Source organism: Orcinus orca, chromosome 3 (assembly GCF_937001465.1).
Source record: "Orcinus orca chromosome 3, mOrcOrc1.1, whole genome shotgun sequence".
Classification (NCBI taxonomy): Eukaryota; Metazoa; Chordata; class Mammalia; order Artiodactyla; family Delphinidae; genus Orcinus; species Orcinus orca.
The window spans coordinates 24,190,400-24,262,488 of record NC_064561.1 but is presented as its reverse complement, the minus strand read 5'-3'; the positions used below and the strand labels follow the sequence as shown (position 1 = coordinate 24,262,488).

The window sequence follows — 72,089 nt, the reverse complement described above, 5'->3', positions numbered from 1 at the left end:
ACGTATGGACACCAAGGGGGGAAAGTGGCGGGGGGTGGGGGTTGTGGTGTGATGAATTGTGCGATTGGGATTGACATGTATATACTAATGTGTGTAAAATCGATGATTAATAAAAAAGAAAAATAAATAAAAATAAAAAAGCAGAGGAGTGGTTGTCTGGGTGAGGGCTTGACTGCCAATGAGCACAAAGGAAATTTTGGGGGTCAATGGAAACATTCTATATCTTGATTGTTGTGGTAACTACACTAGTGTCTATACATCTATGGAAACTCAACAAGCTATACAACTTTCAGTGAGCTGTGCATTTTATTCTGTCTCAATTATACCTAAATAAAATCCATCAAAAATTCCTAGCAGGATGGGTGTCATCTATGTGAAATCTGTGTGAACCTATGTGAAAACCCCCTTGCTACTTGTTCCTCTCAAATACATGCCCATCAAAAATTCCTAGCAGGATGGGTGTCATCTATGTGAAATCTGTGTGAATCTATGTGAAAACCCCCTTGCTACTTGTTCCTCTCAAATACATGCCCCTTCACCTTTCTGAGAGCAGAGACAGTTTTGCTGTCAGCTAAATCTGAATGAGAGTTATCCTTGCCACAAAATGCTATGTTAACATTTTTCTGAAAAAAAAAAAAAAGTAGGGTCTGCCATTGACTTTCTGTGTGACATCAAGCATGATCCTTCACTTCCCTGAGACTCAGGGTCCACATGTGTAACGTAGAAACAGTATTACAGGGAAAGTTATACAACACAGCTTATTCGAAAGTAACCAGCTTAGAGCTGGGCAAATGGCGTGTGCTCAATATGTTGGTTTGTTTTCTCCATTCCATCAATGAGGATTCTTTTGACTGCAAGGAGAAGACAATACAACCTAACTTATTTAAGCAAAGGGGAGTTTATTGGCCGAACAGCTGAAGAGCACTGGCTTTAGGGAAGGCTGGGTCCAGAGGGTTTGCATCCATACTACACCCTGGGTTTCTCTCCCTCTCTCTGTTCTGTATTCAACCACATCCAGCCTCATCATCTGTCTCCACACGGTCCACTCCCTCCCAGCAGCTCCAGCCACTCTCTTTGGGCCTCATTCTCACAACACAGCATCCTGGATGCACTCTCTTGTGTTTCAAATTGGGACCCATGCTTATCCCTGAGCCAAGAATTCTCGCTAAGGGGATGTGGTATGCTGATAAAACAATCACCCTGGAGCTGAACTCTGACTCAATCCCACCTAAAACAAATGGCTGCTATGAAACAGTGTAGAGGTAACTGTTCCAAATCAGGGTACTCTCCGCAGAAGGAGGACAATGGATATTGAAAGGCAATTATCAAATGTCCACTGAATGCATTCTATCAGTCAGGGTCTCATTCAGGAAAACAGAAGCTACACACGTTAGTTTAACAGAGAGGATTGAATCTAAAGAATTTTTAACTGGGTGGGTATTAGAACAGTGGAATGGAAAAAGGAACACTAAGCCATCAGAATGTAGCCACTGCAGGAATCAGCCTCAGCCCTATGCAGCGGGGGAATGAAGGGAGGAGTCTGGATTCATTAAATCTTAGAGAACTGGGGGAGAGAGCACAGCTTGGATACTGCTGGTATCTCAGAGCTTGGAGGAGATGGCTCCTGGAGCTTGACCCAGAACTCTGAGGAGGGGCACCCCATCTGCAGTGCTAGTATCTCTGAAGAGGTGCAATGAGTCTGAGTCTGGGAGTGTCTAAAACACTTGGCCTCTGAGATGAGGAAGCAAGGCTGTGGTGATGCCAAAAAGAATAGGAAGCAAACAGGAAGGGACATGTCCCTCCTTCCTTGTTCAGCCTCTCATTTTCCCCAGGCCCTGGCAAAGCAGAAATGTGGCTTGCAGAGTCCCAGAATCACAAAGCAGAGTACAGAAAAATTGGGTTCTGTACAGAGAGATAATTACTAGCACACAAACAATTCACATGATCAGGGTATCAGTGAGAACAGTCTGGCTGCAAGCAATGGAAAAAAACTCTAACTTAATTAGCTTAAACAATGACAAAATTTTCTTACTCACCAAAATACAAGTTCCCAACAGCTCCAGGATTGCTTAATTCAACTATTCAATATTGCCATAAGGGATTAAGGTCTTTCTGTCTTTCCACTCTGCCATTTTTTTTTTTTTTTTTTTTTTGGCCTGTGTTGTGTCATTGCTGTGTGCAGGCTTTCTCTAGTTGTGGTGAGCACGGGCTACTCTTCATTGTGGTGCGTGGGCTTCTCTTGTTGTGGAACACGGGCTCCAGGTGCACAGGCTTCAGTAGTTGTGGCACGTGGGCTTAGTAGTTGTGGCTTGCGGGCTCTAGAGCTCAGGCTCAGTAGTTGTGGTGCATGGGCTTAGTTGCTCTGTGGCATGTGGGATCTTCCCGGGCCAGGGCTCGAACACGTGTCCCTTGCATTGACAGGCAGATTCTTACTGTGCCACCAGGGAATCCCCCACTCTGCCCTCTTTAGAATGTGGCTTTATCTTCAGTTCGTTTTCCTTATGGCAACAAGATGACTGCCACAATTCCAGACATCACACAGGCATTACAGATCCAGACACAGAAAAAAGTACTTGGTGAAAAGAATCTCTTTTTAGTGCAAGGAAACTTTTCCCAGAAGCCTCCCGGCCGATTTCCTCTTATATCTCATTGGCCAGAACAGAGTTACATGGCCATATGGAATCAATCCTCAGCAAAAAGAGAAACTGAAACAGCAAATAATGGCTTAGAGTAATTAAAACTTACTCCTGGGTGACATGTGGGGAGAGTAGATAGTTAAATAAAATTGAGACTTGAGCCAGAGGTGTAGGTTATATGTTTAACAACCAGTACTCTGAGAAATATATATATACATATATAAAATAATTTTATTATAAATACACTGATACAAAGGATGTGTAGAAGAAAATTTTAAAATTACAATAAATTATACAATACTCTTTATTATATCACATAGGCAACTGATTCTCATAAGATGTTTCATTGATTTTTACCAAATTCCTGTATTCTTAGCCCAACTATGGTTGTAACTGATCAGCAAGTTTAGTTCTAAAAAGTTATTGATTGATATATTAAGACAAAAGTGAAACAACAAAGATGTATATTTGAGCTTCACTCAGCCAATAATGTGAGCAATTTCTGTAAATGAACTAAATCTCTATCTCAAGCTCCCATTCCACTGAGGTGGTTGAAATTTTATCTTAGTTAATTAAAAGTTCACCTACCCTCACATTTTCTTGGGGTTGAATCTAAGTTCCAAGTCAGGTTAGAAGGGCCCATCAATCTTTCGTTAATTCAAAGAGGTTGCTATTTTCACATTCACATACCCCTATGTAATTGTCAATATTTATATATCCCTCATTTCTGTCTGCCAGCACTCTTTGGATCTATTAGCTGTGTTTCCATAACCCATACCTGAGAGCCTGAGAATCTCTATGAAGCTAAGACTCCATCTCCCTAGACTCATTAAAGTCTGCCAGGGAAGCAAGAGGCAGGTTCCCTCTCCCTGGAACATATTAATATCTGTATTTTCAGCATTCTTCTTCTTCTCTCCTCTTCCTTAAGCATGATGAAATCATTCCCAGTCTGGGGAAGGAGTAAATCCTACACTCCTTAAATCCCCTGATCCACCGTTTAGTAGACAGTGTAGTGAAAACAGGCTCATTCTTTAGAGAAAAATGAAGTTGAATCCCTACATCACACTATATACAAAAGTAGATTCTAGATTGATTAAAGACCTAAGTGTGAAACATAAAATTACACAACTAAAGAATTAAATATTGGAGAGTAATTTTACAACCTAGCATTGGGGGAGACCTTCTAAAACCAGACCTCAAAAGCTAAAAACATAAGGTAACAAGTAAGTGGTTTTCATTACATCAACATTAAAGATTTCTGTTCAACTACTGTATAGCACAGGGAACTCTGCTCAAAGCTCTGTGGTGACCTAAATGGGAAGGAAATCTAAAAAAGAGGGGATATATGTATACATAAAACTGATTCACTTTGCTGTACAGCAGAAACACAACATTGTAAAGCAACTATACTACAAGAAAAATTAATAAAAATAAAATAAAACCTTCAGACAAAGAAAAAAAATTCTGTTCAACAAAACACACTGTAGACAAAGCTAACAGAAGGATGACAAGTTGGGAGAAGATATTCACAGTGTTTACAACAGACTCGGAACACGTGCAAAGGAACAAAGACAGAAAAACTGCTTTCAGAAAAAAAAGGCGGGCTTCCCTGGTGGCGCAGTGGTTGAGAGTCCGCCTGCTGATGCACGGGACACGGGTTCGTGCCCCGGTCCGGGAAGATCCCACATGCCGCGGAGCGTGAGCCATGGTCGCTGGGCCTGCGCGTCCGGAGCCTGTGCTCCACAACGGGAGAGGCCACAACAGTGAGAGGCCCACGTACCGCAAAAAAAAAAAGGCAATGAATATGATCAAGCAAGTGCTAAGTAGATGAGAAGATTCTCAAAATCACTGATAACCAAAGAACTACAAATCAAAACAATAATATAGAACTTTATTCCCATCAGACTGGCAAAGATCAGAGAGAAGGATAATGGTAATTCTTGGTGAGATGTAAGGAACAGGGGCCTTTTTGCACACTGCTGGTGAGTGTTTAGATATTGCTGCCATTCTGGGGAGTTCTCTGGCAGTACATATCTAAATTAAGTGTGCTTGTATGTGCAGAAATCTCACCCCTCCATACATTCCCAGAGTCTTTATTAAATAGGACCATTACTGGACATACGAGAAGGCGTTTATCACAGAGTTGTTTGCGGCACTGAGAAGTAGAAGGCACCCTGGTGCCCATCATGGATAGCGGATGAGTAAAATATCGTGGCTTTACTCCAACGAATTGTATCCACAGTTAGAAGGAACAAAAAAGATATGCACACATGGATGGACCTAGAGATTACCATACTAAGTGAAGTGACTCGGAAAGAGAGAGACAAATACCATATGATATCACTTGTATGTGGAATCTAAAATACAACACAAATGAACTTATCTATGAAACAGAAACAGACTCCCAGACATAGAGAACAGACTTGTGGTTGCCAAGGGGGAGGGGAGGTGGGGGAGGGATGGATTGGGAGTTTGGGGTTGGCAGATGTAAACTATTATATATAGAATGGATAAACAACAAGGTCCTACCGTATAGCACAGGGAATTATATTCAATATCCTGTGATAAACCATAATGGAAAAGAATAAGGAAAGAAGAATAAAGGAAGAAATAAAAGAAAAGAATAAAGGAAGTTGGCCCAGAACAGCTTAGTCATTTGAAGGGGACCAGAAGGGAGGTTGGTGGAGGAGACCGGTTAATCAGCTAACCAGCTGACCTCTCAAAATATTATCCCACTGCAACTGTTTCAGTCTTCTTGGTAAGCATTTTCAAACCCATAAAAACTATTATGTAGAGAATGGATAAACAAAAAGGTCCTGCTGTGTAGCACAGGGAACTATATTCAATATCCTGTGATAAACCATAATGGAAAAGAATATTAAAAAGAATGCATATGTGTGTGTGCATATATATATGTATATGTATAACTGAATCACTTTGCTATACAGCAGAAATTAACACAACATCTTAAATCAACTATGATTCAGTAAAATAAATTTTAAAAATATCCAGAAAAAGAAAGTCTATTCCATCTTATCATTTTCCTATGGCTTGGGTGAGTCTGTTTTAAATGAACCTCAGTGAGGGCTGCTACATGTAGTTGTACAGTCTGTGCACTGCACAAAGATGCCCCTGGGCAAGGGAGTGAGGGGGAGCTAGAATCCATCAGGGGCTCTGCTTATAAGCTGGGCCAACCTGGAGCTGCTTTAATCACAGGTAGGAGAGCCTTTTAGTAATTTGTCTGCCAGAGAGAGTGACCTTTTGTAACTTCTACCAAGGTATTATACGTGCCAGCTGGGGCCCTGAGTCTCAGACTGATCAACATAATCAGAAATTCACGTATCAACTCAAAGGTTTCTTTGTAGCCTCTGCTTTTAGGACAGTCCTGAGGCTATTTCACCGGCCTTTCCCTCTGCCTGGAACACTCTTCCCTGATCTGGACTGGCTCCTTCCCTCCTTCATCAGGGTCTCTGTTCCAATGTCACCTCCACAAAGACGCCTTCCCTGAACATCCCCTCTAAAATCAGCCCCCTCTCCATCCTTACCTTGCTCTATCCTCTTATCCAGCTTTCTTCATTCCACTTTTCACTCCCTGAAATCCTGTATGTATTGGATTATTGTCTGTCTCCCATGGGAGTGTAAGCTCCCCCAAGCGAGGGACTCATCCTCATTCACTGGTGCTTGTCCAGTGCCAGCACAGAATAGATGCTCAGTAGATGTACGTTGGATGGATGAAAGGATTGGACCTAAAGGACGAGCAGGATGTCATATTCTTTTCAGAAAAATTACGGAAAAGGAACGGCAAGTCCTTAACCTGAGCAAAAAGAAATGTGAAGTATTATTTCTCCCTTATTTCTCTCCTATTATGTTAAGATTAATTTGACTAATGAACCAGTTTCTTAAAACGCATAATGGAGTGACTCAGCTTTCTCAGAATAATCAACATTGTGTTTAGCCTCCAGAACCTGTTTAAGATATAATTGGCTTCCAAGTGATATTCAGCGTTGCTTTATTTTAAAACAGAGCCAATTCATGATGTGTTTTTCAGATGCTTTGTGTGTGACACACTGAGTTTTCACTCCCAAACAAGAATGCTTCAGGATTATTGTCTGCATATTTGAGGTACAGAAGCCTAAGGCCTGTCTGCCTGCTGCCCACAGGCCAGCCCCCATCTTGGGCAGATGGCAGGTCAACTCTGCAATTACCCACAAAGATCCCTGTAGCCAACTACCCTCACCTCAAGAACAGGAGGGGCCACTTTGAATCAACTGAAGGATGATTCTGTGGGTTTGCTGCTTGGTCCATCCCTTTACTGCTGTGACCCTCCATCCCTGGCTTCACACTGAAGCATTAAAAATCCAGATTCCAGGACTTCCCTGGTGGCTCAGTGGTTGAGAGTCCACCTGCCGATGCAGGGGACGCGGGTTCGTGCCCCGGTCCGGGAGGATCCCACATGCCGCGGAGCGGCTGGGCCCGTGAGCCATGGCCGCTGAGCCTGCGGTTCCGGAGCCTGTGCTCCGCAACGGGAGAGGCCACAACAGTGAGAGGCCCGCGTACCGCAAAGAAAAAAAAAAAAAAAAAAAAACTCCAGATTCCAGGTCCTGCCTGTTAAGATCCTGATGTAATTCATCTGGGTTGTGGCCCAGGAAATTGGATAAAATTGGGAAGATTTTAAAGATCCCCAGGTGATTCCAAGCTGCAGCCTTTTAAAAGGACCCTGGTAGGACTTAGGCAAACAGCATGAAATCCCGCTCTGCCGGCACTCTGCCTCCTTAAATGCCCTAAGCTGCTCATTTGTCCATTTTGCTTTGCTGGTCCCTTAGTTTTCCCTTCTTGGGCCCTGGCCCTGGCCCCATTCTCTCCCTAATCTCTCCAACGAAGGAACCCATGAGGATACTCTTTCCAGCTTTGACCTCCCCCCTCCCCGGGAGGATTCCTACATGCCCTCTAGCTATGCACCCCTCTCCTGTCTGGGTGCCTCATCTCCACCTATCCCCACCCCTTGAGATCTACAGGCAAGCCCACCCCACGCCCATCGTTCCCCACATGGGCCACAGCTCTCCCACCCATGCCCAACCAGTTGGCCTCTATGTTATTGCACATACTGCTTCCCCTGCAAAGAATGTCCTTTCCTGCCCCTTTACCTTGCTTTCTCCTACTTGTCCCTTAAGCCCTGGTTCACCTATTACCCCCGTCAGGAACCCTTCCCCAACATGTACACAGAAAAGGCCAGTTGGGCCTTCCTCCAGGCTCCATGTCTGCTGCTGAGACCACCTGGCTCTGCCTGTGTTGGGCCCTGAGTGTCTTACCAGCAGGTAGACTCTGTCTAACTCACCTCGGTGGCTGCTGTACCCTCATGGGCCTTAACCTGATGCAGCATCAGAGAACGTGGTGAGTAAACCAACAAACAAATGGGACATCAGAGAAAACTAGGACATTTGCCTTGGTTTTCAGGTGCATCTCTGTTTGGGCTACAAGCAGTCACTTAACATTCCTATTTTTAACTTTCCAAAGTAAGAATGATCAGAATGCAGATGTGGCATGACGATGTTTGAAGTACAAGAAGCAAATGAGTGAAAAATGGCCTGAATCCAGCCCACAGATGTTTTTTGATTGTCTTACCTTGTACTTAAAATAACTTAGCAACATTCAAAAACTAGGAAACTCTACATATTTTGTGGATTTCTGGTTTTTCTTGAAACAAATCAGTAGATGTGGCCCCTCGGAGCTCATACTACCATGGCAACAATGTGCTGGGCTGGGAGGACTCTGCACTCTCCAGCAGATGTGCCCCGATCACTCGGCCCAGCTCCATGCTCTCTTCTGTTCTCATCACCAAGACCAAGACCAAGACCCTCAGGCCCTTTGAGCTCTAACCCCTGGTCTCCTTTAACCTTGCACATGGCGATTAGCATGTACTCCACCATGCACTGTGGTGTTAAGAGCATTTAACCTGGAATCAGGCAAACCTTCAGTCATAGAAGCTGCGTGGCGTTTAGGTACATTACTTCACAGCTCTGAGCGTCCTTCTTTGCCTTCCAGAGCTCACAGACAAGAAGTGGAGACAGACCATGATCATAGAAATTTATGTGATGAAATAAGTCCTCCTACAACATTAATACCAAACATTTATACCAAAGTGTGTACCCAGTGGAGAGTACAATAAAGTGCCTGACAAACTGAAGGACAGCTGCCTAGAGGAGGTGCCTTTCATCTGGGTTTTGAGGGATGTTTAACAGTTTGTCCAGGAATCAAGACTCTCTGGGGAAAGGCATTCCAGACGAAAGCTGTACAAAGGCCAAGAGGAAGAAAACAACCTGGTACATTCTAGAAACTGTGAGTTGGTCGATGTGCCTGTATCAGGGTGTAAGGCAAAAGATGTAACGGATTGGAAGTTAAGGTCAGTATCAAAAAGCCGTGAATACCATACCAGGGAGGTTGGACTTTATCAGGAGGCAAGAACCAACTTTCACATGGGGAGTGACGTGAGCTTCAGATCTTGGTAACATCACTCTGGAGGCAGAAATTAGGTGAAAACACATGCCCCAAACATGTGAACCAAATGCAAAAAAAGAACTGCTCTTTTATCCATAAAAAGATTGTACATGACTGTTTATATCACAGCTGCTTTATTCATAATAACCAAAAACTGGAAACACTGTAAATGTCCATCAATTGGGAAATGGACACAAAAATTGTGGTCTATTCATATGAAGTGGAATTCTACACATTAGGAAAAAACAAACTACAGCTACATCCAACAACATGGATACATCTCAGAAACATGCTGAGTGAAAGAAACCAGACACACATGCAAAAAAGCACATACTATATGATGCCATTTAGCTAAAGTTCCAGAACAGACAAAGCTAATTAGAAATTAGTGCTAGACAGCTACAGAAAAGTTTTGATGTGGCGCTGGCACGTGACCGCGGCTCAGCCAATCAGACGCGCCTGCCCAGGCGGTGGAGTATCCGTTCCAGCAGTGGCTGTAGTAAGCAGTTCCAGGAGCATGAGTAACTCTTGTGTAAGCTGCAGGGTCCGACATCCGGGGTGGAGGCCGTAGGATCCTCACCACAGTGGCGCTGTGGCGTGATTTGAGCGGGGAGGGTAACTGCGGCAAGCATTGTTCAAGGAGCTGAGAATACAGTGGCAGATAAGGCAGACAGGACCCCCGCCCTTATGGTGGGACATTCTAGTGCAAGAGACGGAGAAGAAACAAGTCAACAAATAAGTCAACAAGGTGATTTTGGATAGTAATAGTGCAGTAAAAGAAATAAAAGAGTGATGAGCTCCAGGGGGAGTGGGAGGGGCTACTCCTACTCAGGTGGTCAAGGAAGGCTTCTCTGAGGAGGTGATATTTGACCTGAAAGCATTCCAGGCAGCTGGACCAGCATATACAAAGCACCTGAGGTAGGAATAAGTTGGCCTGTTCAGAAGTCAGGAAGTTTAGTGATATTAACATGAAACCACAGAAATAGTACAGGACGGATCATGAGGGTCCATAGGCCATGATGGAAAGTTCAAATTTAACTGTAAATAAAACTGGTAGCCATTGAGGATTTTAAAGCGGGGCAAGAATTGATCTGATTCACATTTTCAAAAGATCAGGGGATGAATTGTTAGAGGCAAGAGTGAATGGAGATATAAAATCAGGGGAAGGGTAATATGATGGTTAGTTTTATGTGTTAGCTAGGCTAGTCTAGAAACCCAGTTATTCAATTAAGCACTAATCTAGGTGCTGCTGTGAAGGCATTTTGTAGATATGGTTAACATCTGTAATCAGTTGACTTTGTATAAAGAACATTGTCCTCCATAATGTGGGTGGGCCTCACCTAAGCAGTTGAAGGCCTTAAGAGCAAAAATTGATTTGCCCAGAGAAGTTCAGCCTTTCAACACATCAACAGGAGTTTTCAGCCTGCTGGTCTGTCCTATAAATCTCAGGCTTGCCAGCTCCCACAATCATGTGAAAAAATTCCTCAGCAAAAATAGACAGATAGATAGATAGATAGCTATGGAGATGGAAATGTATCCTATTGGTTCTGTTCTCTCAGTGAACCCTGACTACTACAAGTAGTTAACCTCTCAGTGTTTCTCTGAGGACTAGAAAAGATGTTTGTGAAAGTGTCTACTATGTGCCCAACTCACAGTGGGCACTCAATGACTGTTATTCCCCTATGTTCCTTCTCCTATAAGGCTCAGGAAGAACAGAAGTTTGATTAGGTCAGAAAAGAAAAGAAAATCCTAGAAGGAAACATACTAAAAATCTCCCAGGGAGAGAGCTGAGGAACAGCATGGAGTGTGTACATGAAGTTTTCCACACCTCTCAAATTCATGATTATGCATTTCTTTTATCATCACAAATAAATTTGCTAATTGAATCTGTAACTTAAGGTTTTCATTTAAATATTAATTTAAAAGAAACATATTAAGTCTCACTGAATTCCCTGTTCTACCATGAGGAAACTCTCACCTTGTGATATATTCTGCAAGATCTTTGCTCAGCTCACGGAACTTTTGCTATGCTCAGAAATGTCCCCCTATCTTTGCTGACTTAAGCGTTGTTTCGTTTTTGCCATGCCCTGAACAGTTCAAAGTCCATATTAAAATGCCAGGGTTTTGCAACCTTTGTCAATGCTAGACTAGCAAGAATTCCCAAGCCCTCAGTTTCCTTATCAACAAAGGTGAAAAATACTACTTTAGCTTCCTTGGAAGCTCTTTCTGAAAGACGTTTATTTAAAACAATGGTAGGAACACATGTGGACACCTGCTTTTTATTCCTTAAACCTTAGCTCGTTTCTTCTTCCTTCATCTTCCTTCTTTTCCTTGATTTTTCAAATTTGATTTCATTGAGCTCAAATGTCACCACTCCTGTGAAGCCCCCAGTCACTTAGAGACAGAACTCCAACTCAAAAGAACTTATGATTTAAAAAAACAAAAACTGTATGTGGGTGGATTTATTGGCTCTTATAACTGGAAGCCTAGGAGGTAGACCTAGCTTCAGGATTGGCTGAGCCCAGGGCCTGCAGTGATGTCATCTGAACTCTCTCTCTTGCCTTCTTTCAGCTTACTTTCAATTCTGCAAACAGGCAAAAAGAGCAGCCCTGGCAGCCCCTGATCCACATTCTCCCAACTTAGCAACCCCTATAGGGTCAGAGGAGGGGGATGACTTCTCCTTTTCCCGGTGTCTACATATAAATTCAGAGCGGGATTCTGTTTGGCCGAGCTTGGGTCACATACCCATGACAGTGGCAGGCGTGAGAAGATAAAAGTCCCATGACTGACAATCTGACCAGGATCAAATGAAGTGAGAGAGAGGAGATCCCCAAAAGAAACTGGGAAGCTGGGAAGGCAAAATACACACAAGAAAGAAGTTTTGAAAAAGAAAGCCCCCGAGTCTCCACTTGTCTATATATCACATCTATTTATAATGTCACTTTGCAGCTCATCCCATCAAGAGATAAAGAATCTGGGCTGGTCTTGTGACTTGGTTTGACCAATAGGCTAAAGCAGAAGTGAAGGCAGCCTTGAGGATTCTCTCTCCGTAACTTTGCTGGAAAAATGAGACCTGGAACAGAGCCAAGTCAGTCCACATGTCCTAGCTGGAGACTCAGACAGTGAGAAAACCCTGCCAAGACCCACAAAGCCACCAACTAAGGAAGCCTTGCAGAGCCCAGCTCTGATCAGCAGAACCACCAGCCAACCCATAGATGCAGAAACAAAAATAACCTTTTTTTTTTTGTATACTCCTGAGGTTTTTTGTGGTTCTGCTATAGCATCACCATGGCAACAGATAACGGATACACTTTGTATCTACCAGACCTCTCTCACATCACCATTCTGCGGGCAGAGTGGGGCATCCCTCCTGTGCTTACGCACTTACATCACCCAAAGTATGTTGTTGCAATGTTTATACTGAGTTGTAATCATCTATTGTAACTACTTGTTTACATATATATATATCTCCTTGACACTAAGCTCTTTGAGGGAGGAATTTTTTTAAATCTTTTTGAGCCCAACACTTGGCACAGAGTGTAGTAAAGAACAGAAACCGGTTAAACGTTCCTAGGAATTCTGAGAATGAGGAGTCCCACCAAAAAACTATCTGTAGGGCTTCCCTTGTGGCGCAGTGATTGAGAGTCCGCCTGCCGATGCAGGGGACACGGGTTTGTGCCCCGGTCCGGGAAGATCCCACATGCCGCGGAGCGGCTGGGCCCGTGAGCCGTGGCCGCTGAGCCTGCGGTTCCGGAGCCTGTGCTCCGCAACGGGAGAGGCCACAACAGTGAGAGGCCCACTTACCGCAAAAAAAAAAAAAAAAAAAAAAAAAAAAAAAACTATCTGTGAAACCTACGCTGAGTGCCCAAATCCCTAACCAGGTTGATTTTTTTTTTAGGTATCAGGGTCATTTGTTTTTCTGTCTCCGTGAATTGCATGCTTCTTGTTTTTTATTTGTTTATCTATTGGATTGTTTCTCTTTTTTCTTATTAATTTGAAAACTTTTTAATATTTTCTCCATATGTATTCTTTGCCAGATCATGTATTGAAAATATTTCCTGCCAGTCTGTGAACTCTTTCCCTTTTATTATGCTATCATTGGTGAGCATGACTTTTTTAGTTTTAATGAGGTTTAACTTTTCAATCTTTCCTTTATATTCCATCCATTTTGTGTTTATTTAAGAATGCATCCTTATCCCCAGTCATAAAGATACCCTCCTATATTGTCTGCTAAAAAGTTGGGAGTTTTGTTTTTCATATTTGGGTCTTTAATGTGCCTGAAGTTCAGTTTTATATATGGTTTAAGGTAGGGGTTCAATTGCCCCAGCGTCATTTAATGAATATCTAACCTTCCCGTTCACTTAGGATGCAGCTAATAGAAGGTTTCTGTATGTGCAGGGTGTGTGTCTGGTACCTCTTATTTGCCTGCACTATTTGTTGATCCCTGCACAAACACACAACCTCTCTGTGTTCATAGGATGAGTCACTCCACCCTGCTCTTTTTCTTCAAAATAGTTTTGGCTATTTCTGGCTCTTTATTTTTCATATACATTTTACAGTCACCCTGTCAAGTTATACACCAAACTCTTATACCCACTAGAGTTGACAGAATTTTGTTTGGTATTGCATTATATTTTTAGGTTAATTTGGGGAGAATTTACGACTTTAAAAATCGAATCTTCCTATCCATGAACATGATTTAATTTCACTACTTATTAAATTTCACCTGTCTCCAAGATATACCCGGAATCCAATAATTCTCACCGCCTCTCCTGTTACCAACCTGGTGCAAGCCACCGTCATTTCTCCCCTGGTTAGCCCCGGGTAGCCTCCCTACTGGCTCCTCTGCCTCCACGTCATCTCCTCTACAGCCTATTCACACAGCAGCCAGGATGATGGTTCTTGTTTAGACATAAATCAGGTCATGGCCCTTGTACCACCTAAAATCGCCTTGTAGCCCCAGTGGTGCCAAATTCCACACTTTGGGAAACAATGGTTTGAATGAATGAATGAGAGGATGCTGACTATGTAAGACCCTGGGAACTGAGAAATGATCAAGTAAGGGGTCGGTCTCGGGGAAACCAAAATGGGAAACATGGCACGGAGCCCGCACCGCGGTGAGGGTGAACTTCGGAGTTCATGATGGAGCCAGAAGCAAAAGCGCGGGCACAGAGGATTGCGCCTGGACCAGGCGGAGGCTGCTTCCAGAGCGCAGCGACTGCGATGGCGCGTCCGGGGCCTCCCGCGCGCGGCCGCCGCCCAGCCCAGCCGGGCCTCTGGGCTCCGCACGGGGACGCGCTCTGAGGGCGCGCTCCGGACGGCGGCGGCGCGCAGGGCCGCCGTGGCGGGAGAAGCGCTTCCGGTGGCGGCGGTGGCGGCGGAGGCGGCGCTGAGCGGGTCCCCAGAGCGGCGCGGGCTGTGGCCGGGGGGGAGCGGTGAGTCGTGGGCCGCGGACCCGGGTGCTGTGGGTTGGAAACGCGCAGGGAGCCTGGCGGAGGGGCGCGGGCTGGAGCGGGGGCGCGCTCCCGCGGGCCGGCTGCCAGGAGACACCGGGGCTGGGAGGTCAGAAGCCCCCTCGCCATGCCCGAGACTCCCCGTGCCAGGGGGTCCCTACACCTTGGAGACCCCTGCCATCCCAATGCCTGAGCTCCCCATCTCTAGCAGCCTGACCTCCTCCGATCTCCCCCTGAGCCCCCGCGGTGGAGTGGGTCTCCCGTCATGGGAGGGGGCTCACCCATCCACGCCCGCACGCGCCCTGCCACGCTGTCCCCGCGGCCGCGTGACGAAACTCGCCGCGGGGAGGACACCCAAGATGGCTGCCGCGGGGACAGGCCACGGCGGGGACTGGCGCGAGCGATTGCTCGGTGGTTCGGTGGCACCGACCCCCACGCCCCTCAAGCTCCTAGCTCCTGGCTTCTCCTCCTGGCGCAGAGGGGGGGCTCGGAGATCAGAGACCACCTGGCCCCTGCCCTAGAACTCGCAATCTAGTAGGGAAGAGAAAAGCAGGTAATGGGAACAGGAGTGATCCTGCCCGGACCTTGCATTTCCGTGCTGACCGCCTGAGCTTTCCCACTTGTCACGAGCCTCTAACCTTCTCAGAATGACAATAGACACAATGCCTACTAAGAGTTTGCAGGTGATTCAGGTCCATCTACTTTTACATTCCTCCAGCCCCATGAGGTACTTGGCCTTGCCTTCCTAATCCAGATGGGGAAGGAAACTGGGGCTCAGAGAGGTTGTGTAACCTGCCTAAAGTCACACAGTTGGTCATCTGTAGTCTCAGCTTACATGTTACTTCCTCAGAGATGCTCTCCCTTGGCTGTGTTGTTTGAAATTGCCCCTTCATGCACACATCCTCTGTTAGATTACCCCTGTGATTTTTTCCTTAAGAGAATTTGTCACCAGTTGAAATTAACTGTTTACTTGCTTGTTTGATTCTCTGCTTGTGATCAGGGCCTCTGTTTGTCTTGCTCATCTGTCTGTTCCCTGCACCAGGGAGACCCTCACTGAATATTTGTTGAGTGCCTGAATGAGAAAGCTCAGTATGAATGACTTTAGAGCTCGGGCACTTAACCACTCCATGGGCAACTGCCTTCTGAAGCCCCATGGCATTTTGTTTTTACTTTTCTCAGTCATAATCTCTCTTCTGCCTCATCTTCTAGATTTTTACTTGCGTGTCTCCAGCTTTTCTCTTCCTTTGCCCATCCGCAGTTTGCTGAGCTGCTTCCATGTTCCAGGCACTGTAATAGGTGCAAGGCAGGTATACAGGTAAATAAGGAGACTTTGCAGCTCTTGTGGTGCTGAACTTGCCATGTAAGAGCTGTAAGCTGAGAGGGAAATCTGGGAGGATGAGTGGAGGCTCCACCAGGAGGTTCTGGGACCTCAAGCAGCTCCTTTCTCGCCTCAGGACTGCAGTTGTCTAGTTTGCAAAAAATGATGGTGTTTGGAGAGGAGGATATATCGGTTTCTATCCAGCTCTAACATATGATAGCTTTAGGTATGTATTCAAGGCTTTGCTTGAGCAGGCAAGCATTTAAGTCCCATGGGCTTTCAGGAAAGGGGTATCTGTGCTTGCAGTTGTCAGAGAAGAAGCTGTATAGCAAGGGGTAGATGTAATTCAGGATCAGGAAAATATTTAGAATGCTTTTAATATTCTGTAAAAGTTTTATGAAATCCCATGTGGATGAGTATAGAAAGATGTTGTCAGAGGGAGGGAACCCCTTCCCCCTCCTCACTTCCTGCAGAGGAAGCTGAGAAGACAACCAGAGCAGCAGTGACCCTTAGAGCAGATCCATCATAAAACTTCTTTGCTCTCTGATGCATTAGAATGAAATATGGCATCTACATCCTACTAAGCAAGCCGTGGTTAGATGCATTCGGTTGGAGTATAATTGTGAATAGAACCAACCTTTTGTTTGAGGTTAAAGGTAAGAAATCAGCACTAAGTCATTTTTTTAAAAGGCTGACTCTTACCTAGACAGTGAAAAATTATTGTCAGAATACATATCAAACCTATACTTAATTATACAAAGTTCAAAGTTATTAAGTTTTTAGTTAACTGCTATTACTTTGTGAAATATTTTCATACACAGTATATATAATCTGTTACTTGATTCTTTAAAGTAGGTGGGAAAATATTCAACTGAATATGTCCAAAATACTACAGTTCGGGAGTACTTTATTATTTTTACAGGCTGATACCACCATCTCAAGTAAAAACTAATAGAATTTTTTTTAAAAAATGGATAAGAACTTCACTCATCATAAGAAATTGATTAAGAAACCCAAAGTTGATCTTGAGGTTCACCAGAATATGAACAATGATTGTATTGTTACCTGGGTGTTTTAAAGTTCATAGAAGAGTCGCATCTGCTATGTGGATGGGGAGTGGAGGCAGGGAGTATGGTGGCAGGGAGACAGACAGAAGGCATTCATTCCCCATGGGTTCCTGATTCTACTACACAGGCCCCATGTCTTCATGCAGACCTGTCCCTGGAATAGAGGAGGGTATGCAACAGAAAGCCATTGCTGAGTGGAAATGCCCTTTGAAAGAATCTGCTTCTTAGCACAGGATTCAACTTTCTGATCTATAATTTTTTTTTTATTTTTTATTTTTTTTGTGGTACGCGGGCCTCTCACTGTTGTGGCCTCTCCCATTGCGGAGCACAGGCTCCGGACGTGCAGGCTCAGCGGCCGTGGCTCACGGGCCCAGCCGCTCCGCGGCATGTGGGATCTTCCCAGACCGGGGCACGAACCTGTGTCCCCTGCATCAGCAGGCGGACTCTCAACCACTGCGCCACCAGGGAAGCCCCTCTGATCTATAATTTGATCTCTTGTGTGGCCATGCCCATAAGAGAGAAATGCTGTGTGTGGACGACCATCACAAAGCCAAATGAGGAAATGTGTGCCTTCAATGAACGTGACTGCCCTTGCCAGACACATCACTTCTGGCCCCGCAAGGGTCAGAAGTGGGGTATAAAGTCAGGCCAAAGTGCCTTCTTGGGCGTGGCACTTGATTTCTCTGAGTAACTCTGCAAAGTAGGGGGAAATTTCTTAGCTGAAGTGAGAATTTAGCAGTCTAGTAACACGTGGAACACCTGTGTCTGGCCCACAATGGGTGCTCAGCCATGTACCCCTATAGTGACTTTGATAGGGTACATCACACCTCTCTGGCCCTAACTAAATAAACCAAGAGCAACCAGACTCTTTTTCAACTCTTTCAAATGCAGTAAACAACTGCATTATGTTAGTTAAAACATAACTAACAATAAGTTTCCAGTTTAATAATTTAATTAGCATTGTTAATCTTTAGCCAGGGTTAAAGGTCTTTCTTACCAAGTCCCTGAGAAAGCACATTCCCTGCTAGTTTGTTTTCTGTGAAGTTTTGGAAAATTCTTTTTTTTTTCCCAGTAGTTAAGCATTTTCTTGGCATGTAGCTAAAAGTTTGAAATAAAGCTTATCTCAGGGAAAATCATTTTTCTTAGGCATCATCTTCAGGAAGCCAAGTGCCCTTGCATTCCCCACCCTCCCCCCCCCACCAACCCCACCAATACTACCAGCCACTGTGTTTCTGTGCAGGACTTGAGCCAATGAGGGCAGGAGATTCCTTGCTTGGAGAATGACATGTTAGTAATGACCCTACCTTTGTTTAGCCCTTTACACTTAATAAAGGTCAATAAAGCCCTCTTGCACACTTCAGTTTCCTAATTCTTCCAACTGTGTCAGCCAACTCTCATCTCCATCTTACAGACGAGAAAATTGAGGTTCAGAGAGGGGAGATGACTCCCCCAGTGACATGCTTAGAAAGGAAGAGACAGAGTCAGGACTCTAATCCAGATTGCAGTGGTTCAAGTCCCGTTCTCAATTCCGTGGGTTGGCAGGGTAGGTACTCAGCAGACCAGGCTACAGGGCAGGGAGCCTTCCTCGACAGGACCCAGCCAGCAACCAGCCTGAGTGGCCATGGAGTCATCTAAATATTTCTATTGCCCCTGAAAGAGGGTAAGAATCTTCCCTTAACTGGTAGGGCATTTGGTTATTTATCTATAGGTTTTATATCCTTTCCCACAGAGTGTTTCCCAAACTTAGCTGATCATAGGATACCCCTGGTGTATTTCTTAAGGATCACCTTCCTAGGCTCCACCCCCGCTTTACTGAATCAGGATTTCCAGGAAGCTGCTTTCCAGGTCAGCACTACCTCCCCAAGGAGCAGGGATTCTGGAGCCAGGTAATAAAACATCACACCCTGGCAGCACCGCTTCCTTGTAACCAAACCCTTATGAGGGTTAGATGGGGTCATATAAGGAGGGCTCTTATGATATGTGGTTATTAAACATTAGTGTTATTATTAAGCAGCATCCTAATTTTGCTGATAAAGATGCAGAAACTTGGGGCAGTGGGATAATGTGTACAAGGTCCCAGAGTCGTCGGTGGAGCTGGCATTGGAACTCAGGTCTGTTGCCTCCACCAGCATAAGCCCCTAACCACTACACACCCCTTCCCTCATCACCTCCATCGGAGGATTCCGGGTTACAGGGCAGTTAGGGAGGTGCGGCTTGGAGCCAGAAATTCAAGTTCCACTAACCAACTGGTTCAGTAAAGTTATTTGGCAATGAAACTGATCACCGTTGTCTAACTGGAGCAGACTGTTTACCAGCCATGAAGGCTTGTATGTGGTGGGAAGTGGTCCTGGGCCTCTGAGTCAGGGGGTGGTCCTCGCCCTTGCATAGCTGTGCACTGACTGTGTAACATCTAACCTAAAAGGGAGACAGTATTGCCCTCCCAGAATTGGTGATGAAGGTTGTGATATAGAGATATGGGAACATATGTATATGTATAACTGATTCACTTTGTTATAAAGTAGAAACTAACACACCATTGTAAAGCAATTATACCCCAATAAAGATGTTTAAAAAAAAAAAAAAAGGTTGTGATATAACTTAAATAATGACTTGAAAAAAGATGGAGTTAAGTACCATTTCCAGTAGGCCTATAATGTGTAATACAATATTATGACTAGAGAATCTTTGTCATGGCACTCATTTTGGCTTTAAAAGCTTATAAATTCTGTGACTGAGTTATTGTGGATGTTAAACCAGGTTTACTTCACTGAAATAATAGATATTTTTGAAAAGTGTGTACAGATTTGGATATGAGAATCATTCGTATCACAGTCTTCAATAAGGTTTACCCAGGTTAGTAATCTGATAACTCAGTTGAAGACTGCATGGACAGAGGTGGGTGATGTCCACCCATAATAAGCTCTATATGAGAAGGGTGTCTATAAGTACGTTTGGGGAAATTTAGGCTGTATTCATTACAATGTGTTTGCCTTTCAGTTTATTTACCGCATGGTGGGTCTTTCCAAATCCAGGGCCAAGCCAGTGCTGGGTATAGGAGAGGCCTTCAGTGCATACTGAATGCATATATTAATTTCGTTTATGAATGAATGAATAAAGAAAACTTGGAGAAATTCATTTTGATGAGTTTTGATGAGGCTTCATGATACTATATTTACCCAAAACCCCTTAGCCAAGAGATTGAATTTTAACAGGATTTTTTTCCCCTCTTAAGAGATTATTTCTATCCCCTTTGAGGGGTTAATTAATGTATTAACGTATATAATCTGTAAAATAATATCTTTAGGAATGACTCATTTAAATGCAATCTAATGCTGTAATTATTAATGGCCCCAGATAGCTGTCATTCTTAGTTTATTGATTTTGTCTTTAGGTAACAAAGCCTTGACTTTATTTCTTAGCATAAGTGATGTCAGTCACTACAGAAATTTTTTTTGAATCCCACTTTTTTTCTCATACAAAAAAATATTTTCATACCTTTACAATCCAAATTTTTCTTTGAAATCATTCATTTTAAAAAAAGATTCTTAAGTCAGAATTAACACCTCAGTTGGTCAAGTGTCAAAAAGCAACATTATAGGGCATCCCTGGTGGCGCAGTGGTTGAGAGTCCGCCTGCCGATGCAGGGGATGTGGGTTCGTGCCCCGATCCGGGAGGATCCCACATGCCGCAGAGCTGCTGGGCCCGTGAGCCATGGCCGCTGGGCCTGCACGTCCGGAGCCTATGCTCTGCAGCAGGGGAGGCCGCAGCTGTGGGAGGCCCGTGTACCGTAAAAAAAAAAAAAAAAAGCAACATTATAACTATTTAAATATACAGACACCTCCTTTCACAGGTCAGTTCCTGTTAACGCCTCTGTTCCAGAATCTTCCAGCCTCCTTTGCTTCTCTACACCCCCTATTCCATCATTTCTTCAGGTCATGGAAACTGAGTTTGTTGAACATCAGAAATCTACTGATATGATTATGTGTAAACCATAACATTCCACAGTTGACCATCTGCAGCTATTCAGTCAGCTGGTCACTGGTTAGTAAATTTCTCCTTGGGAAGCTCTTCACTTAATCTGTAGCTGTGATATTTCCACCTTTCCTGTCTCTCCTGTCTCTCCTTCTATAGCCTCTCTAAATTTCTGAAGATATTTCCGCCCTTCTGCATAACTGTCAAAGCCTCAGATAGACGTGGCAGAGAGAAGATCCTCCCACTCATCTCTTCTAAGTCTGTCCATGGCATCTTTCACTTGCATGGCTTGTTGTAAAGCTGATACACTTGCACTTCCTTGAACACATTGTTTGGTGTCCCGTGCAGTCTGTCCCTTGGAGGTGTGGCATTTTCCCTTATCTCTGCCACCCCTGAAATTGGATGATATATACATATATGTATGTATATATACATATATATACCTTGTTCTCTGAAACTTTCTTTTGAGCCATTGTGGCTTTGCAATCATCCGCGTGGTCCCCAGTATCATTGCTAGGGCTGTACAGCAGAATGACTTACCCAGTCTACTTTGCAGAAATTCTTAGCTGAGAAGCACTTGTTCTAAACTGTCACCATACATTGTCATGAAATACTGTCAGAACTGCGTGGTCAGTGGTGCTTAAGAACTCTCTGGAAAGGTATCTGATCTTTGACCAATGTCAACCTTGGTGAGGAGACAGAGAGGAAAGTCCAGAAACCACAAGTTCAGGGATGGCTGTGCTCTTCATGCATAAACCAGACAGTGGGGAAACCAAATCCATTTCTTCCCCTACCACCCCTGGGACTTCTCTTCCTTCCCACGAAGGTGCCCGCGGTGGCCCCAGCCCCTGGCCCACTGCTCGGTACCGAGTTTGTGGGGCGGATGATCCCAAAGCGCAGACCCCGGCAGCTGGTGGGCGTCCTGGATGCTGCAGGTCGCCGACCAAGTGACCAGCCCACCAAGCTCTGGCGATGAGGCAGGTAGGAAGGTGATGTACCCCAGGGACCCCCGCATAGCAACCAAGGCCATGGGTGTGCCTTGGCCCCGGAGGCCGCTACTGGGTCAGGAGCCCCAGCCGTGGCCCCCTGCGTCTTGGCCGGATGTGCAGAGCTGCTCCCAGGTCCACAACTGGAGGGAGACCAGTGATCCAGGGCAGCAGCGCCTGGATGCACTGTTTTTTTAGTGCAAAATAAGAAATTTTTTTTTTGAAAACTGGACCCCTAATTATAGAAACTGGTTATTTTTTTAGAGTGGGAAAAAAGTGAAAACTGTTCCTGGGCTTGAAGGTTGGTGTGTGAAAATGCTTGTCTAATTGGAACATGGGAGTCCTAGTCAATAATTAAAATTTTATCTGGTTTGAGATCAGCTGTGTTTGTAAGAATGTTCATATGGTATTCCTGATTAGCCTTATGGTTTTGAAATTGGTGGGGGCAGGACAGGCGCTCAAGTCTAGTTGGTATTACTTACACCAGTATAGGGTTCTACTAAAATTCTTTTTAAAATTTTTTATTTATTTATTTTTATTGAAGTATAGTTGATTTACAATGTTGTGTTAGTTCCAGGTGTACTGTAAAGTGATTCAGATATATATATATATATATATATATATGTTCTTTTTCAGATTCTTTTCCCATATAGGTTATCACAAAATACCAAGTATAGTTCCCTGTGCTATACACACAGGGAACTATAGGTGTAGGTCCTTGTTGTTTATTTTATATATAGTAGTGTATATATGGTACTCCCAAACTCCTAATTTATCCCTCCCTCGCCCCCCCTCCTTTCCCCTTTGGTAACCGTAAGTTTGTTTTCTAAATGAACTTATTTACAAAATAAAATCCTTTTAAGTAGGGGAAAAGAGTGCTGAATTAGTAGCCTATTGCTATTTAGCACATTACCACAAATGTACCTTAAAACAAAACAACTGTGTATTAGCTTACTGTTCTGAAGTCAGAAGCCAGAAGCCTAAATGGTTCTGTATTGCTTCTGGAGGCTCCAAGGGAGCATCTGTTTCCCTGCTGTTTCCAGCTTCCAGAAGCTGTGCATGCACCTGCCTTGGCTCATGGCATCACTCCAAGCTCTGCTTGTCCCTTGTCACATCTACTTCTCTGATTCTGCCTCTCCTGCCTGCCTCTTTCTCTTATAAGGACCCTTGTGATTAACAGGCCCCCCTAGATAATCCCAGGTGGTTTCCTAGTCTCAAGAGCCTTAACTTAATCATACCAGCAGCCACCTTTGCCGCGTAAGGTAATCGATTCAGATCCTGTGGCGGTTGGGAGGTGGACATCTTTGGGTGGGCACGATTCTGCCCACCCCAAGTCTATACGAAGTGGATCAGTATAAGCGTTCAGTGTTGGGGTTTTGGTGGGCTTGGCCTGTAGTCTGATGATAAGCCTGCTTCCTCCCTTGCCGGGAGATAAGGGGGTAGCTGTGAGTGACATCTCAGAATCTTACTTTCCTCTTCTGTGAAACGTGCACAATATGCGTAAAGCACAGCGTTGCGAAAACTGACATAGACTCTTCTGCCACTGGCACATGGTAGGGGCTTGCACTCTTAGGCAAGCATCCAGCCCAGTTCCTTGTATGCAATAGAAACTCCGAAAATGTGGGGTTTCCTTTCCCCATCTATCTCCTTTTTCTTTGCCTTTTTAAGAAGCGACTTTGTACACACTACTCTATATAAAATAGATAAGTAACAAGGTCCTACTGTATAGTACAGGGAACTGTATTCCGTATCTTATAATAACCTATAATGGAAAAGAATCTGAAAAAGAATACAGACACACATACACACACACACACACACACACACACACACACTTACATACATAGGTATATATATATATATATCTGAATCACTGCTTTACACCAGAAACTAACGCAACATTGTAAATCAACTGTACTTCAATTAAAAACAAAAAAGAGACTTTGTGAGGCCTCCACAGCATTCTTCTCACATACACTATGGGGGCACCAGAGGGTTAGCGTAGCACAGAGCTTCGTGGTGTGAGTAAAGCTGTTCTTATTGAAAGGAGAAAAGGAGGGCTTCAAAGATACCAATTCTGTGCAGACATTAATTGCTGTACTTTGGCGGGGGGGGTGGGGGAATAGCTAAAAGAGAGTAATAGAGTAGAAGGAGTAAACTGGTTGACCAGTGCTCAGGAGTTCAGTCTGGCTTTGCATCCTCGCCCACTTCCTTCTGCCACCATCACCAGGAGCACACCCTGGACAAGTTATTTCCCCCTCTGTGCCTCTGTTTCCTACATGATGAGAACATTGGGTGGATTATTTTTAAGATCCTCTCCAGCTCTTATGCAATAGAACATCTTTATTTTATGAAGCACCATGTTGTAAAACCAGATCATGTTTTCAGCAGCTTGACCTGAAGCTTGCCCTATATTTAACAAATTGGAGACGGTTTGTTATTAAGAACTACAATTCTATGAAAGCTACATTTTAATTTTTTGTTCATGCTATTGTTATATATATTAAGTGTGAAGGGGAAATAGTGAGAATTATACTTTAAAAGGAAGATATATTGCTTGGTACTCAATTTTATGAGAAAAAAATCAGTATCAGATATCCACTGGGAAGCACTGCAGATTGCTCAGGCCTGGGGGAAGGCATAGGCGGCACAGAGAAAGATGCAGGGAAGGAAACAGCTCCCAGCTTCATGTAGAGTCCCAGCCTGGTGCCCAGAGAGCTGGAGGTCCAGACCCAGAGCGCCTGCAGAATCACATGCCCAGCCTTATGTGAGACCTCCTAGGTCTGAATCTCTAGAACGGCAATAGTATTTGTCTTTTTCAGAAGCTCTCCAGGTGATTTCAATGCGTTCTGTTGGTTAGGAACCACCAGTCTGTGCCGGTGACCTTGCAGGAATAAACAGTGCCCCGAAGAGGGGTCATTTAATGTGCTGTGCATTCACTCCCTACTTGCCATCACCATTGCTAAGAATTTTTAGAATTTGCCAAGATAACCATCTTTGCAGCGTTCCCATTCCCTAGATGGCCCTTCAGGAGTTGTATCCCCCTCTTCACTAGCCCAAGATGGGAGTAACCAACTACCAAGGTGTTCTTCCTTTTGGCCGACGGGACTACAGGTAGACTCACTTCACCTGTCCTCCAGGACACCACGCTCTGCTGAGTTCCTACCCACTGGTCACTCTTTCTCAGCCTCCTTTGCTATAACTTACTCTTTCCTGACCTCTTAACATTGGAGGTCTCGGATCTCTTCTCTGTTTACGTTCACTTGTCTGTCGCTCTCCCATTGCCTGAGTTTCAGCCGTCTCTGCTCACAGATGAAGATCTGCAGACTAAATCTCTCCTCTGAACTCTGGACTCTCGTACGCAACTGCCTCCTGGACATCTCCACTTGGAAGTCCCCTAGGCGCCACAAACTCCATCCATCCAAACCTGAACTTGCTGTTTGATCCCTGACACCTGCTTCTCCTCCAGTCAAACATCTTAGGAGTCATGCCTTTTCTTTCTCTCACACCCCACATTCAAGATTTCAGGAAATCCTGTTGGCTCCATCAACACAGTATCCAGAACGTCAGCACTTCTGGCCCCTCCTTGCTGCCACCTACGCCACCATCAGCCCTCTCCTGGATCCCTGCAGGAGCTTTACCATTGCTCCTCCTGCATCCACTCTGATAGCCCCACTGCGTTCTCCACACAGCAGCCAGAGACGTCCTTTTCAGTTGTAAGTCCTCTGATTGGAACCCACCAGTGACTCCCATTTCCCTCAGGGTAAAATGCAAAGGCCTCGCGGTGGCCACGAGGTGCCAAACAGTGTGATTCCAACTAAACCCCTCCCCATACCTCTCTGACCCCTCATCTCCTGTCTCCCTCCCTCTTCCTCTCTCCACCCCAGTTGCATGCCTTCTTGCTGTTCTTTGAAGACACCTGCTTCAGGGCCTTTGCAATGTCTGTTTCTTCTCCCTGGAATGCTGCTCCCCTGGATACGCACATGATTCAGTTCCTCACTTCTTTTTGAGCTTGCTCCGTTGTTATTTTCTCCATGAGGCCTACCCCGACTGCCCCGTTTAAAAATGCAGTCTGTCCTCATGATGCTTCCCATTGTGATTCTTCCCCAAACCATTTATTACCTACTAATATAGTGGATACTTGGCTTACCTTGTTTATTGTCTGTCTACCCTTCCATTGCCAGCACCCAACATCAGCTCCACCAAGGCAGGAATTTTTGTCTTTTGTTCACTGATTTAGCCCAAGAATCTGTCACGTGGTGGGTGCCCAGTCAGTGAACACTAAAGGTAGGAGCACTTTCTAGACCTTAAAGAAAAAACAAAGCTAAAAGTTTTGTCCTGGTCAGAATTTCATCTGTTCTGTATTTAGTATGCGATCTACTTGAGGGTAAGAATTATACCTTCTAGTGGTCCATTCAAAAACAGAAGTGAGTTAGACCAGATTATCTGTCTTTTCTAGTTACATGATTATATGTAGCATTTATTTGGTGACGTTTAAGTATAGAAACAAATTGTGATCTATACGCCTAAGTGTAAATTCAAATTATGACCCTTGGACGAGGCCAGTGTCCTCATATTGGGGAAAATACAGAAATTGGGGGTAAGCATTTAGGAACTTTCATAACAATATGATAGAGTTCTAGTATATCTGCTGAACCTAATAATAAAAATGGGGGCTTTTATATGTGTCCCACTTTTTTATTTCATTTTTTCAAAATTTATTTTTAATATAGTTTACAAAAGTATTGGTTCATGATGGGACCGGAAATTAGAACAACCAAAGCAGGTCCTTCACCGGACATAGTTGAAGAGGCACTAATCAAATGGATGCCGGGGCTGACTTAGGAAACTGGAGTAAAAAAAAAAAAAAAGCTTGAAACCTTCTGGACCTTTATGAATCGTCTCATAGATCTTCAGATTTTCCTCTCCTATAGTGATTTTCAACTTTTTTCTTTTTTGCTTTTTCTTCCCCCCACTCAACCCTCAAACATTAGAACCCTCCCTTTAAATGATCATTGCCATAAAACCCAGATGTAGAGAGCAGATGAAAGCAGACCTGCTCTAGTTGACTATAAACTCAGGGGCTCAGAACCCACCTGCTTGAATCCCCTCCACTCCCTGCAGGTCACTAGCATGCCTCAGCAGAGCCCTAGGTCCCTGCACGCAAGTCTGAAAACTGTTCTCCTGGGTGTGAATTAGAGTTTTTGTTTGACTTTTTGTATGTTTTATAAATAATACATTTGGTACATTCTTATTCAAAATTGAGACATTTCTTCATACAATGACACAGCTCTTTGAAGTGAAAATTATATCCTTACATCCCTGGACTTGACGTTCATGGCTTAGAGGTGTCCTAGTTTGAAATTTAGACACTTCTCTTATCATAGCCCAGCTGACTGAAAACCAGCAGGGACAAACCTTAGTTAAACAAAGTCATGTGTATTTCAATGAGGGAGACCACACACTGGAGGAACTGGGAGTGTCTCACCAACAAAGGAAAAGATAGGTCTTTCAGAGCATCTTGGAGAATGGTGGAACTTAGGGAAGTTTAATGAAGCAATATTTTGATTGGCTCAAAGCAGGGCTGGGTGTAAAGGTCTGAACTGTGAAGTAGCCCATGACCTGGAAACTACAAAGTTTCCTTGGAAACTACAGAGTTAAGAAAGACATGGAAGGGACTTCCCTGGTGGCGCACTGGTTAAGAATCCTCCTGCCAATGCAGGGGACACAAGTTCAATCAAGCCCTGGTCCGGGAAGATCCCACATGCTGTGGAGCAACTAAGCCTGTGCGCCACAACTACTGAGCCTGTGCTCTAGAGCCCGCAAGGCACAACTGCTGAGCCTGCCTTCCACAACTACTGAAGCCCATGCACGTAGAACCCATGCTCCGCAACAAAGAGAAGCCACCGCAATGAGAAGCCCACGCACCACAAGGAAGAGAAGCCCCTGCTCGCCACAACTAGAGAAAGCCCACGTGCAGCAACGAAAACCCAACACAGCCAAAATAATAATAATAATAAATTAATTTTTTAAAAAAAGAAAAAAGACGTGGAATGTTGTGTCCAGAAACTCCCTAATCTGAAACTCTGCATCTGGGCTGGAAATCCAGGCTCCTTTTCTGTGTTGAAGTGGGATGATTCATTCTTCCTAGTGTGATTTCAAACAGCAAAGTTTCTGACAGTCTGTGATTGTGGAGAACAGGGTTTCTCAATGAGATAAGAAAGCAGTGGTCACCCAAAGAAGGGGGTTGTTAGGACACCTTTTAGCTTCAGTGTGACCTTGGGAGAAATATGGTTTCCTATGAGCTTTGCAGCTGACTTTATCTGTGTTTGTCATCCCAGCCTGCTTTATGAATAATGGGGCTGATTTTTACTTTCTTACTCTCAACTGACCAGCTGTTTTACATATACCAGATTCCTCACATCTCTGGGCCTAACATGCTTGATTTTGATCCAGTGGGCCATGAAATGTGTTAATTTGAGATTCTGATAAAGTTCAAATGGCAGGCGTCTGCACCTGACATCTTAACAGACCTATGATCTAGTGAAGCACTGAAAAATAACTTCATGAAAAATACCTGGAAAAGAAAGCCACTATAAGAACCAATATTAGAAATATAGAAAGAGGAAAGAGGTATGAGAAAGCAATGGTTTGAAGCCTTTATAGTGATAAGATCCTTTGACCTGCTAATATCACATAGAGAGATCTAGTTGAAGGAAGTCACCAGTTATGAGGAAAAAAATTAATAGACAAGGATACAGCATTATTTTTCATGGTGAAAAACTGAAAATAACATAAAGGTTGAAGGTGTTGCTAAATACCTGAAATGAATATTTAGTGCCATAGGGAGTGCTCGTGAAATAAGTACAGCAGGAAACAGTCAAGATATTAAAATATAGAGTATGATAGCAACTTTATTTTTTTAGTTAGAGGATAATATGTATAGAAAATGTCTGCAAGGAAATATATCAAAACATCAACAATGGTTATTTCAGCATGGCTAAATTATAGCAGATTTTGTTTCTTTATTTTCTACAATAAGCTTATATTATTCAAAATACTACAATAAGCACGTATTACAGCAATACAAAGCAGCTCTAAAAATAAGCGTATATTACTCAGCGAAAGAAACTAGTTACTTTAGAAAGAAGTAATGGTTCTTAGCCAGAAAATAAGTATTTTATGAGGAAAATAATATGCTCTATGTTATTACTATTTATGGGGTTGTCCAAATGTGTTTTTCCCACTATGACTGTTAGATTGAGGAGAATAATTTTTCATTTTTGATTGGTGGTTTATACGCTGAATAAGGCTGAATGAATCTGAATCTTGTTTTAATTCTAGACTTTTTAGCATGTAAGCCTTTTTGCATAATTAGTCACTTCTACTTGTAGGAAAAACAAATTTAGTAAACCAGAATGCCGCAGTAGTTTGACGTTGGTTCTTTCATCCAGAAAAAGTGTTTCAGACTTCAGACACTGTTATTGTTAATGTTATTTTTAACTCTTTATATTTTTTTCTGAAGAATAGATTTCCAAAGTAAGGGATGATGAAATACTATATCCTTATAAAAAGAACTATGTGGGAAATCATTGAAATTTGGTTAAGATAAATTGAGATTTACAGACAAATTTAGCTTTGGATTTAAATAGCCTTTCTGCCATTTATAGCAAAATTATTTTCATAAATAGGAATGTAATGTAATTTTCATAAATAGGAATGTAATGTAAATAACTCTTTATTTGAAGATTAGTGTGACTACAAAGTTTCTAAATGTGTAGTGACTTTGTAAGTCTTAACTAGGCCTGTCCTTTTGACCCTCTACAGTCCAGGACAATGTCTGGAGAACTTCCACCAAACATTAACATCAAGGAACCTCGATGGGATCAAAGCACTTTCATTGGACGAGCCAATCATTTCTTCACTGTAACTGATCCCAGGAATATTCTGTTAACCAACGAACAACTAGAGGATGCAAGGAAAGTAGTGCATGATTACAGGTAACATTAACAAGTATGCTTTGGGGCTTAATATATGAATAGATCATCATGTTAGCCTATTGTCTTTAAACCTTCCCTTAGTGATTTTTCAACATTTTTTTTTGCAATTGATTCCTTTTTATAAAAAAAAAAAATGTAAGAAATAGGAAGACATGTTTCATTCCCCATTGTTGACACTTAACACAGATACCCAGGGTTCGTAGTAACCTGAAAATAAGCCAGCCGTCCCTCCAACTCATAGGTGCGAATCCGTGAGGTCCCCTTTCTAGAGCCCTGCCTTCTGCTCGACAATACAACCACACCTGCATCCACAACTTTCTGTCTCCAGATAGAGACTGCATCTTACAAAAAGCAAGTCGTCAAGAATTAGGGTAGGTTGTTCGCTTCTTCTCAGATTAAGCCCCAGGGAATAAACCCCACATACAGTAGCTCAGATGGGAAGGATGCTGGTGACACAGTTTGTAGGTTTGGGATGGACTCTGTCAGTTCAAAAAGCCAGGCATGAGGTGAGAGAAGAGACATGCTCTAAGGCAATGGTCACAACTTTCTTTTTTTTTTTAATTTATTTAATATTTTAATACAATTTTTAAAGGCTACACTCCATTTACAGTTACTACAAAATATTGGCTATATTCCCCGTGTTGTACAATACATCCTTGAGCCTATCTTACATCCAATAGTTTGTACCTCCCACTCCCCCACCCCTATGTTGCCCCGCCACACTATAACCGCTAGTTTGTTCTCTACATCTGTGAGCCTGCATCTTTTTTTTTTTTTTTTTTTTGCGGTACGCGGGCCTCTCACTGTTGTGGCCTCTCCCGTTGCGGAGCACAGGCTCCGGACACGCAGGCTCAGTGGCCATGGCTCTCAGGCATGTGGGATCTTCCCGGACCAGGGCATGAACCCGTGTCCCCTGCATTGGCAGGCGGACTCTCAACCACTGCGCCACCAGGGAAGCCCAAGCCTGCATCTTTTTTGTTACATTTACTAGTTTGTTGTATATATATGTATATGTTCCACATATAAGTGATATCATACAGCATTTGTCTTTCTCTGTCTGACCTATTTCACTTAGTATAATGCCCTCCAAGTCCATCCATGTTGCTGCAAATGGCAGAATTTCATTCTTTTTTATGGCTGAGTAGTATTCCTGTGTGTGTGTGTGTGTGTGTGTGTGTGTGTGTGTGCGTGCCACATCTTCTTTAGCCATCCATCTGTTGATGGACATGCAGCTTTCTTGATAGAAGACCATATAAGAAATATTTCAGCCTTCGTGGACTACAGAGGATTTCTGTCTTATTCTAAATGTTCTGCCTAGTCTTCTTAGTGTCTTGGGGGTTTGCTTGCTTGTTTGTTTGTTTTCCAGGGCTTTTTGTTTGGTTGGTTGTTTTACAATCCTTTAAAAGATGTAAAAATCACTCTTAGCTAGCCAGCCATACAGGCCACAGACAGTAGTTTGCTGACTCCTGCTCTCAGGGAAAGTCAGCCATACGCTGAGAATTGGATTAGTGGGAGCTGTGAGCCTAAACATGCCAAGAATAATCCATGCAAGGCACGTATTTGACTGTCACATGGGTAGTCAGCGAGGCCACCAAGGGCGGTCGATAAACTTTGTTACCAAACAGTGAGTCTGGCCAGGTCTTAGCATGCGCAGCCGTGCAGAAAGAGGGCTCCCTGGGAAGCAGAACATCCTGGAGCCCTACGAGCAAGTCCTGAGGAACGAGGCAGAGGAAGACGGCAGAAGCGCATTTCAGAATTCCGGCAAGTCAATGTTCCATGATGCTGGAATAAAAGCCATAAAAAGAGGAGAGGTGGAGATGTAAAGACAGCTAGAGGAGTTGAAAAGAAGCCATAAAAGAGATTGCAAAGCCCCTAAACTTGTAAGAGCAAAATTAAGATCTTCACTGGAGGCAGCGGTGGAGAAGTAATGACATCAATGGTACCGAGAAAAAAGTGGAAACAGAGATGCTGGGGATAAACCTGAGTCACTCTCCAAGGGTGAAGATCTGAGGTCAGCACACTTTTTCTGCAAAGGGCCAGATGATAAATATTTTCAGCTGTGCAGGCCCTACAGTCTCATCCTCTGTTGTTTTGCTTGTTCACCACCCATTAAAAATGGAAAAACCATTCTTAGCGCACCAGCTATTCAGAAATAGGCGTGGGCTGTAGTTTGTCAACTCCTGATATAGATGAAAAGGTGAGAGTGTGAAAAGGATTATACTTCAGGGGACTAGAGGATGGAGAGTGAAGATATAATTTATTGATGCTTCTCAAGGAGAAACTAGAAAAATGCGAAAGATGTCATAGTAAGTAGATAAAAGAATTGTCCTGTAGTGAGGACAGACATCCACAAATTAGGCTCACCCTGTTTCAGGCAAAGAGACCCACGTATGGAGATTTTTTTTTTCTTTTTTCTACAAACCAACTTTTAAAAATTTCGTAAGCATTCAAACAGTGAAAAAAAGTTATTAAAAAAGAACAAATGACAGAGAAGTCTCAATCTTCTTATCTATGTACTGAGTGCCAGAAGACAGTAAAGGAACGTGTGCCGAGTTTCCAGGAGAAAGCATGTAACCCGGGAATTTTATACCAGAGTGTCTCTGTTTACAGAGGCAACAGAAAAATACATAACAACATCAAAAATAAACTCCTCATAAATCCTTCTTGAGAGGTCAGGAGATGAAGCAAAATTGAGTTCAAAACTAGGAAATCCATAGTATATTGTGATTCCTCAAACAATTCAAAATAGAATTACCATATGATCCAGCCATTCTACTTCTGAGTATATACCCAAAAGAATGGGAAGCAGGGTCTTGAACAGATATTTGCACACCCGTGTTCATAGTGGCATTACTCATAATAGACAAAGGTGGAAGCAACCCAAGTGTCCATGGATGGATGAATGGAAAAATAAAACGTCGTATATTCACGCAATAGAATACTATTCAGCCTTAAAAAGGAAGGGAATCCTAACACATGCTACAACATGGATTAACCTTGAAGACATTATGCTAAGTGAAATAAGCCAATCAGAAGAGGACAAATTATTGTACAATACTACTTATATAATGTGCCAGGAGTAGCCAAATTCATAGAGACGGAAAATAGAATGGTGGTTGCCAGGGCCTAGGGGGCCGGGGAATCAGGAGTTACTGTTTAACGAATACAGTCTCAGTTGGAGACGATGAAAACATTCTGGAGATAGATGGATGGTGGCAGTAGTTGGACAATAACATGAATATGCTTAGTACCACAAAACTGTACAGTTAAAAATGGTTGAGATGGTAAACTTTATGTTATATACTGTATTACAGTAAAAAAAAAAAGCTGTAATATAAATAGACTAGTGATGAATGTCAAAACTTAAAATAGAAATAGTTGTTACATTTCTAGTTATAAAGCAATGTATAGGCAAAAAGAAGTTTTAAGTGTTTTGTAAAAAATAGTAATAGCTATCTGAATCTAAAGCCCTAGATTGTAGTATCAAAAAAAAATTTTTTTAATTAAAAAAAAGGAAGAGGGGGAATTAAAAGTATACCAAATATTTATCTTAAATAGGAGGTGGACTCAAAAGTATGTGTGGTTTGGCCCTTTACCATGTTAGAGAAATGTATCTTAGAATGGTTTTGAGAATCTTTTTTTGTTTTGCGGTACGCGGGCCTCTCACTGTTGTGGCCTCTCCCGTTGGCGGAGCACAGGCTCCAGACACGCAGACTCAGCGGCCACGGCTCACGGGCCCAGCCGTTCCGCGGCATGTGGGATCTTCCCGGACCGGGGCACGAACCTGTGTCCCCTGCATCGGCAGGCGGACTCTCAACCACTGCACCACCAGGGAAGCCCGGTTTTGCGAATCTTAATGGTAACCACTAGTCAAGTTAAATCTTAGTATATATCTTCTAAAACCCCAAAGGCATAAAAACAAAGACAGCGTAATAAGTATAACTAAAGGTAAAACCAAAAAACTGTCATAGAAGCTTTTAAAATAACGTAAAACAAGATGGAGGAGGCCAGACAGCTTAGTAATAACAGTATGTGTAAAAGGGATTAAAACCCTCTATTAAAATCAGAGACTTTAAAATTGTGTAAAAACACTTAAAAAGCTCAAGAGTGACATGACATCCCAATCAGAATGCATGAGAGTTGCTAGCTACATGACTAATCTCTGTATGAGGTCACTGTGCATGGAAAAATACAATGACTTCCTCCAAGAATCGTTGAGCACCTCACCTTCTTTTCTCTTCACCTTTTAAGGAATATAAAACCCTTAAAGTCTGTGTCATAAATTGCTCCACTGGGGATTAGGTGTAATGCTGCTTTTATATTCATTATATATCTATATATCTATATCTATATCTTTATCTATATATTCATCAGTAAAACCAATTTGTGAATTAATGGATAAGAAATACCCCAGAGTTCTCCCCCTACCCACTAAGAGACAAATTAGCTGTGAACTCTCAGAGGAGAATAGCTCAAAGGGTTAGTTGGAGTCAAGGAAGTATCATGTACAGTGTACCTTCAAGGAATATGAATACCAATAATCTGTAGTCCTCATGGGATACCAACGTACTATTTTAGTATGACTCCAAAGGGAGGTAATAAAAATGGCTAACATTACAAAGCAGGACGAAGGTAACTGCAAATAAAAAGGAAGCTGTATGAAAATCGGACAAAATTCAGTTCAGGGCGAATAGATCAGAAAAATTTGATATTTATAAAATGACCATGTTTGGTATTCATGAACTAGTTAATGTTACATCAAAATATACAAAGAAAAGACTGTTAGAAATACAGACAGAACTTGATTAATCACGTCAGAATTGTTCAGTACTTTAACTGTACAAAAAGAAAAACCAAAAGTAAAATTACAAAGTAAAAATAATGAGAAAATTAATATGAAAACTTAAGGGATTGTGTCAAAATTGTACTCTGAGTGGAAGTTTATAGTTTTACATGTCTCTCTGATTAAACGTTAAAGGCTTACAACAAATGAACTGAGACTTCAGCTTAAGAAATTAAAGAACAGCACAAAATAATAAAAAGAAAATAGCAATAGCACATGCTGTGTAATGATACTGCCTGAAGCACTTCATGTGCATTCATTTACACCTCAGCAGCCCTTGAAGGTAGGTGCTCTCGTTATGCCCATTTTTCAGATGAAAGAACTAAGGCACAAAAGTCAAAGTCCTGCCACTGTTAAGTGGCAGAGCCAGCATAGAAACTCAGACAGTCTGACTCCACAGTTCATGCTGTTAACCACTATATAGACTGTTTTTCAAAGAAAACAGAGAGAAGGTCATTTTTTTAAGGTCAGAAATTAACAGAATTGAAAAATACATGAAAAACTGGTTCTCTGATAAGCCCAGAGAAAGATAAGCCTCTGGCACATCTAATCAATATAAAATAAATAAATAAAACTCAAAGTATGTAACAAGAAGATAAGAAAGTTGCCTGTGAGAAATAGAAATATAAAAATGAAGGGGATTCCCTGGTGGCGCAGTGGTTAAGAATCCTCCTGCCAGTGCAGGGTACATGGGTTCGATCCCTGGTCGGGGAAGATCCCACATGCAGCAGAGCAGCTAAGCCTGTGTGCCACAGCTACTGAGCCTGCGCTCTAGAGCCCGCAAGCCACAACTACTGAAACCCATGCGCTTAGGGCCCGTGCTCTGCAACAAGAGAAGCCACTACAATGAGAAGCCCGTGTACCGCAACGAAGAGTAGCCCCCGCTCACCACAACTAGAGAAAGCCCGTGCGCAGCAATGAAGACCCAACGTAGCCAAAAATAAGTTAATTTTTTTTAAAAAATGAAGCCTACTATGTAGCTCTTTGCTAAAAATTTTAGAAATATTAGTGAAATGTCTAGCCTTCTATGAATATATAAATTACCAAAATTGACTCAATCCAAAATAAGGCAAGGAAAGAGAAAAAAAAGGAACAAGGAAGAGATGAGACAAACAGAAAACAAAGAGCAAGATGGCAGAATAAATAAATAAAAATAAAACTTTCCCACAAAAATCTCCAAGGCCAATTAGCATCACAGGTGAAAGAAATTATTTCTTCACAGAAAGAAACTATATCAATTCCATCACAAACTTTCTCAGAAAATAGAAGAGGGGGAAAGACTTCTTCATCCTTTTTTTTTTTTTTTTTTTGCGGTACGTGGGCCTCTCACTGTTGTGGCCTCTCCCATTGCAGAGCACAGGCTCCGGACGTGCAGGCTCAGCGGCCATGGCTCACGGGCCCAGCTGCTCCGCGGCATGTGGGATCTTCCCGGACCGGGGCACAAACCTGTGTCCCCTGCATTGGCAGGCGTACTCTCGGCCACCAGGGAAGCCCTTCTTCATCCATTTTATGAGACCACTGATAGCAAAACCAAAGGGATTACAAGACAAAAATTACAGACCAATATCCCTCATAAACATAGACACAAAAACTCCTCAACAAAATTTACAACTTAAATCTAGCCATCTTTAAAAGGGATAATACCCAAAATAAGCAGAACCCAAATATGGTTCGTCACAAGACTGCAAGTTCATTTTAACATTTGGAAATCACTGTATCAGTAGACTATGACAGAAAAACATACAGTCTTCTCAATAAGTGCAGAAAAAGCAGACAAAATCCAACATCCCTTCATGATAAAACTCTCAGCAAACTAGGAATAGAAGGAATAAAGTACATCTAAGAAAAGCCTATAACTAACACCAAACTTAATGATGAAAGAATGAAAACTTTCCCCCTGAGATCAGGAACAAGGCAGGGAGTTCAGCTTTCACTACGTTTATTCAGCATTGGACTAGCATAGCTAGTCCAATAAGAAAAAAAGAGCAACAAAAATAAAGGATGTACAGATAGGAAAGGAACTAAAACTCTCTTCATTCACGGAAAACATGATCATCTATATAGAAAGAATCTACCAAAAATGCAAATAGAGTGTTTAGCACAGTCACAAGATATAAGATCAATATACAAAAATCAGTTGGGTTTCTGTATAGTAACAATTAACAACTGGAAGTTGAAATTTTAAAAATCATATTTTCAGTAGCAACAAAAATATTAAATGCATGATTTCAAGACTTACTGTAAAGCTCAAGTAATCAAAACAGTATAGATATATAGATCAGTGGAACAGTATAGAGGATCCTGAAATAGACTCAAACATATATAGTCAATTGATTTTTAAATAAAGGTGTCTGGATAATTCAATAGAGAAAGAATATTCTGTTCAATGAGTGGTTCTGGAAAAAATGGATTTCCACATAAAAAAAGAGTATTAATCTTTAAACAAAATCATAAACATAACTTGAAATGGATGATAGACCTAAATATACAAGCTAACACTGTAAAACTTCTAGAAGAAAACAAGATAAAATCTGTATGACTTTGGGATAGGCAAAGGTTTCTTAGATAAGACATAAGCATGAACAATAAGGGAAAAGATAAGTCTCTCCACTTCGTAAGACACTGTTTAGAAAACAAAAATGCAATTCACAGACTGGAAGAAAATACTTGCAAAACGTATAGCTCATAAAGGACTTATGTCCAGAAGAGATAAAGAATTCTTTTCATTCCAACCCAATTTGTTTAAATGGTCAAAAGATTTGAATAGGCTGATGACACTAAACCAAAGAAAATACAGAAATATCAAGTAAGCCTATGGAAAGATGCTGAACATCATTAGTTGCTAGGGAAATGCAAATTAAAACCACAATGAAATATCACCTCACACCTGTCAGAATCAAAAAGACAACAAATAACAACTTTTGGCGAGGATGTGAAGAAAAGGGAACCCTTCTGCCCTTTTAGTGGGAATGTAAATTGGTGCAGCCACCTATGGAAAATAGTATGGAGGTTTCTTTAAAAATTAAAAATAGAACTACTGTACGATCCAGCAATTCCATTCCTGGGTATTTATTCAAAGAAAACAAGAACACTAATTAGAAAAAGATATATGTACCCCTGTGTTTATTACAGCATTATTTACAATAGCCAAGATATAGAAGCAACGTAAGTGCCAATCAATAGGTGAATGGATAAGAAGATGTGGTATATATAGATATGTAAAACATCTATTACTCAGCCATAAAAAAGAATGAAATCTTGTCATTTCCAACAACACAGATGGACTTGCATGTATTATGCTAAGTGAAAATAAGTCAGACAGCGAAAGACAAATACTGTATGATTTTACTTACATGTAGAATCTAAAAAATAAAACAAATGAACATAAAACAAAAGCAAACTCATAGATACGGAGAACAAACAGGTGGTTGCCATAGGAAAGGGGGTTGGGGGGAGGAGAGAAATTGGTGAGGGAGATTAAGAGGTTCAAACTCCCAATTACAAAATAAATGAGTCACAGGTATACATGAGGTACAGTACAGTGTGGGGATATGTCAATAACTATAATTTTAATATCTTTGTAAGATGACAGATGGTAATTAGGCTTATCGTGGTGATCACTTTGAAATGTACAGAAGTACCGAATCACTGTGTTGTGTACCAGGAACTAACATAGTGTTGTAGGTCAATTATACTTCAAAAACAAACAAGCAGACAGACAAACGCATAGAAAAAGAGATCAGATTTGTGGTTACCAGAGGCGGGGGTTGGGAGAGGGGGAATTGGCTGAAGGCAGTCAGAAGGTATAAACTTCCAGTTATAAAATAAATAAGTACTTGGGATGTGATGTACAACATGGTAAATAGAATTAACACTGCTGTACGTTATATATGAAAGTTGTTACGAGAGTAAAGTCTGAGTTCTCATCAGCAGGACAAATATTTTTTTTCCTCTGTCTTTAATTTTGTATCTGTATGAGATGATGAATGTTCACTAAACTATTGTGCTGATCATTTCATGATGTATGTAAGTCAAGTCATTATGCTGGATGCGTTCAACTTAGACAGTGCTGTATGTCAACTATGTCTCAACGAAACTGGAAGAAAAGAGTATACATTGGAATGTCTAAAAACGAAAAACAAAACAAAAACCACAATGAGATACCATTTTCTACCTACTAGAATGGCTAAAAAGAGAATTGATAAATACCTGTGGCTCATTCATTGAATGGAGTACCACTCAGCAATTAACCGGTCACGGATACAACAAAGATGCATCTGAAAGCACTATGCAAAGTTGAAGAAGCCAGACACATACTACTACTCACTCGTATGATTCCATTCATGTGAAATTCTCAAAGAGGCAATACTGTAGTGGTAGAAAGCAGATCTGTGGTTGCCGGAAGTGGGGGAATGACTCCTAAGGGGCCTGAGGGAACTTTGGGGGAGATGAAAATATTCTGTACCATGATTCTGAAGGTGGTTACACCACCGTGTACATTTTTCAAAACTCATCAAATTGTATACTTAAATGAATGACTTTTATAATATTTAAATGATACCTTAATAAAGAGATTTAATTTCTTTTAATGTTATGGGGACATAGAACACAAAAAGATGCTTTCCCCTTTGGTAACCGTAGGTTTGTTTTCTATTAGACAGTGTTTTTCAATTTCATTCCTAAGAACAATATATATATGTATATATTTTTTTAATATATATAAATAAATAAAATACCTGGGAATTAACTTACCCAGAAGTAGGAGGCAAGTACAGACCACTGGGCGACATTAAAAGATGCCTTTGAGTAACTGGAGAAATATGTGGTAGGCCTGGAAAGAAAGTCTTATTGCTGTAGAGATAGCAGTTCTCTTCAGCTTAATATAGTTTTGGTCAAAATAAAATTGCAATCCCCTATAACATTAACAAAATAATTGTAAGAGTTACCTGGAAGAACAAATTACTGGGTGTAAGTAAGGCACTTTTGAGAAAGCAGACGAAGAGTAGTGGAGTGAAGGACCATTGCTCTACCAGATATTCAAAGGGACCCTCAGTTAAAATGGTGGGTTTGGCAGCACGAGGTGTAGATGATGGGCACACTGTAGAAAGTCCAGCCTAACATTCACAAAAGTTCATGATGGTAAATATAGCATTGAAATCTTGGTCTTGGAAGGGCAGACCAGCCAACTGGAATCTAAAATTAAGCAATTTCACATATTCATATCTTAAGATAAATTTCAAATAGCTTAAAACTGTGACCAAAAAAAAAAAACTATTAGGAAAATGCAAAGAACTATATAGGTGAACATACCTATAATCTTGAAGTGGGTCACGCCTTTCTAGGCAGAAACTTCATTTGTTCCTACCTGACTGCATAATCATAAAAATTTTCAGGGTGGCAGATAACATAACTAAACAAAATTATCCACATTGTATAAAGAATACAACAGGTTACCTAAGTAATAATGATGCTACTGCTGCTGAGGATAAAAAAAAAAAAAAAGACATACTCAAGTAGAGGAAAAGGATAAAAGATATATTTACATTTTTAATATTTTACATAGCTTTTGTCTCAGCAAATGTACTCATTTCTTTCTAAATAATCTTGGATGGGGGAAAAGTTTTATTTATAAGGATATTTACTTCCTTATCCCTTACCAATGGAAAAGGTTAAAAGCAATTAAAATGTCCAACAGTAGGGGATTGGTATAATTTCTAAGGCTGCCATAGCACATTGCCACAAACTGAGTGGCTTAATACAACAGAGAAATTTATTCTCTCACAGTTCCAGACTCTAGAAGTCTGAAATCAAGGTGTTGGCAGGGCTCTGCTCCCTCTGACGGCTCTAGGGCAGAATCCCTCCCTTCCTCTTCCAGCTTCTGGTGGCCCTAGGCTTGTAACTACGTCACTCAAATCTCTGCCTCTGTCATCACATGTCCTTCTTTGCGTGGCTGCACTTGGCCGTATAAAGGCATCAATCATTTGATTTGCTCCCTCCCGCCCCCGCCAATCCAGCATGACCTCATCTTAACTATGTAATTACATCTGCAAAGACCCTGTTTATAAATAAGGTCACATTTTGAGGTTCCAGGTGGACAAGAATTTTAGGGGGGGACACTATTCAACCCAGTACAGATGATATAGAAGAATATCTAAAGATATAGAGAAATGTTTACAAAATATTATTGAATAAAAAAGGTGATTTGATACAATGCCTTTAAATAAAAATATCATGTATAATAGATCCAATAAAAGCCTGAAAGGGCATTTACCAAAGCATTGCTAGTGGTGCTAAGTTGGGAGAGGCTTGAATGCTTTTAATTGTGTTAATCAATTCCTGTATTTTCTAAATTTTTTGCAATGAATATGTGTTCTTTGATAAAGAGGGAAAATAGTGAGCCTTTCTTGTCTAGGTTTTCAAACTATAGGTTTAAAAATGAATTCATATTCTTGATTGCTACAACTTTTGTCTAATGAGTTAAAAATAGCATTTACAGAGTTCAAAGTACATTTTTAAATGTCATTTAAAACAAAGACTATTTCAAAGTTGAATACTTCCCTATTATACAAGATGCTTTTGTTTTTCCAAATTATAGGCAATTTGAGGTTTATGGGTTTGACATGCTCATTTTAAGTGTTTATTGTCTTTCGTGTTATTAGAATTTTCCCTGACTCTGTAATAGTTAGATTTGTGACTCCATCCAGACACAGATGTTCTAGGTAAACATAAACTCCAGGACATTCTAGCTACATGTCTCTAGAGCACTGGTGAGATATTTGGAATGAACAATCGCCATGTTATTTGTTGCTGTTTTCCTAGGCAAGGAATTGTTCCTCCGGGTCTCACAGAAAATGAGTTATGGAGAGCAAAGTACATCTATGATTCAGCTTTTCATCCCGACACTGGTGAAAAGATGATCTTGATAGGAAGGATGTCAGCTCAGGTTCCAATGAACATGACCATCACAGGTTGTATGATGACATTCTATAGGTGAGTTCTGGCAATGTAACGACAGTTTGCTTTATATTCCAGAAGCTTAAAGTACATTTTTTTTATGTGAGTGGTTTAATCGAAATAAATGTCATTTCATGTGGCGTTTCATTTTGTATAAATGTTGCAACTCTAGGGGGTTGTTTTACCTTTTCCCTCTGTTGAGTAGAACTCTCCTTGTTGCCCAAAAGGAGGTTGAATTTCTCCCTAAATCTTAGACCCAAAAGAAAATGAGAAAGAAAATAAAAAGATCCTCTAAGCAGATTCTGTTTAATCCATTCATAGCTATAGGTATAAGTATAGGTGTAGGTGTAGACATGTAGTGAGGAGGGACCAGAAATAGCCTACAAATGGCTTTTTTCCCTAAGAGAAGGGACCTGACATTAATCACATTAATTGGGTGCCCACTGTTTGCTGGGCTCCCTTACAAATTTAAGATAAAATTTAAATAAGTTATCTCCATCCTCACCCTAACCCTCTGAGTTTGTTGCTATCCATATCTAACGAATGAGGAAACTGAGAATCAGACAAGATAAAAATCTGCCCAGCCACACCGGTCCTCGGCCTTTGACCCAGAACACACAGTCCCGGACCCAGCGTTCTCCCTTCTCCAGTCCATCTCCTCTCTGGTTACTGGTGCTCACGTTGTCCATTCTGCATGGCGGCTGGTTCACAAGCGCTGGTGGGTACGTGATGGATCGATCTGTTTCAGGACCACACCGGCAGTGCTGTTCTGGCAGTGGATCAACCAGTCCTTCAATGCCGTGGTCAATTACACCAACAGAAGTGGAGATGCTCCCCTCACTGTAAAGTAAGACTGGAAGATTTAACTGTCCTCTGCACTTCTCTGGGGTTCATTTGATTCACTGGTGATGCTCTCCTGGTTAAAAAAGTATATTCGTACAAATTGTTTATACGGTTTGGAATCCTAGGGAGCATATTTTTCAGTAGTGTTTCTTTTCCTCCCTTTCTATGTAGGTAACGGTTTTTTGCAGCCTGCCTTTCCAGACATCATCCATGCCGTTAGTGGCTCTGGTAGGAGGACATGGCTCCCACACCCTAGGGCGCATCCCCGCCTCGCCCCCGCAGAACACACAGCAGGCAGCTCAGGGCTGGCCTGTGTGACATGACACACTGTACCCCCATCCACCCTGTGGGTGTAGACAGATACCAGCATCAAAAGTAGCAGAATCAACAGTGTGATCTCTGCAGAAATCCAGGGGAATTTTGTATCTGATTTGTCTTTAAAATAGGACGCCTCCGGAACCCAAAAGAAAGTGAATGGATTTAAAATTTTGCCTCCTGTGAAAAGATGTTCAGATAGACTAAAGTGATTAGTTAACCAAAACTTTGAGCCTAACTTAGTAACACTTCAAAGCGTTTTCTTTTTTGTTTTAACTCTCAAATTGCTTTTGACCATCTGTAGTCTTCTATTATCATCCTAGGGAACAAAGAATATTGAAATCTGCAGCCCAGCAGTGCTGGTCACACCTTCATTTCATCCAATCCTTGAATTAAAATTTATTTTAAAGCAAGAGAGAACGGCTTGGGCTTAATTGTATTTTGAGGATGAGACTTTTAGTCTTTTTATACCATAAGATGTCATTTTTAGAATGGCGGCACTGCATTTTTACTTTCAGTATGTATAGTGATATTTTGAGAAGTATTTTTTTATTTAAGCAAATATGCTACAAACATTTAAGCTAATATGCATTTTCCCACATTTGTAGCTTCCTGCACAGTCCCTGCTTCCTTCCCCCCCACCACCATGCATGCATATTCTCTGTGTCTGCTCGTTTGGCGTGGTAGTTAGGTTCTATGTGAAGAATGCCATTTTTGTATGGGTCTGAATATCTCTACTTGTAGAGTGATGACGAATGTTGTTCTGTGGGATCTCCTTTTTAAAATTTTTTTTATTGAAATACAGTTGATTTACAATGTTGTGTTAATTTCTGCTGTACAGCAGAGTGACTCGTTAACACATACACACATTCTTTTTCATATTCTTTTCCATTATGGCTTATCACAGGATGTTGAGTATAGCTCCCTGTGCTAGACAGTAGGACCTTGTTGTTTATCCATTCTATATATAATAGTTTGCATCTGCCATTCCCAAACTCCCAACGCATCCCTCCCCTACCCCGCTCCCTCTTGGCAACCACAAGTCTGTTCTCTATGTCTGTGAGCCTGTTTCTGTTTCTTTGATAAGTTCATTTGTGTCATGTTTTATGGAATCTCTATTCTTAATCTTGATTTCTTCCAAAAATGTTGGGCTTGAGTTTTCTGACGCACACTTGTTGTTTATGTACCATTTTCCTTCTTTTCAGTGAATTGGGAACAGCTTATGTTTCTGCAACAACAGGTGCTGTAGCGACAGCTCTAGGACTCAATGCATTAACCAAGGTACTCAGATTTTTATTTCCATAGCAGTAAAGCTTCTTAATTTGTTCTCACCTGCCTGGCTCTAAGTCTCTCTGTTAATTTCTCAAAATAGTTCAAGTCCTATGACTCTCTTATTATAGTCATTATCTCCGACTGCTTTCTTAAAGTGTATCTTTCAATACGTTTGGGAAGGAGTGTCACTAATAACGTCTGCCAAGACCCTGGTCTGTACCTGGCACTGTGTATTCAATGCTAAATGCTCACCCATCCATACAGCCCACCAGAGGCTGGGTGCTGGGCTGGGTACCTCCAGGCACTGCCCTGAAGAGGTAGAGGAGTCAGCATCTGAACCCAACACTGTGGGACTCCAAAGCCCCTGCTCCATCAGCCACATAAATCCATCAAAATATCTTGGAAGTCTGCCTTGTCCCAGTGTGCCCAGGCTGGAAATAGAAAGTACCTCTAGGAAACCAAGTTTTGAACGTACTCTTGGCCCAAGTTTCTATACAAATAGGACTCTGCATTTGTAGAGGTTTTCAAGAAGAAATAAGTACTTGCATTCAGTACTACAGGAAAAATAAGATCTTGCTTTTGGAATTATCTTTTCTGCAGCATGTCTCTCCGCTCATAGGACGCTTTGTTCCCTTCGCTGCGGTAGCTGCTGCTAATTGCATTAATATTCCATTAATGAGGCAAAGGTAAGCTTAATATGCCCTCTTAGAGAACACCTGTGCTTGACAGTAGGGTCTTATAATAATCTGCTTTGTTGAAACTTAAATAAATTTGTTTTATTTTAATATTTACAGATGAAGTTTTATGAGATCTGGGATCTGCTTCCAAATAATCTGGTTTTGGGGGTGAGGATGGGTCCATTGATGAAACAAGGTCAGCTCTGAGTTGCTGATTATTAAAGCAGGCTGATGGCCGTATGGGGTTTAGAATAGTCTTTCTACCTCTGTATAATAAAAAGTTTAAAAAATAGATCTCAAACTTACATCTATGCCTAGAAAGCTTCTTCTGTACAATAGGTTCTTCGCCCCTTCCCCCCAAATTTTCTCTTGGGGTTTCAAGTAATATTAATCTATATCTCTGGAAGTATTTTTTAGTGCTGGCAAAAATTAAAGGAGAAGAAAAAAACGAGAAAAAAGCATTTTGGAATGGATAACGAAAAACAGGGTAACAGTAGGAGCTATAATTGTAGCAGTAGTGACCATAGTTAAATATGCAATAGTTCCGTGTACTTGTGACGCCTATGTCAGTACAGTTAGTTTATTTTTTAGTAATTATATCTATCTCTCATTTGGAAAGTTGCTCAAATTTGCACATGAGCTTAGAAATCAGCCTTATCTCTAAGTTAGCGTATTCACCTGTTGAGTCCTATTGTTGTTCAAAATGCTACACCTTTTTTTTTTTTACAAAATTTACTAGCATTATTTTACTTGTGTGTCTATCACACGAGGATTAAGCATGTTTGTGGTTTTAAAAATAGACTTATTAGTGCCAAAAATGACACTGGAGTGGATTTTTGGATTAAGTAGGGACTCGGGCTTTCACAGCTTCAGTGCTGTTTCCAGCCATTCCGCGAAGGCACCTGTGAACTTCTTTGCCCGTTGTCTTGCTCTCTAGGGAACTCAAAGTTGGCATTCCTGTCACAGATGAAAACGGGAACCGCCTGGGCGAGTCTGCAAACGCTGCTAAACAAGCCATCACGCAAGTAGTCGTCTCCAGGATCCTCATGGCGGCCCCCGGCATGGGTGAGTAGAGCTTTGCCATCCATTCATTTGTTCGGTACGTTTCAATCAAACAAGCGTTGGTGCACCAGTGAGCAATAACTGCAAAGGATCCCTTCCCTTAGTGGAACTTACTTTCTGGCGGGGGAGGCAGAAAACTAACAAAAATAAGTAAAATATGAATAGGTGAGATGGTTATAGAGCTAAGCGGGGGGTGGGGGGGAAGAGGGTTGGGGATCTTGGGGTGGAAGTGCTATCGAATGTAAGTCCGTGTGCCCCACATATAGTGAGGCCAAATGATACCCAAATGTTGGGAGTTTGGAGCAGAGAAAGGTTTATGGCAGGGCCATGCAAGGACAACGGGTGGCTCATGCCCCCAGAAACCCCCGAACGGTCTCAGCAAAGCATGTTGAAAGGCCAGGTGAGGGAGGGGGGGCACAGGGTGTGTGATCAACTCATGCACAATTCTCTGATTGGTTGATGGCGAGGTAACAGGACAGTTAACATTATCAATCCTTAGGCACCAGAAGGTCTGGGGGCTACGTGCTCATGATCATCCAACAGTTAATTTCTTCCATTGGGTGGTGGTTTTTAGCATCTGAAAAACTCGGGAAATATCCATGAGGTACTGTTAGCTGGGTACTTCAGAGAGGAGATGCAGCAGAGGATATGGGGAAGGGGTCTGTCCCAGGAAGACCCCGTGCGGTCCTGCTTGGTTACAGAAGTAGACTGGACAGATGGGAGCGAGGGAGCCCAGTGGTTCCAGGGTCGAATATTCTGGGCAGACGGAACAGCAGGAGAGCAGGGAGCTGTGCCCAGTGTGACGGAAGCATCAGAGGAGGCAGGTGCAGCGGGAGGGGAGAGAAGGGTGTGGGAACAGTAGAAAGGAGTAGACGAGGCCCCAGCGGGCAGAACGCAGGTGGCCCTGCAAGCGTTTGGAGCCCTGGCTTTTAGTCTGAGGGGTAGGAGGCCGTGGAGGGTTTCAAGCACAGGAGTGGTAATAATAATCCGGCTTAGGTTTTAACTGAGTGATTCAGGGTCCTGTGTTGAGAGTAGGCTGAAGAGGGACCAAGAATGGTGGTTGGAGACTGTTCAGGAAGCTGTTGACTACTGCAGGCAAGAGATTATGGTAGTTGGACCAGGGCAGTGACAGTGAAGGTGATGACAATTTGAAGGGAAAGAATTTGATCTTTGTAAATCTTGAAAAGAAACTTCCAAAAGTTCTTGAATAGGAATAACTTCTACTGAAGATTTATTTGTATCAATGGGAAAACCTTAGAGCATGAACCAAGTTGGGTTAGTTATAGGAGCTATTAATATGTGACTCAGTTTTGTCCCTAGGGCCTGGACTCAACATAACCAAAAGCAGAAAATCTCCATGGTGATTTAGTTCCCCTGAGAATCTCTGGTCCACTCCTAAGGCTTCTTCAGCTACCCTCAGACCAGGTCTCTCGAGAAGGTTCTCAGACTTACTCAGAAACCAGAGGGCCCGGGAGTACGTAACTCTTTGCAGAAAAATATAAATATATATCTTACAGAGAGAAATGAGTATGTTTACTTTCCTTGTCTAAATCAGATGCAAACAGCACTTGGCTATTAACTAAACTCTCAAAAGAAGCATACTTAATCAAGTGCTGTCAGGTTTTCTCACTGATATTTTTTGTTGTCTTTAAATTCCTTTTGTCACTGGGAAAGCTCACCAGCAGACAGTAGGAGTGGGCAAAGGAAGGTTGAAGAAAAGGGCATGAAAGAAAACTTGGAGGCGCATTCCAGCCAATTGCACTCCAGCTAATTGGTTATCTGATTTAACCACCATTAAGTGATTTAACAAAGAAGCACCTCAGTGCCCTCATGAGACAGCGGTGTGCACCGTAGGGGTGAGTGAATGGTGGAAACCACAGTCGTGAACTGTAGGCCAGGAGTCCCCTGAGTCCGGGACCAGCACGTTGTCAGTAACCTACGAGGAGGCTGGGGAGGCAGCCCCAGAACACCTGCTGAGCCCAGATTTCCAATTTGCCGAAATCAAGGTGGCCATTCCGGCTTCTACCCTGGGTGGGCTTTTGGTTTTGTTCTTTCCCATTTTGAAATAAGGACGCTCCTCTTTGAAGTTCAGCCGGCCCAACAAATTTGTTTCCAGTGGCTTGGTTACTTTAAACATTATTTAGTCCCCGGAGAAGGAACGCAATCTTTCTATCCCAGCGAAATCTCTAAAGGTAATTCATATATTGAAATTGATGTGACAGTTTAGTCTGATAAAAATCATGAATAAATGAACTAACACTATCCAGTGTTTTACGTGCATCATTGCATCTAATCATCCTGGCTAGTTTGATACAATTGTGCCTATTATATAGATGAGGAAAACAGAAAACTGAGGCTCAGAGAATTGTTTTCCAGGCTCACCCAGCTAGCAAGTGGTCTGCGTGACTCAAAGCAGGAATCTTTATACTGGACTCTACGTGGGATGGACACCCCAGGAAGGCTGCATTTGTTTCATTGGTATAGGAGGGAGAAGTTCCTGATGTTTGTACTGTTGTGTATTTAATGTTAGATATAAAGTTCTCTTCAATATCATAAAATTTTCTGGCTGGCAAAGAGCATTGTGTTATTTTTCAAAAATCTAGAGAATGGAAACAATGGATTTTTTTAAAAAATACTAAGGTATTTTAAAGAATTATTGCAATTACTTTTACTCTGCCAGTGTGAAAATAGCCTAAAAGTAATATAAGCCTTTTGTGAAATTGTTGGGGGGAACAAAAAAAAAGTGAGCTGAAAATAGACATGAAGATTTAAGTGGATCTATCTTTACTTCCAGCCATCCCTCCCTTTATCATGAACACTTTGGAAAAGAAAGCCTTTCTCAAGGTAAGCCCCACTTCTATTTATCCTTGTCTCAATCCTTTCAGTTTGTTTTCAGACTTCAAATTGAAGTATTTCCCACATGAATAGTGAGTAAAGAATTTGAAGGCCAGTGGCAATTGGGCACTTCAGGGGATATTTTATTTCTAATATCAGATATTTGAAAAAGCTCTCATAAATCTTCATTTATTGAATGCTGCCCACTCCTCTTGAGAGGTTATAACCCGGGTACACAGTCATCGTAGTCAGCAGTCGGATCCCTAGCTAGATGATAATGAGGAGATGGTGTGAATTTGGAATGATGTGTTTGTAAGTCCCGATACATACTATCAGAAAGGAAGAAATAACCTGGAGTAGTAGCTTCACAGAACACTGAATTTAGTGCCCTGATGTATTTTTCTTTGGTGATCGTATCTAATAATCTATTAATCTATCAGCCGCCTCCCCTCAGGGTCTGAAAATATTACAGGATGAAACTGTCACTGAGAAATCTCTGTGCACTGTCTGCATTGTTTTTGTAACTTCCATGATTTAATGCAATCATATGTATGCTCCATCTTAGCTTTCCAGTTCTTGTAACAAGTAGGAAAGGGTGGGATAGGGTGACTCGTTTGGCTCCTGCTGTATCTAGAAACTGACACCATTACACCTGCGGGGAGGAATGAGTCCAGTTCCTTGCTGGAGGAGCAGGTGTGTTGTAAACACTGCAGCTCTCTTGGGGTGAATTGTTTTGGGTCTTAGCGACAGAACCGTCACACTGAGAGGACGGTATCGGACTTTGAAAAAAGGACATGGTTCACAGACCAAACACTTCCTGAATGATTTCTGTGATTAGGAGAATTCTAAGTGTCCAACAGGTAAATGTTCATTGACCTTTATTCACCCTATGGGCTCCATCCAGGCCAACACTAAATACTTTCAATACAATCACATTCTTAGAAAAATAAGCCCAGAAAGGATGCTTTGAAAAAATAGTAGTGTTGTGTGCCTCATCTGACCGGCATGTCGACGCACCAACCCCATGTGAGGGAAAGGGGACCCTCTCTTCAGCAGCCCCCTCCCAGTCTTCCTTGGGAGCTTTGGGTACATAAGCAGATTATATTCCCTGAGCTTCTTCCTCTGGCAATCTTACATGTCGATGTGAATGGCAAGATAGGGTGTCACAGTGGCTCTGTAGTGATTGAACTATCCCATTGCTCCTGGGAACGTTCCCAGGGGTGTCCACAGACCCCCGGGCCACCCCAGAAGGCTGCATCCTCAAATGCGCTCTGAGTCCCCGTCCCATCTCCTGTGAGGGTTTCTATAGCCTTAAGTGTAAGATTAAACAAAAATATAAAACAGTTACACTGATTTAATCAGTAATGCTATTAGTGATGACCAAAATGTAAATGTGACCTCATTGGACATAATTTACCTACTTCGATAAGCCCTTATTTTGAGGATTCATGAAAAGGCTTTGCTGAAGTCTGTTTCTGCTGCAAAATTTAGAAAAGATTAATTCTTTAAAGCTGCTCAGGGATTAGTTTATGTACTAGAACAGGGACTAGATCTTGAAATTACCAAATTATGTAAACAGATGAACTCTTTAAAGCTGCCAAAGGAATTAGTGTATGTGCTTGAACAGTGACTAGATCTTAAAACTACTAAATTATTTAAACATCTAAAACTCACCAACTTTGACATTTCAGTGATTTTTCAAATAATCTAAAAAAAAGAAAATTAATGCTCCTTCCTCTATCCATCCCTGCTTTCCTTACGGGACGTAATTTAGGCTTTGAGGGAGAAAACCTATCAAATGAACTTAGAAAGGGGGCCATCGACATTATCCTCCAGGATGCTAATAGGAAGTGACCCGTCCAGTGGATCCGTAACTTTGCAGACGTGGAATTGATGCCCTGGGTTCTTCTCTGCTGGCTCTTGATCTGATAAGTCATTAGGATTATAGTCTTTCTGCAAGGGCATATGTTGACCCAGGCAACCTTTGGATTTGCCTGGTTGTTAATTTCTTCAGGTATTGGCATGCCAACTTTGGGAACAATGGAGAATCAAAAACCGTGTTTAATAAACCCAACTTCCCCCTCCCATGGAATTTAAGCAAAATCAGGTTTTTAAAGCAAGACCAGATTTCTGGGTAGATAACAAGGCTTGGAAATTGTCATCTCATCATGTTAGTGTGTCTGGCATGAAAGTGAACTTTGGCAAGAGAGGAATACTTTTGCAAGTGTAGGTCATTCCATCAATAATATATGATTGTCGTGAATTTGCAGGTGACCGTGAGAGCAGTTGGGAGGCCACCTTCAGTGACAGTGTGTCCCCACCCTGGAAGCTTTCCCATCCCCTTCTCTCTGCCTCTCAAACGTCACCCAGCACCCAGTTAGCAGAGGTATGTCAGCAGCCCGGCTCTGGAGTGGAGACTCCTAATCTTGCCAGCTGCCGCTGCTGGTGGGACATGATTCCCCGGAGTCTCACTCCAGGCTGTGGATACTGAGCACACGTGGCTGCTTGCATGTGAGCTGATCATGGCGTGGGATTCCAGAAATTCCGTAGGAAAGTCTGCATTCGAACCTACATTCATGCTAAAGAGTTAGGTCACTGGGGAAGACATGTGAAATGAACTTGGTCCTTTACTCTCCCAACTGCCTTTGAACTCCTGGGGTCTCAGCGTTGTTGGAAAAGTTGCCACGGTTACTCTCATATCTTGGTGACAAACACTGGGCAGGAGACATAGCTGGGCATATTGTATCATTTTCTTGCTGGGACAGACAGAAATTGCTATAGATACAGCCTGGCATTTTCTTCCACGAAGCGACCAGCAAATGATACCAGCGGTTAGCCACTGTTGCCACACTGCCCTAGGCTTTTCACAGCAATACATGAATAAATATTGTGTTTTCCTCCCTTGTTTTTGTTTGTGGTTTTCAGCTTTGCTTGGTACCATACCCTTCAATAATCATATAGAGGTGTGCCACCTCGATTCCCCTCTGCCCGCCCCACTCCACTACTGAAGGGCCTCATGTGGAACCGGAAGGGGCCGCTGGCATCAGAAGCCATGGGGCAGGGTTGGGGGAGGAGGTCAGAATAGCTCATGGGTCAGTCCGAGCACCTCGCTAGCTACAAAGGGTCTGGCTGCAGCTGAACTCATTCGGACTTCTGTGGAGGATGATGCTTTGAAAAAGCAATGGCTAAACGTTGAGCTCTTCAGACATAACATCCCACTCCCATGTTCAGGGTTGCTGTTACACCCAAATATTGCATTTTGCCCATGTAGCGAGGACTGTAGGACTTCACTGATACCTATGGCCATTACAAAAGCATAGGCAGAGCAGCTTATCTTTCTATCCATATGTTTCCATCTGCAAAGCACTTTCACATGCTATTTGGAAGGGCAGGCTTTTCTGAGCCCTTTTACAAAGGCTTAGAGGTCATTTCCTCAGCCGTTCATGTCCATGTGGGTGGCATCTGCCTGGGTCGGTTAGCCCTCTGATTGTTCCCGCAGCTCCAGCGGCCAGATGTGCCTCTCTGCAAGGATGTACTTATCTGGGCTTTTACCTTGAATTTGACCAGACTCCTCTGCAAACATGAAATGAATTGAATGTTCTTGGCTTTTTTAAACGGTGAGCTCGGGGAGCCTTCGGCATGACTCATACTTCCCCCCACGCTTTATCTTTTCCCAAATGGAGTGCTGGCAAAAAGCATCAGCTGTGGGCAGGTGACTCACAGAAATCTTTGCAGTAAACCAAAAAGTTCACTGCTTAAAATCTGGTGCTTTTCCCAACAGTGTTCTTGAAGAATAGCTCCTGTGGTCTCTCTACTTTGCTGGCACTTTCATTGGGAATAAAGTTGATATGGTCTGGGTCAGATAAGAGCTGCTCGTTCCTTAAGTTCTAGTTCATTTATATTTTCTTTAATAAAAGTGGACGGCTCTGTCTACTCAGTAGATTTTCAGGATTGTCTGCTAATGGAGTGTGAATGTGGCATTTATTTGTTCATTCATTTATTTTATTCAGCAGCCCTTTGTTGACTGCCTGTTGCATGCCAAGCAATGTGCGAGGTCCTAGCATCAGAGAAATAGGGCTTGGGCCCTGCTCTCAGGGACCATATAGCATGGTGGTGGGGAGAGGCACAGGGCAAATGGTTCCAATACACGGTGAGTACAGCATGAGGCACAGAGGGAGCATAGAAGAGGTTTCGCCCCCAACTGCCCTAGGTGGGCAGAGGCTTGAAGACAACTGGCCAGGGACATCTGCTTTGCAGAAGCTCAGAGAAGACACAGAGCATGGCTTGTTGGGAGACTTGTAGATGGTCAGGTTGCCTGGGATGTGGGCCACGTGTAGGGAACTGACTGTACCATATATAAAAATCAACTCCCAATAGTTCATGGAATCTAAATGTAAAAATCTACAATTGTCAAACTTCTAGAAGAAAATATAGCAGAACATCTTTGAGATCTAGACTTGGGCAAAGATTTCTTAGACATAGCACCAAAAGCACAGTCCATAAAAGAAAAAATTGACAAATTGGGCTTCAACAAAATGTTAAAGTTCTGTTTTTTGAAAACTGTAAAGAGATTGAAAAGACAAGAAACAGACTGGGAGAAAATTTATGCAAAGTATGTGTCTGATAAAGGACTTGTATCCAGAATATATAAAGAGTCCTCAATAATTTTTAAAGAAAACAATGCAGTTGTGTTTTTTTTTTGCATTTTTTTATTGGATTATAATTGCTTTATAATGGTGTGTTAGTTTCTGCTTTATAACAAAGTGAATCAGTTATACATATACATAGGTTCCCATATCTCTTCCCTCTTGTGTCTCCCTCCCTCCCACCCTCCCTACCCCACCAGTTTTTTTTTTTTTTAAAAAAAGGCAAAAGGTTTGAACAGACATTTCACCAAGTATATATAGATATAAAATAATATCACATGTAAAGATGCTCAGTATCTTTAGTCATTGGGGAAATTCAAGTTTAAAACCACATTAGCTACCGTTAAACGCCTATTGGAATGGCTAAAATCAAAAAGACTGACCATAACAAGTGTTGACAAGGCTGTGGAGGACCTGAAACTCTCATCCCCTGCTGGTAGGAATGTAAAATGATACAACCACTTTGGAGAAGAGTTTGGCAGTTTCTTAAAAAGTTAAACCTATGCTTACCATGTGACCCAGCCATTTCACTCCTAGGTATTTACCTAGAAGAAATGAAAACATATGTCCATAAAAGACAGATGTTCAAAACAGCTTTATTTGTAATAGCCCAAAACTGGAAACAATCCAGATGTTCCTCAACAGGAGAATGAATGGAGTATCAAAGCAATACATTCCATGCAGTGGAATACCTAACCCAGCAATAAGAAGTCCTGAACTATGCATACATACAAGAGCATGAATGAATCTCAAAACAGTTACACAAAAAAGTAGATACTGTATAGAAAATCCTAGAAATTATAACCTAGTATGTAATGACAGAAAGTAGATCAGAGGTTGCCGGGGAATGGGTACAGGGTTTAGGGAAGATGGTGGAATTGCCAAGGGCACAAGGAACAAGGAAAACATGAAGGATGATGGCTGTGTTAATTACTTTGATTGTGGTGATGGCTTCACAGCTGAATACTTATGTCAGAACTTCTATCATACACAGTAAGTATGTGCGATTTATTGTATTTCATAAAGCTGTTGGAGGAAAAATCATTGGGAGGAGAAAGAATTTACTCATATCAACTTTTTGAGCTCTTACTTCATTGACTATATATCTTTTAAACTTGTGATTACTGTCTTTAATTCATTTAAACTTTTCATTTAAAATATCCTCTGTTTGCACAATTCTGTGCTAAATAAGGTGTGTCCCTCCCTCACGGAGTTCTGTGATTATCTAGGGGAAAACCAAACATCCTCAGCTCACTTATTTAATCTCAGACTAATTTCTGTTTAAGAAGTAGGGATGAAGGAGGCAGGATGGGATGCTGGGAAGGAGTCGGGAGGAGGGATGACATCCAGGTTGGGTTTCATGGGAGAGATAAGAATTCTCCAGGATCCTTGTCGTTACGGAGAGCCTTTCCAACAAAACCCTCTGCACAAGCCGCCATCAGCCTTTGGTTTGTACACATCCATTGTTGAGATGACACACAGCTGTTCAAGAGTCCACTTGACCAGAGGATGGGCTCTCGTGGGTTCATCTTCCCTCAAGATCTCATTCAGGGCTTAGCTTGCCTTCCCATCACCAAGTCTGTGTACCCGCACAGATGACACACATCTGGGAAGTGCTAGGAAGAGGATTTACCATCTCCTTATGAAAATCCTTCATCATCAGACAGAGCCAGTTGCCCCAGATACAATATTTCCTTTTCCTGCTTTCCTTGGAGGGGTGGGGCCCCTCTGTGTGAGCTCCATGGTCTGTCTCTGCTTGATGACATCTCTCCCTTCCTCTCCAGTCCACGCCTCTCTCCCTTCACGTTCACCCATGTGATGTACCTCTTCGCCAGAGGAGTCTGCTCGGGGACCAGGGTATGCCTGTCACACAAGCCTCCTTGGGGTCATGATCTTTTAACAGCTTGTGTTGACACTTAACTAAGTTGGCTGATTTCATTACAGCCAGTTCACAACTTGGTTGCAGCTCTTTCAGTGGCCTTATTTGTATAATCTATATATTTCGTTGCTCTTTATGTTGCATATTATGCTTTTTTAAAACTCCCTTTTGAACACTAAAAATCTAACAGCACTTATTCTCTAAAAGACCAACCAACTCGTTCATTTCCATTAACAAAAAAGTAACAGGCAAAAATTTGTCATGCCAGCAATAGTTTTAGCCATACCGACAGCAACTAAAACCAAGAAAGGAAAGGTGCAGAGGAGGAGGGGGGAGACTTGTTGGGTTTCTGCTACGTTCCGGGCACGGTGCTAGGTGCTTTATGAATGTTATCTGGCATATCTTCACTCACACGCTTTTAGGAAGCTGTCGTGATCTTCATTTTACAGAGAAGGAACCAAAGGTTGGAGGCCGTGCCATTTTCCCACAGTGGGGATGACCTGGTAGGGCAGAGATCTGATTGCAACTTTGTTTGTCTTCCAGCCTTGGAACCACGCTATACAGACCCCCAGCCAGGAGAGAAATTATAGCTAAGTGATAACCATTTCTCCAGCTCCCATATAGCCAGGCATCTCTCAGATTATACGTGCAAGGGAGAAAAATGAGAAGCCACTTAATCTTTGCCTGTGCATTCATGAGCAGATCGAAGAGGGAAGTCAGGACTAACTGTAGCGCTGTTACAGTGTTATCCCTGCGTTTCACTAATCGCATTCCAGCTGGATCTTGTTTTGTGGCGAGGTTCCTGTCCCAGTTAACCAGCAGAAGAAATTGTTTCTAAGAGCCTGTATAAAAAGTACTCAAAATAATTTATTTCTCAACACAGAGGTTCCCATGGATGAGCGCGCCTATTCAAGTTGGATTAGTTGGCTTCTGGTGAGTAGAATTACTTTGATGTCATTAATTTCTTTTTTTTTAAGATAAATATACAGCATTTGAAATGTGAGGGATAATATGGGACACACGTTTTGAAAATGAGACCATCCCAGAACATCTGGAACTTATGGTCCCAGTCATTAGCTAGACATAAGCTGTCTTTAGAGAAACCTACAACATTTGGGGCTGTTTGTGTGATTCTTTTCTAAACTCCTTTTATCTCTTTGATTTAAAAAAAAAATTATTTTGGCAGTCCTTGGTAGTAAAATTATACGAACAGGACATATTTTTGTGAGGCAGCGTAATACTCGAAAGAAAGAAAGGGGATTGTTATCAAAGTAAAATAATAAAAAAGAATCTGAAAAGTCGACCATTTCAAAAATGCTCTGATTTTTTTCCTTTTTTTTTAAGTTTGGTATTTGCTACACCTCTGTGCTGTGCTCTGTTTCCTCAGAAAAGGTATGTATTTGTTATTCTTCAGAATGGTCATGCATTTTAATCCTAAAAACCAGTTGAAGACACAGGTCCATTTCACTAATAGGAAAGTTGAGTCTCAAAAAGATAATGAAGCCAAGCCTCTAAAAGGAAGAGATAAGAGGCAGAAATGAAATGCGTGTCTGTCTAATATCAAAATTCTCTTTGCCCAGCTCTTTTCTACCTGCTACTGTTACATTTGAAAATTCTTTATTCTTGTGTAAGACTCAGATTAACTCTGGTGCCAATTTGCTCTTATAAAAATTTAAATATGGCTCGATGTCCAATCCATTGGCAAATGCATCATAATGCAGATATATTCGAATTTAAGTTCCACCCCCAGGGACAGCAGTTATATGCACTTAGCTTTGGTGGTTGGTATATTTGCTTCCCTTCTTCCTCCTTAGGGTTTTTTTTTTCTTTTTTTTTCTTCTTTTGCCTTAAAAGCTTGATTGTGCACGTGTCTTTCATCACAAGCTGCCCTTGAATCCTGCCTTTGATGTAAGAACTGTATTGACAGGCATTAAATCAGCATCCCATAAATCTAAGGCTTCAGCTTTTTTCTATTCTAACATCAAGGCACAGAGGAGCAGCATTTTGTTGTTTTGCTGTGGTTTGTGTTACCAGACTCCTGCCCTTGTAATATCCTTCGTGGGCCAGCAGGCCCCAAACATATGGCCTTTAATGCCCTAGGCTTTCACAGTGGGTTTGGGATGAGGTATTCTGTTCTAGAACTAACTTCATCAGGTCCCTCTACCTGATAGAAAAATCCATCTTTTATCCGGTCTTTCACTTCTGCCTTTGACCCCCACTGTTCTCAGTTGGGGATTTAAATTTCAAGGAGAGGGAACTTTTATCACCTTGATGCCTATAGCTAAGCCCCTCTTGAAGAGGGCGGGACCTTCAGCACCTCTGTTGAAGCCCAATACAGATGAATTTCCTAAAGAGGAGCACTCATACCTATTTAATTGTACAAACCCCAGCATCTCAGGGCTTAAGGTAAGACATGTTTATTTCATTAGCATATCGCATTGGAATGTGTGTTCAGCCCTTGACCTTGCGCTCGGTGACTTAGGAACATGGCATTTGGGTCGAGAAAGATCTGACTTCAAATCTCAGTTACACCTCCAGTTTCCTTATCTGTAAAATTAGGATAATCCCTGACTGGCCAGGCTTTTATAAGGGTTAAAACGCATAACATCGGACCCCGAAACTGAGTACTAAGTCATACCCATTATCATTATCATCAGCAACATGATTTTAAAATTACCCAAGTTCCCACTATATGGAAAAAAAATAGCCATTGTGGTTTTTTTCTAGTTTTTTTCTATATTCATAATTTTTCTCTTTTTTGCATATGTTTATAAATCTATATCCTACCTTTTTTTTTTAATTTATTTTATTTTTTTATTTTTGGCTGTGCTGGGTCTTCGTTTCTCTGCGAGGGCTTTCTCTAGTTGCAGCAAGTGGGGGCCACTCTTCATTGCGGTACGCGGGCCTCTCACTATCGCGGCCTCTCCTGTTGCGGAGCACAGGCTCCAGACGCGCAGGCTCAGTAGTTGTGGCTCACGGGCCTAGTTGCTCCGCGGCATGTGGGATCCTCCCAGACCAGGGCTCGAGCCCGTGTCCCCTGCATTGGCAGGCAGATTCTCAACCACTGCGCCACCAGGTAAGCCCCCTGGCAGGAGTTCTTTAGACCCAACCAAGTTGTCAGTTACTTGCCGCGCAGTCGTAATTTGGATGTTTGGTGGTCATCTGGGTGGATCTTTTCAAGTCCAAAGAGATAGAGCAATAGGAGAATGAGAAAGACTGAGGGGGAAAGCCTTGGCCTCAGTGCGCTTCTTCACGGCCAGAGAACTGGTCTCTGCCAGGTCCTGCAGGCAACGTCAGCTGCCACTTAACGGGCTACTTGAATCTCCATGGCTCAGGGTAAGTCCCAGCCACCCTTCAGAGGGGAGCCATAGCCCAATAGGTGGATCGAGATTATGACCTTGGAGGCCCCGCATTGGGTGCCAGAAAAGATGTTGCAGGAAAGAGAGTGGGGTGCCAGAGGATGGTCACATCCCAAGTCATGTCCGAGTCCCTGGGATGGCCGCCACGTGTGGGTTCTTGGCTTCGTGCAGGCAAGAATTCAAGAGCAAGACATAGTAAAGTGAAAGAAGGTTTATTCAGGGAGATACACACTCCATAGACAGAGTGTGGGCCATCTTGGAAGGCAAGAGGCCTCCTACCTTTTCTACCTCGTAGTTTACCACATCTCAACTATATTAAAGAACAAATCTTTTTAAAAGACTAATTATATAGTGTTACCAAACCCAGGTTCGGCTGCTTGCCGCTCAGAAGCCAGTAATTCAAGAGGCAAGTGTCAGTAGAAAGGAAAGGTGCTTTAATCATAAAAGCTGGCGGTCTGGGGAGATGGTGGACTTGTGTCCAGAGACCAGCTGTGATGATTCTGCTCAGCCGTGACAGTTTTTAAAGGGAAAAAAATGGAGGGGGAAGAATCTCAGCGAATCATCGAGGCAGGAGGTTGGATTCTGCATCATTCTCTGTTGCGTTGAGTGCAGACTGGCTGACTCTCTTCACATGTTATCTTGCCCACATGATCTGCCTGCGGGATTGCTTAGGGAGATTCGTTGCGGGTAGAGAGCTAGTCATTTTTTTAACTGCTTACTTCTTCATTCTTCTTTTTATCTAGGAAAAGAATCAACAGGTTAGACAAGGCATGGTGTGCATTCAGGACAGCACAAGTCAGGAGTTAGGCTAATCGCCTAGTGATCTCATCCCTGTCATTAGGTTCTTTTAAGATTAGAGGGGAACAGAAATGGGCAAACAGGAAAGGGGCAAACGAGTTGCTTTCAATAACAAAATGTCCACAGTTTTTCTGGACAGTTTTTCTTCATCCTTAATACATATGCACATATAAAACATTCAAGTACATTTTTAAAGTATAAAGCAAGCACTAACAGTGGTCAACAAGAGATGTTTTTTCTCATACATTTTAGTATTTTCTGAAAGTTTTAGAATAAGTATGTTTTACTGTACAATGGACAAAAGCAGATTAACGCAAGTGAATTTGTAGTGCTAAAAAATTCCACTGAGTGCATATATTTTTTTTTAATTAACGGTGAACATTTATGTTGTTTTCCTTGGGAAGTGGCGTGACCACAGGTTGTTTTCCAATACCATCAGGGTCTAAGAGTGTCATCACCATACCTCCTTGCTGGCAAAAGTGGTTTTTAAGGCTTTTAATAAAATGAGAGGTAAAAAGCGTATCTCAGTGTTGGGTTTTGATGGTGCCTTTCTTTGATATTTAGTGACAGTTTTCTGAGAGGAACAGGATACTCGTTTTCTGGGCACGTGAAGCATTTTTCAAACAGGACTCTGTTGTCCCAGTCACGGGGGGTGGGTAGGGCTCCTCTCTCTCCTCTCTCCAGGTTCTAATTCCCACCTCCGCCCGTGGAATGACCCTGTCTGTCGTTTCTCCCTTCTCCCAGTTCCATGTCTGTGACAAGCTTGGAGGCCGAGCTGCAAGCCAGGATCCGAGAGACCCATCCTGAAATACGGCGCGTGTACTTTAACAAGGGATTATAAAGTAGGGAAAGAAACATCTTCAGAGGATCCTACCAACCACAAGTGTGGTGTAGCCAAGTTGGTAAGGAATATCCTGGTTCTGGTCGACAGGTGACAGATACCTTTTAACGACCCACATTAGCCTTTTAGAGTCAAGCTGCTACTTCTAGCACAGCACCTGGGGTGGCCTCCCCTTACATTTGAATCATGGTACAATTTACAGAAACACCCTTCCTGTAGCTTTTATAGTCACTGTTTTTTCAAAGACAATATCCCAACCCTCACCCAGAGTTTTCAAAAGCACCGCTAGGCATAGAGTAGATGTTCAGTATATTGACTGTCAGTCAATGAAAAGGAAATCTGTTTAAAATACTGAATTTTTATCCTACTCTTGTTTCAAATCAAGGAGAGCTCAGTAGTGAGTTGAGAAAACACAAAAGCTCTGAAGCTAAACTGTAAAAGAAAATGACTCGTAAATATTAAGGACAGTTTACTTTCCTGCCCAGTTCGGGCTGGAGGCGACCCGAAGTAGATGATGAGTTCTTTGCATTTGTAGGATAAAAGCTCCTTCATACACCTCCCGGAAGTCAGAGTGATAGACAATTGTGAAAGGTCCCTGCTGTCAACAGCTGTATGCTTTCGTATTGCTGGTGGATTTCTTCGGTTGAGTTTGAAATTTATTCTATTTTACATTCTTATGAAGATATCAATCTTACCTTGCACTTGTTGACTTTATATTCAATCATTTAAATCAACTAATCAAATAACGGAAATGCACAAATGTCAAATTTTGGAAGTATATTCGAAACCAACGCTGTATGACTGGGTTGAATCTGGCGTGTTTGATTTTTTTTTTTTTTTAGAAGCGAGAGAACAGTTCCCTCTGCCTACATGTCTTTTCTTGTCATCCTCGTAGATCTCTTTGGCGTTCAGAAAGATACGGAAATAATGTGTATGTGAATCAATGACTCAGTGAATTTTACTTGAATGTTGTATATTACATTCCACCCTGTTTGAAAATAATGAACCCATGGACCACTGTTTACATCATCTGTAGTATCTTCACATATAATATATTTAATGTTAATAGATTATGTTTCAATTCTGTAGAGGTTCAAAGGCATACGTGAGGTGGTCATTTCACTGAGTATAGACCACTCGATTCGATCTGTAATTCAGAGACTTATAAGTGGAAAAAAAAATGTAGAAACTAGTTTGGGCAAATTTTTCCTGACACTGTGACCAGCCTGAATTTCCTCATAAAGAAAAAATGGTGTGCCTCGTGTCTGTGTTTCTCTTTTCTCTGAAACGATGAATGGACCTGAAGGTTTTGGGCCACTCTGAGCCTTCCTTTATATACTGCCGGAATATTCTCATTTAGATTTCCTGTCTTCAGCCATTTGAAGCAAAAGAGCTTCCCCATGACATTCTGGCCTTGGATGTCTTTTGTGCCCATAGATGCTTCTCTTTTTTAAAAATGGGTAAAAGCAGGAAATTCAAGGCAGAGCTCCACGAGGCGCTTAAAGGGCACTTTTAACAAGAAACTAGAGCCCTTGAGGCCTACCCCACTCGCCCCAGCTAATCTCAGAATGCTCACCCCAGTCCGGTGGCAGCTCCATGTCCAAATCTTAACCTTCGTTGAAAAATTAATGAGTGCCTGGTTGGAAGGTTGACAAACTGACCAAAATTTTCATACACACCAGGATGAGATGGCCAAAGGATCATTACAAAAGGGATAATGAGCCTGGAGATGTGTCTTTTTAAACATCATCTGTTGAAGCTTCTGACTCTTGATGCTTTTATAGAGAACTATGAATTGTATAGTTGAATCATGGTTTATAAAAAGGAACAAAATGAACCAAGATTGGCGATCTTTGCTGATCTCTTAGGAATACCTCTTCTGGAGAAAAGTTCACATGAAGTGCAATATGCTTGTAAAGGTAAATAGTTATTAATATTTCTAGCAACATGATATAAAGAATTATGACTGTAAGTATTAAACGACTGGCAGCTTTTTTTCAGTATTAGCACAGTGTCTGGCCAGTGTTGGAGTCGATGTATTATTTCAGTTCAACTGGATGAAATGTTAAATAAACTCAGAATGAAAAAAAATTCTCTCTTTTATTTGTATGTAAAGGATGATGCAGTTTTGATGTTATACTCAATGGTACCTTTCATTCTAACTTAATATCTGGGTACCATCAGTAACTCCTGATGAAGAGATATTTTTGTATTATGCCTTTAGCAGGAAATATATTTCTAGTCCTGGCTACCAGTTTTCCACCTTCTTGAACACCATAGAGGCTCCCACCCCCACCCCCCGGCAGCCCCACACAGCGTAATTCCAGGTACGTTCATTATGACAGGGGAATGAGATTCTGCCTTAGACCCTGATGGCTGACACCCTTACACATGTGGTAAGGTCAATTTGCTTTTATATTGTTTGTCAGATTCTAATGTGGGACTAGCGTTTACCATAGTTCACAGAGAAAATCTAAATTCAGCCCAGGATTGGGGAGTGCCTTATTAAGAGACGTAAAAAAGAACTGAGCATTTTACCCACCGTGGTCACGTCTCTGCTCTGTGTTGCTACAGGACCTCTGTTTATCACTTAAATTATTGAAATATATTCAAGAGCTTGGGCCTAGGAGTCAGAGCCGGTACAATCTTGGTTGTACCCACTTTTAAAATAAACATATCTGGGCTGGTGACATTCTCTGTGACCTTCAGTTTTATTAGTTTAGATCGTTTGGAGAGAATAATTGAATCTACCTCATAGAGTCGTTGTAAACAAGATAATTCCAGCACAGCGGTTGACGTAGTGCCTGGCACAGAGTAACCATTCAGTGGATGATTGCCAATCGTCTACAGATGCTGGACGTGCATTCAGAATGCCAGTATATCAATCTACCGGTAAGATTTCAGAATCTTGGCGGCTTCCCCAGAGATAACCCACAACTTCACTAAAAGTAGCAGATTAAAGTGGCCACGGGGAGACACTTGAATCCATCCTTTTAAAACGTCCAACAGTTAAGGTTTTGCCGAAATGAGACAGAGGTAGGAAAGTCTCTGCTCACAGATGAGAAGGCTGGGGCTTCAAGTAGTACAAGTTCAAGGCTGCTCCTGGTCGCTTGAAAACTATAGTGGCAGCCAAGGTCTGACACCTGAATCTACAGCCCTGTCCAAAAGTGTAAACGACTGGAACAGTCCAATAACATCCGTTTTTCAAATTGGTGTATTCTTGTGTATTCAGAATTTCACTAAAAGCCAAAGAAAGATCAGGTTACATCTGTTAGTGATGTTATAAAGTATCAAACTCTAGATATTCAAAGTATGGTCCATAGCCCAGCAACATCCAAGTTTGTTAGAAATGCAAGTTCTTGGGCCCCAGCCCAGACCTGCTGAGCCAGCATCTGCCAGATAATAGGAGCCCTGAGATCCCCGTATGCATCGCAGCTGGAGAAGTTCTGGCTGTGCCACATCTCCGACGCTCCCAGGGACCCGAGCTTCACTGGGTCAGTTTCAGATCAACTTCTAATACTCTGTGAATTTGCGTATTTACCCCTCACCAGATTCCAAGGAGGCTTCCAGCTTCAATGTTGACGTTCTTAGGGACATAGGGTCAACAAGCTTACGAGGGCAGGGATTTCCGTTTTGTCCACGGCCGTAGCTCCATCACCTAGAACAACTGGCACCAGCGAAGGGTCCCCATATGGTCATCGGGTTCATCCTGGGCTCTTTCTGGGAATCTGAAGAAGGGTCTTCACATTTCCGATTTCCACTTGTGGAAAGGAAGCCACTTGGCGTCACGGAGAGGTCATCACCAAGATGTGGAAAGAACAGGGAATCTGAGGGTTTCTGGGACCAGAGCTGGCCATGAATGTTATCCTTGGGAACCGAGAGGCAAAATGAGCATCCAATTGTACCCATTGTTCTGGAGCCAGCCCAGCTGTCACGGAGGACACCACTGCCCCTGTAGCTTTTGGAGACGAAGGAGCGCTTGGGACAATACACATAGGGGCTTGTTGAACCCTCAAGGAGACCACGATATGCCCAGTTTTAAAGAGAAGGAATTTGAGGCTCAGAGATGTGGGCTGATTTGTCTGTCATGCAGTGGCCCAACTGCTATCTCAGTCCAGGCCTGTCAGACTCCAGTGTCTTCCACTGTACTTCACAGCTTCTCCATCAATAGGAATAATTAGAACTAGCTTCGGTACAGCATTTTACAATCTTCAACGTGTTTTTATTTCTGCATACATTACTCCTTGTAATACCCCCAACAGTTCCTCTGAGCATCATCTCCATTTAAAAAGTGGGGAGGGCTTCCCTGGTGGCGCAGTGGTTGAGAGTCCACCTGCGGATGCAGGGGACGCGGGTTCGTGCCCCGGTCCGGCAGGATCCCACATGCCGCGGAGCGGCTGGGCCCGTGAGCCATGGCCGTTGAGCCTGCGCGTCCGGAGCCTGTGCTCCGCAGCAGGAGAGGCCACAACAGTGAGAGGCCCACGTACTGCAAAAAAAAAAAAAAAAAGTGGGGAAACAGTCTTGAAGAAGTGAAATCACTTACCACCAACCTAACTTGGGGGATTCAAAGGATTATAAAAGATGTATTCACGTTCCCGCACACACACACACAAACAAAAGGTTTATGGAACATACGGAATTCCAATAAGGACCCAACCAAGGTCACAGGCAGATCAGCAAGGTCATTTCCAGATAGGATCCCCTATTAGAGTAATAAGAACAATGGTTTTCAAAGTGTGGTCCCCGGTCCAGCAGCATCAGTGTCACCGGGAACTAGAAATGCATGTTCTCAGGCCCTCTCGTACTGAATCAAAAACTCGAAGGTGGGACCCGGCCAACTTCTAACAAGCCCTCTGAGTGACTCTGACACAGTCCATTCAAACTTGAGAACCACTGCGTGGTTGTTAGGATGAATGCTAGAGTCGCGTTCAGCTCCGTTCTATGAACTGAGGCAGGCTAATCTCTCTAAACCTGTTTCCTCATCTGTAAAATGATGTTAATGCCACTTCCGTCATTGGGTTATTGGGAGGATTCAATGAGAATTAATAAATGGACAGCACTTAGCCTGGCACAGGGTAACTCAACGCATTGTAGCTAAATTTATGCGATCCCCGGGGCCAGAAGTTTGACAACACTGTTGGTGATCCTACAGGGAAACAGGCACTCTCATGACTGCTGGTAGACATCCAAATTGCTGCAGTGTTCCTGCAAGACAGTTTGGGTGTATCTCTCAAAACTTATAAAAGCACATACCCTCCTTAAAGCAATTTCACGTCTAAGAATTAATCCCACAGATGGATACACTCGGGTTCACAGGAGACCTGTCTACTCCTGGGAGGGAACCATATGAATGGAATGGTCGGGGGAAGTGAAGGAAGGGGGAGGTTGGAGAATATTTCCAGAAGATGGTGAGAAACTGCCAGGTAGGAAAAAAAAAGTGTACACTATTGTGGGTAATCCCAAGTATAAGAATAAATTTTCCCTTGGGAAAAAGAATTTAATTTCTGAATTGGATTTTTGCAAGATAGAAGGATAAATAACAGTTGATTTTCACAAATATAAGCTAATTTGGGAAGAAAGGCTATCTCTGGATGGTGGGATTTTAAGTGATTTTAAAATTTTCTCCTTTATGCTTTTCTAGTTTTACAGATTTACTTCTGTTTCTGAACTCAGGACATATTAAATGCTACTTAAAAAAAAAAACCCTGTAGGTTATAGTCCCAATTTTATAATAATATATGCACTGATATGTGTATAAAAAGACATATTAGAGGAATATATACCACAATGGTTAACAGTTGGTATCTCTGGATTTACAGGTAATCTTTATTTTCTTTACAGCTTTCTGTTTCTCAGATTTTCTGGAATGTACCTGTATTGGTTCTAAAATCAGAAACACGTCAAGTTCAGGCCGTTGAGTGACCCCCAGCTCAGGCTTGGAAGCGGGTGCCTCTCAGCTCCCAAGCCTTGGGATTACCGAGCCAATCATTGACCCTCCCCTTGATTCCATCTCTCTCCTGGAAATGATGGAAACAGTATCTACCTTATAGACAGGCCTGAACCTGAGGTTTTGGAGCTCCAGGCCGGAGAGATCCGCAGCGCCGAGAGACGCCGCCAGGGAGCAGCATTGCCTGCAACATCGCGCGGCTGGAGCCCACCGATCCCCAGAGCTGCCGGCAGGTGGCGCAAGGCAACAGACTGCGGCTCTCGAAAGTGCATCTCTGGATTTCCAAGGCCAGGTCGGGAAGATGGTGCAGGAAGCCAGGAGAAGGACATGATCTCTCCAGCTTCAGGAAGCTGGAAAGATGCCAACAAGCAGGAATGGGGCTTATTGTACAGGGCACCTGACTCCCGGTAGGAGGGGGGCAGTGTGGAACACAGAACAATTGTAGACCAGACCCAGCCCCTGCCCTCGGGGCCATCAGTGCTGCGACACAGGCCAATCACACCTGAAGCTGGCTCAGGGAAAGGGAGCTGGGAATCAGTGAGGGCTTTAAAGAGTGGCATCTCAACTGATACCGGGAAGAGGAGTAGAAATTTCTCACTGGGAGGAGAAAAGGGGCAAGAAGAAAACTAGGGCTTCTCCGTACCGGAATGGGCTTCCCTTTCCATGGAAAGATCTGGAAACCAGGGAGAGTGTGGCTGAATGGTGTGTGCAAAGGAGGGAACTTTGGGGAAGATGCCACCAGGATCTCAGGGTCGTGAGGGCCCTTCAGTGCCCAGGGAAGGAGTGCGGGCTTCATCCTGAAAGCAGGGACTCCTTCTGGAGGCTTTTGTCCCGGGGAGGAACAACAGTCAGATCCTAACTCTGTCACTTGCTGTTTTTGTCATATGGGACCAGCCAGTTCCCCTCTCCGATCCTCAGTGTACTCAGCTGTAAAATGGAGACAATAAAACCTACATTACAGTCTTGCTGTGAAGCTTAAAATGGGTAAATGGAGAACCTGAAGTCGTGACTTTCCTTTCCTTGTCCTTTTATTTCTCTGCAATAAACCAAATGGAAAAGACAGACAAGCAGGCCATTTCCAGCATGTCACAGTGTCGGTTTGGCAAGTGTGACGTTTCCAGGGGCCAGGAAAGCGATTCATCATGTGTGATTGCAATCAAGAACAAGTTCTTTCCTCGTATTCTCATTTATGATGAAAATGTATTTTAATCATGTGCAATCTCCAAGAAAGATGGTAGCAGGAGAGAACAAGGTTTTTAATAACGCAAAGCTAAAAATAGAGACGAAGATGACGATGCTATTGAAATTCCAAAGGATGCCACCTCCTGATACAAACCCTGAATAATAATTTCGGTCCAGAACTAGGAGTGGGGTTGCTGGGAACCCTGTTCCCCAGGGGAGCGGCCTCAGGTGCAGCCGGGTGGCTTACCCGCTGGATGGCTGACATAGGAAAGAAGCAGAAAGTTTTCTTCCAACGGCCTTCTCACTGGGCGGCGTGAGTCACATCGGCAAATCTAGTGCGGATGACCCGATGAGGAGGAAAAGGATGCTGTCACCGAAAGAGAAGCTGGGACTGGATTCCACTTCTGCAGTGCACCTCCAGCTTCCCAGGGCTCCTTTGCAAGGCAAAATCTGGACAATGGGGAAACAAAAGAAAACAAAGCAAAGGACTCCCAAGTAGAGGCTGACAATAAAAATAATGGAGAGAGGGAGAGAAGGCTGGACAGAAAAGCTGCCTGGACCAGGTGTAGACAGCACTCTCAAGTCTGGGAGTTGAGAGCCGGGAAGACAGGGTTTGGGGGGAGGGGACACAAAGAGGCAGCAATGGGCAGCCCCCATCCTTGATGCTGGGCATTAAGAAGGCACCCCCGTTTGGGTGTAGGGTAGGGTTTCTCCCCCCTTGGCTTCACTCCAGAATCACCTGAAGAGCCTTTCACAAGTCTCATTGCTCAGGTCCCATCCAAACCAATCACATCCCAATATTCGGAGGTGGCCTGGGAATCGGCATTTTGGGCTCCCCAGGGCTCAGGTTCTAAGTGCAGCCAGGGTTGAGAACTGTTGTTCTCGAGATCAAAGAGTACGTTAAAGTGATTCCACGGCTTTGGAGGTGCCGGGGAGCGGGGGCAGTGGTTAGTGCTCTGCCGTGGTGGGGACGGGACGTCCCGCAGTGAACCAGGAGTGTGGACACTAGGAGTGTGGACCTGTGTTATCATTTATTTGCACTCGACCACTGTCGAGCCTCCATTACAGACAGCGATGGCTAACAGGCACTGAGCAATTATTTTACCCTATCGCAGCCTCATTTACTGTCACAACACCCTGTCAAGTAACTGCGACTCTAGTTGCTCCCACTTCACACATGAAACTGCAGCATTTCAGGGACTTGCCAGAGACAGCCAGCTCACGCGTGGCAGAGGTAGGCAGAACGCCCTCGGCCTATGTGTCCTGCCCAGACCCTCCCCTCAGCCTGCCATCCATCGCGGGTGGGGGGGGCGGGGGGAGTAGTGTCGAGCCAGCCTCTGACCCCAGGGTAAGCACAACCAAGGCTCCATTCCCACAGGCCTGGGAGAAGAATTCTGGAACATCGCCAGAGGCAAACAACAGATGTGCCCAGGACCGCAGTGGCTTGTTAGTTCTGGACAATGTGGCTCTGGAAGGATTCCAGCGTGGGTGGAGTTTGCAATGTGAAAGATGAAGCTTCTGGAGCCCTGCAGCGTGCTCTCTTCTGGGCGCGCGGCTGCTTCCTGCCTCCTTTCCCATCCAGGCTCCCTCAGGCTCCGCCTCACACTCCTGCTTCTCCAGCCTTCTTTTCTGCCTCAACCTCTCTGACCTAAGAAGCCCCACCAAAATAATACACGCTCATAAGAATAAACTAAGATGACGCAGAAGTGTATAAAGAGATGGCTTCCTTCTTCTCCTTTCCTAATCTCAACCCCAAGGCTACCTTCTCCGGGGGTAACGGCTGTGGACTTTGATCTCCGTTCATCTGGCCACTGCATATGTATGCGCTCACCTGTAAGTGTATTTGGTTTGACTTTATACAAATGAAATATACATATTCTACTACAATCTCACTTTTCCCCATAAAATTTTTTATTTTTTAGGTAATATTTATAGATCTTCCTCATTCTTGTGAAGAGCTTCATAGAATTCTGAAACGTGAATTCCTATAATTTATTAATCATTCCTCTATTGATGGGCATTTCTGTTATTTCCACAATTTTGCTACTACAAAAAAATTTCTGTTGTGAATATCCTTGTGCAAAGCTTTATATTCTTACGCTGTTGTTTCTTTAAGAGAGGTTCCTAGAAGGGAGATTAGTTAGGTCCTAGGATGTGAGCATTTAAAATTTTGTTCATGATGATGAAAGCTAACTGTATTTAGCCTTTATTTTGATGTGCCAGGCCTGGTAAGTGCAATTTATTCACTATCCCATTTGAGCCTCTCATCAACTCTATAAGATAAATTCTCTTATTAGCCTCACTTTTCACACAATAAATTGAGGCCTAGAGAGGTTGAAACCCTTGCCCCAAACCACCCAAGGAGTAAATGGACTGTCCTCCAAAAAGGTATTTCACTCTAGCAACAGGGCCCACACCCTCCCCAGGACAGGATATAGTTGTCTTTGTAAGAACTAAATATCTAAAGGTCACTTTTTAAAAATTTACTTCTCATCCCTTGGGGTAAATCTTTTGAACCTCCACTGTTACCATTCTCTTTTGGACCACTGTCTCCCCTACTTGGACCAGAGCCTCCACTGGCTCCTGCTGCCAGGCTTCCCTCTTTTAGCCCATCCTCCACATTTGCCTGAGCAGGCACACCCTCCCCTGAAGCCATTTGACAAAGTCCTGGCTCCTCGGTCTGACATGTGAGAGCCTCCATGACTTCCTCCCTGCCAGACTATGCAAATGAATATCCTCTCTCTGGCCCTCCTGTCCTTTTCCCGTTGGCTTTTGCAAACCATGTCCATGTACTTTCACATCTCCAGGCCTGTGCACATGCCATTTCCTCTTCCTGGAAAGCTTTCCTATCTTTGATATGCCTGGTGAACTCCTACTCATCCTTCAAAGCCCAGTTAAAATGGCCCCTCTTGAGACCAGGGTAAAACCAACAAGAACACCAAAATATTAATATTGAAGTGAGACTGATATTTATTTCTGTTTTATACTTTTTTGTGCTTTCTAAATGTTTCGACATGAGTAACTATTTCATAACTAGAAAAGAATAAAATAACTTTAATCTTTGAGCATTTTTCAGTTGAAATGTCTTAGTCTGTGCTCTCTAAAGTAGTGCTTTAGGGCCCTGACCTAGATAACTCTAAATTACTCTCTGAGAGGAACATTGGCCTTGCCTCTTTGTTCATATTTGGGTCCAAGTAGGTGTCTTTTTCCTCTGAGAGAATTTCCAGGTGCCTGGCACATAGGTGACACTCAATAAGTGGCTACTAAATACATTAATTAATTAACTAACTAACAAAAAAGTCAAGCCCACACACACACCTTGGCTGACTTCTAAAGCATAAGCTTCTCATGCATTCAAAAGAAGATTCCTTCCTGGGTTCCTCTCCCCCGGACACAAGGACAGACATGCCCTCAAGGAAGTCCCTATTATGTGATTGCTTCTGGGTCCCTCTGGGTCTTCGGCAGCTAAGAGAGCAGACGTTACATATTTGGCTCAGTGTTGGACCACTGTCTCATTCCCCAAAGCTGGGAGGCACAGTTTAAGAGCAGAGGCATTGGGACTTCCCTGGTGGCGCAGTGGTTAAGAATCTACCTGCCAATGCAGGGGACACGGGTTCGAGCCCTGGTCTGGGAAGATCCCACATGCCACGGAGCAACTAAGCTCGTGCGCCACTACTGAGCCTGCACTCTAGTGCCCGTGAGCCACAACTACTGAGCCCACATGCCACAACTACTGAAGCCCACGCACCTAGAGCCCGTGATCCACAACAAGAGAAGCCACACACTGCAACGAAGGGTAGCCTCTGCTCCCGCAACTAGGGAAAGCCTGCATGCAGCAGTGAGGACCCAACTCAGCCAAAAAAAATGAAGTAAAAAATAATAAAATAAATAAATTTATTTAAAAAAAAAAAGAGCAGAGGGATGGAGGAGAGGGTCATGGGTACTCAGGTCTGGCTATTTCTGTCCAATGCAGATTCTTCTAAAAACAACCTTTGCTCTAGAACTTGATGCTGCCTTGGCTGAACTTCAGAGCTGTGCCACCGTCTGAAACTTTCCCTGCCTCTTCCCCCTTTCATCTTTCATGGGCGTTATGCCCATTAACCTCGTGGCTCTGCTAATTTTTACCGAGCCTTTAGCACACCTCAGGCACTGATGTTCTCCGTGCACTGCCATTTAGTCCCCACAGGAATCCTCGGCTGTAGGAAATGATATCATCCCCCTTTTATAGATGAGGAAACCGAGGAGTGGAAAGATTATGTGGCTCCCCCGGGGGGCCAAAGCCAATGGGAGGAGGAGCCAGGCTTGGACTCGGAGATGGTGTCTGCATCCCTCCCAAAGGGAGGATGCCGAGCAGCTTTCCAGCATTCTCATTGCTCCGCCCTCTCACCTGGATGTTTTCCAGACTCTCATTAACTCCAGATTTTTTATTTTTTATTTATTTATTTTTTTGATGGTACGCGGGCCTCTCACTGATGTGGCCTCTCCCGTTGCGGAGCACAGGCTCCGGAAGCGCAGGCTCAGCAGCCATGGCTCACGGGCCTAGCCGTTCCGCGGCATGTGGGATCTTCCCGGACCGGGGCACGAACCCGTGTCCCCTGCATCGGCAGGCGGACTCTCAACCACTGCGCCACCAGGGAAGCCCTTAACTCCAGATTTTTAAAAATACACTTTCCTTCTTGGAATTTGACCAATTAGGAAATGACGTTTAC

At 42.8% G+C, this 72,089-nt stretch overlaps 1 protein-coding gene across 8 annotated transcripts; it reads left to right on the top strand.

The window, feature by feature from the left end:
* Window positions 1-14,405: 14,405 nt before the first annotated feature.
* On the top strand, window positions 14,406-69,392 carry SFXN1 (sideroflexin 1). 8 transcript variants are annotated; one of them, XR_007476270.1, is made up of 12 exons: window positions 14,406-14,566; window positions 29,755-29,927; window positions 41,590-41,760; window positions 42,473-42,571; window positions 44,088-44,163; window positions 44,755-44,840; window positions 45,769-45,896; window positions 48,688-48,737; window positions 56,137-56,186; window positions 56,598-56,645; window positions 60,155-60,312; window positions 66,093-69,392. XR_007476270.1 is itself a non-coding variant. In XM_049707430.1 (12 exons), exons 3-12 carry the CDS (start codon window positions 29,764-29,766, stop codon window positions 60,249-60,251), a joined length of 969 nt encoding a protein of 322 aa, XP_049563387.1. In that variant the 5' UTR covers window positions 14,453-14,566; window positions 15,794-15,899; window positions 29,755-29,763; the 3' UTR covers window positions 60,252-61,506. The 8 variants fall into 8 exon arrangements, 6 of the variants coding, with proteins under 6 accessions (XP_004272067.1, XP_049563388.1, XP_033287991.1 ...); XM_049707430.1 differs by lacking the exon at window positions 66,093-69,392 and adding an exon at window positions 15,794-15,899 and having other exon boundaries at window positions 14,453-14,566; window positions 60,155-61,506; XM_004272019.4 differs by lacking the exon at window positions 66,093-69,392 and having other exon boundaries at window positions 60,155-61,506.
* Window positions 69,393-72,089: the final 2,697 nt, after the last annotated feature.

Excerpts from the sequence above, each read along its gene's own strand:
- SFXN1 (XM_004272019.4), top strand. The coding sequence starts at position 29,764 with ATGTCTGGAGAACTTCCACCAAACATTAACATCAAGGAACCTCGATGG. Across the intron at positions 44,841-45,768 it reads ATTCCATTAATGAGGCAAAG|GGAACTCAAAGTTGGCATTC; the intron begins GTAAGCTTAATA and ends CTTGCTCTCTAG. Across the intron at positions 56,646-60,154 it reads GCTCTGTTTCCTCAGAAAAG|TTCCATGTCTGTGACAAGCT; the intron begins GTATGTATTTGT and ends CCCTTCTCCCAG.